The sequence below is a fragment of the Solanum dulcamara genome, chromosome 3 (genome assembly GCF_947179165.1).
Source record: "Solanum dulcamara chromosome 3, daSolDulc1.2, whole genome shotgun sequence".
Taxonomy (NCBI): domain Eukaryota; kingdom Viridiplantae; phylum Streptophyta; class Magnoliopsida; order Solanales; family Solanaceae; genus Solanum; species Solanum dulcamara.
The window spans coordinates 68,289,332-68,361,420 of NC_077239.1; the positions used below are offsets into that span (position 1 = coordinate 68,289,332).

The following is a 72,089-nucleotide window of genomic DNA, read 5'->3' on the forward strand; positions in this document are numbered from 1 at the left end:
TTACATTGCTTTGAAGCTTTACCCATGTTCATTATGATTGGTCATGCATCTTATGGCATATTGATTATATTTTTTTACTTGTTCATGCATACCTCACATACTTAGTACATTTAAACCTACTAACACATATTTTACCTATATTATCTCATAATGTAGTGTCGGATGATGCTCGTAATTATTCCACTCGTGGCTAGAGATTTCTTTAGATTCAACGAAGTTGGTGAGTCCTCATTCTATCGAGGACAAGACTTTTATTCATGATTACTATTGTCTTTACTTTCTTCTATTATTAGGATGAGCTAGGAGCGTGTCCTAAGGCCCTGTCAAGGGTTAAACTAGAGGCATGTTTAGACGATAATGTGATGTAGTCCATGTGGGCGTTGATTGGTTGATTTTATACCTTAGTCCCATTACCTTGTGATATTACTTCCTCTCATATTTATATTGTTCTTTACCTTATGTATGCGATGTATACTAAGATGGATTATGGTTAGGGTCCCTCGCATCCCGATTGCTGTATTATGACTAGGCCCTAGGCCGGGTTATGACAAAAACATGTGGGCATGGTGGATTATGAGTTGGAGTTTCCTTTGGAAATGACTATGGTTCATCCGGTGTTTCATGTGTCAATGTTGAGAAAATATATAGGTGATCTAAATTCCATTGTTCCTCTAAAAGTAGTGAATGTTGAAGAAAACTTGACTTATAAAGAGGTCCCGATTGAAATTTTGGACCGGCAAGTTAAGAGATTGAGGAACAAAGAAGTTGCATTCGTTAAATTCCTTCAGAAAAACCAACAAGTTGAAAGTGACACATGGGAAGTGGAAGCAGATATGATGAAACGTTACCCTCATCTCTTCCATTCTACTCAAGCCAAAGGTACTAAGTTACTCATGCTCAAATAGTTAAAACTCCTACGTTTTAGTTTTCCTAAGTCTTCATATGCATTCATGTTCACGAAGTTGAATTTTTAAGTCATATTTAATGCTAAGTTTAAAGATCTCATATTTGTGCATTTAAGTGACATTGTATTCATGTTGGGTTGCTAGTCCTCGTGCCATATCCTTTTCTATGCTAATAATTCTCATTCGAGGAAGAATATTCCCAAGGGGGGGATATTGTAAGATCCCAAAAATTTAGAAAGTACTAAAATGAGGAAAAAGGAATGAAAATATAGAAAACTGGCACTAGGTATCGACCACAAAAGGCCATCACAGGCCGTGGTGCACACCATGCCTAATGGTTAGCCACCGTAATGGTGATTCAGAGGCTCATACCTACAAGGAAAGGACCACAACGAGGGACCATGGACTATAGTGAGATCCATGGGTCGTGAAGCCCTCCTTGGTGACCCCTCCCTAAGGCCCTCAAGAAACTTCCTAAGAAAAGGACAATAGATGACCACCACGGGTCGTGGAGCCCTTTATGGACCATGGTGTGTTCCCATAGTGGTCACTCTGTAGGCCTCCTGCAGGACCTGCACCACGGCCATGTTTTTCATAGACCTTTATGCCCTTCACGGACCGTTAAGGTCTCCATGAAGAAATTTCAAAGGCCCTCCCTACAAACTCTCAAAAATATTTCCCAAGTCAAACATCACGGGACCGTACCACGGACCATGAAAGGTCCTGGTGGATCCAGTTCAGCCAGAATTTTAAAAGGGACATTTTTAGTTTTTTCCTATATTTTAACACAAAGTGAGGTTGTTTTGAGAGAAGAATTCACCTATCTAAAAGAACCTAAGTCCTTCCTACACTCATTGCCTTCACTCACATTCTAAGAACCCAAACCCTAACCTTTCAAGTTCTCTCTAAGTCCCTTCCATTTTCAAGAAAGGTTCTTGGGTTTCACTCCAATAAGATCAAGTCTCTATTTATTTCCAAGTTTTGCATTAAGGAATTGTCTTCCTAAGGTATGTGGGTCTCATCCATAGTTCTTCCACCCATGGAGCTCAAATATTTTCTCAACTTATTATTTAAAATTTTAAATGATGAAATCTTATGAGTTTTTTATATGATGGTTCAAAATTCATAGATTATGGTTTATTTGAAGCTTATTTACCTACATTGATATATATTGACTCTCAATTGCATGAAATGGATGATTTGTCAAGTTCGTTATATGAAGGCATGAAAGTAGTTTTAAAGTGTATGTGGTAGGTTATTTTAAGATATTTTAATTGTTGAATTTCCATCACTCGCATACATTCTTGCATTGTTTTAAATGTATTTTAAAGTTGAATGAAATGAACCCACCTTATTTCATTATGTCGAAATAAAGTTGAATTGAAAGCTTTGACTCCAAATGAAGGTTTTATGAAAGCAAATGTTTATGTTTAAAGGGAGTCTTATGAAATGAAAGAATGATTGAATGATGATGAATGGGCTTTATATCTAAAGAATGAATTCAGTATGATAAGGACAATTCTCACATATTTGAATCAAATGAAAGGTTTTAATGAGCTATTCCACCGAATGATGATTTGATGTCTAAAGTTATACAAATTCTTCTGTTATTATGATATCTATATGTTATTCCTTGTGATTGAACTAGCACCGAATGTATCATGGAGTTGGGGACTCGACCTAAGGGGTCTTTAAGTACAGTCTCATATTGCATTAACTATGCGCCAATATAGAGGCCCTTGTAAGCTATTTAGGCTAGTGGATCCACAAATAGCCCTTAATGTTAAAGTTAAAAGTATAATTAAAGTTGACGGAGTTTTACCCAGCAAGTAGTCTCCCAGTGCCAACGTAGGGGGTTATGTTGAATTCTATATAATAACTCACATGGTATTAAATATCAGTTACAATTATCTTCCCACAAAATGAATTGTTTTAATGTTATTTATATATATATATATATATATATATATATATATATATTATTTCTCATGAATGCATTCACTCATGTACTATGCTTATAAATGTCTCAACGTCTTTTATTATATTGCATGTTCACATACTTAGTACATTCAAACTAGTAACGCATACTCTTTACCTACATGATATCACCATATAGGGGCCAGTATTGCTCCACACTCTGCTCTACATGGCTAGTTGATTATGTTGAAGGCTACATAGTTGGTGAGTTCCGATATTTCTGGAATAACATCCCATTTTTCTTTTCTAGCTTATGACATGTATAGACTCTTGGTTATCTTGTGGTACTTCTAATTTTACATTTGAGGGTGAGTTAGGGACATATCTTAGCTCCTGCCAAGTCTAACGATAGTAGAGGTATTGTTGGACGATTAGACGATCTTTGATGTTTAAGTTTGACTTGTTTTCCTAAGCTATTGATATCTCCCTTAGTCCTATTACCCCTCTTATTTCTGCTAGTTTGAATTTCATTATCTACGAGAAGTCAAATAATTTCTAAGAGTCTTCGATGAGGTACCTCCGGGTATCTCATTCATCGTGTCACGTCTAGGCCCTAGTCTTGGATCGTAACATGTAATGAGTACATGTTTAAGAAGCTTCTGGATTACGGGAGGGATTACAGCCCATAATGAACTTCACAAACCATTTGGCCTTCCATGTATTCCAGGTAAGGTCACTCACCTTTTCTCTAAGCCCATCACTATGGGAGGGATTATGGACCTTGAAGAACTTTATGAACTATTTTCCCTACCATGAATCCCAAGTGAGACTCCTTCTTTCTGTCCAAGTCCCTTGTCATGAAAGCCAATACGGCCTGTGGTACTCTTCACGAGTAGCTACTACGGGTTGTGACACCTAAAATGGCTAGTTAAATAATAGCCCGACCAAGTCTAAATTAATTAGGGTTATTGAGTTTATTACCCAATTTCACCTAAATTTGGGTCATTCTCATCTCCCCCTCTATGAACTAAAGCAAAGAACACCATTTCGATCCTTTATCATTAAAACCATTCCACCTCCCACCAATTCAAGTTGCAAGTAGTGTTTGGTGTACACATTATCAGTCGTCTTCGGTCCTAACCATTATGCTGACCTTGTAATTTGTGCTACAAGCATAGTGCAACTAGTAGGTACCTTTTACCTTTTTTGGGTTAATGTAAATTGGAAGTTGGGTCATAGTTATGATCATAAGTGTATAATTATTGTGTTAAGTTCGAACGTAGTGTGTCTGTGCATATGCTTTCTTTGTGAGAATCAGATGATTTGTATTTAAATATTAGTAGTTTGAAATTGGAGTTGATGCATACTTGTAATTCCTTAAAATTGAATTTCTGCTTGTTGATTTGTATGTTTCAATGTGCTTAATATGCTTGCAATGGTGTGAATAATGTGTTATGATATTTAAGGAATCTCGAACACTGGTAGAACTAAGGGGTTGGGGATGACGACCTTCACTACATACCGTATTGCACTTTATGATCTGTGGTGGAGGCTTGTTGTCTCCACTTCTGAAAAGTTTCTAAGTGTAGGATAACGGAAGGCATCACTGACCATGAACATCATCACGGGCCGTAGTGTTTTTTTGTGGCATCATAAGGGTTATTGTTATGCTTGTATACTATATGGGGAAGTCTGAGTACCCACTTAAATTCGTTGCATTGTCTTGATTAAGTTACTAGCCATTTTTCACTTCCACAGGTACCATGGCATGACCACACACAAAGAATACATCCCGATCCCAACTCCATGACTCCCCATCTAGGAAATTAGTGCATGACTTGGAACAAAGATCAGAAAGCAACACATCTAGTGGATCAGATGTTCAAGTTGCTACCACTATCTCTGTGCATGCACCTCCTACTACTAAAGCCAAGACAGGTTCCAAAGATGATGCCGCTACCTCCTTGTCTAAATAGGGAGCAGCCGGCTCGGCCATTGAGGTAAGAAGGGACAAAGAAAAATTTGTAGAGGACAGTGGTGACATAAATGTAGCCGACAGTGGTGACGACGGACTGGATGATATCGAGAGATTTGCTCATTAGAAAGAATCTGATCCAAGTGCACAACAAATACTTATCAATTTTTTAAGGAATAGGTAGCTTATTCTAGGTTAGTACGAAATCTTTGCCAATGGCCTTACCAAAGGGTCCAAAGGCCTAAATAAACAACCTATTGTGCCAGAGGTTTGGGTGATCATTGATAACCTATCTGCCTTGCCTGAGATCAAATATCTCTTCTTCAAGTATCATTTTGAGTGGATGACTAAGGACCTAGGCTTTTATAGTGAAAATCTCATTCGGTAGTTCTATTCTACTTATGTCGCTGCGATGATGAATGTAATACCTGAGAAGACCTCAAAAAAGAAGAAAATAGCCTTGGCATTTTAGTCAACACCGATGAATAAGGTCATGGTTCATGGAAACATAGTTGACATCTCCGAGACCACACTCACCAAATTCTTATATGGTCTAGAATTCTAGACCAATGTTCAAATGGGTCTCTACGAGCATACGCACCATGTGGTTAGTGATGAGGGGAGGATGAGTGACCCTAAGGAGAAAAAAAAAACTTTATGGTGGATTGCCGATCACATCGTGATTAAGGGTGTAAATGCGCCTTGGGTCACTAACCCTAGGCAATTGTTTACTAAAGCTTCTCTCACTTTCTTTGCAAAGTTTTGGTGGGTTATTATCCGTGTCCATATTTGACCAATAGGGAATGACAAAACACTAAAATCTACACAAGCGTCACTAGTAGCCTGTATCATGGTTTGCTTTGGATTACACAGTAGTCAGTTTCCTATTAAAAAATAACATCTACCTCGAGTGTAGATATAATTCCACTCTAATAAAGTGAGAGGGCTAAAAAGGAATTTAATTGCGATCGAGATTTGTAACAGATCTTTTAATAAGCAAGCTGGGCTTTCATTCTTGTGTTTGATTAGGAGACCGTGTAAGTTTGCAGGTACCCCAGTATGCAGACACTTTGACAGGCGTATCACAATGATGAAGTCAACAAATGCCGTAATAATAAAAGATTTGGACAATCCACTGTACAAAACCAAGCTAGGTCGACCCATTGTGCTATTTTATATTACCATAGGCCCACCCCCTCCTACTCTAGCTTTAGAGGGTAAGACTTCAGTCCCTCCGATGAAGGAGGCCATAGAGTAGCCCGAGGGTTACACCAGGCTTACTCCTTCTACTCCCGCAGCTTCAGGTATGATGATCACTATTTCTTACACACTCCTTGAGCGATTGGTATATGATCAATGAAAACCACGCGCATTAGTAGATCAGGTGATTGAGAAACTACCTAGGGTGGTCCAGACATAGATGCAACAGGAGGCGACTCATCTTCGTATTGAGCTCAGGCAGGATATGTCACTTATATAGGGTTACACAGATAGACTTGAGGACCATATTAATAGTTAGAGTGATCAGTTAAGTGCTGAGGAGATTGCATCTATTCGGATTGATTGACCACTTTATGAGAGGTCATTGGTAAATTAAAAGAATAATCAACCTCTATTATCTCTACTAGTATTATGATACTTTGCTACAGCTGCTATCTGTACCTCCTACACCCGTGCAGCTAAAGGGCATATGGGAATCCATTTTATCACTCGAGCTTGATAAAAAGGGTAAGGCAACAAGCGATGACAGTAAGACAGCTCACCTAATAAGGATGAAAAGAAAAGGAGGGTTGAGAAGAAAGTAGTAAAGAGAACAAAGCGCATCTCTAAAAAGGAAGACCCGGAGAAGGCGGAGCTACTTAGACAGAAGGTTGAGTTTGCTAAGGTTAGAGCATCTTCTAGTGGACTCACTCCTTTTGATACTACTGCAATTCCGACTCCAACTGTGACGCTAAGTGAGGTGCCTTCCAACATGCTTACTCTTGCTACAGGCAATGACCATTCAGAGGAGCCTACATCATTTAGTTCACCGACCGATGTTGGTTCCACTACACTACTACCGACTAACACCTAGGGCATTGCAGGTATGATTACTTCTCTTGTATTTATTTTTGAGCCTTTTGACGAGCAATTGAGGACAATGCATAATTATTTGATAGGGGTGGGGAATTCTGATGCTTGGAGTTTTTGTTGTCATGTTTCTTTTCTCTCAAGCGTATATCTAGTAGAACTGGCATATTTAGGTTATTTCTATATAAATACAAGAGTTTATAGAAGTATATAGTAGCCTGTGAAATGAAATGAGTAGAACTGAACAAAAATGACTATCAACTAAAAAATGACTCCCAATTAAAAATTTGGTGAAATACAATGTGATTGGCCTGGACTATGAAAACTGACTTGATAAGATCTTTATAGGAAATTGTACATATTAACTTGTCAATCAAATGCTAGCTAAGAAATGGGCTTGTTGATTAGTGTTGAACAGTATAGCATATGTGCCATGTGTGAGAGAGCTTAACTACCTAGTTTGAATAATGCATCTGTAAGCTAGAATTTGTCTGGTTTATCTTACTGAAATGATTGAATATCTTGATTAGGATACGATCATAGGCTGTTATTGAAACTGAGTCACTTTGCCTAAAAATAATCCACCAAATGAAAGCATTCCCTTTGAAACAAAAGTTTGAGCCTGAAAAAGACTTTTTCTTTAACATAACACAAATCACCTTTCCTGTCTAACTGTAGGCCTTTATCTTGTCCTTGGTCCCTCCTAGGACATGTGCACCTCAACTCATACCAATAACCTAATTTGAGGATGACTACTATAAAGAGAAATAAAAAAGTGGGGTATGCAAAAATTTGTGTGATATAAGGAAAAATAATAAGCATGGGGGTGTGGCTGCTAATGAAATAAAAGAACAAATGTTATGTATCAAAAAATTCAGAATTATAATAAGAAAACACACTTAGAAAAAAAAAGAATAAAGGTGGAAACCACATCCGGGAGAGAATAGAGAAGTAAACAAGGGGATGAAATAGTTTGGGTATTGGAAAAAAAGTAGCTAAGTAAAAGTAGAGTCAAGGAGGGGCAAAGTAGTCACTTAAATCCTAAATGTATCCTACCTAAGCTCGAGCCAACGTTACAAGGAAAGAAAGTCCTAATGTGATCCAAAAAATGCTAATCAAAAGTGCAGTGTAGAAAATAAGGGCAAGCCTATGGCCTATACGCGTGCATTGATTGAACTTTATTTATGAGTATGAGTAAGTTCATCCCAATCTCTATTCAATTTGTACATATAGTGCGAGAGACTTCTTTGTTGTAAGGGCACTATGATTATATCAATTGAGTTGCTATATTGATTAGTATACTATCATTTGCATTTGCTTGGTTGACTCTGAGTAGTATGATATCGTAAATCGATCCTCGTGAGTTAGTTGGATTGCTAGTGTATTTCATAGTCAAGTAAATTGAATAGGAGGGTCATGGTTGATGTGTTGGGTTGCTATATATCTTTTTATAGCCATTTGTGTTTACGCATTGTATTGTTTTTTTGTCATTTTTTGAGGACAAACAATGGTTCTAAGTTGAGGGTGTTGATATATCGCGTATTTATGATACTTTCGACGCTCAATATAGTGAATTAGTGTGCATTGCAATCATGTTTTTGTATATATGATATGTGTTTTGTTCATTTTGGTGGAAAACTAAGTCGTGTATGAGTTTGGATGATTTTATCGATCTGAGATATTATTTTGCTGAAGACTGAGGAGTAAAAGCTTCACCACGGGGCCATGGTGTCTGTCGTATTGTTGATATGAGGAAGGGCCTGATGCTGGAATTTTGACAAATTTTAACTCCACAGAACCCTTTTACAGGCCATGGAGTCCACTACGGACCGTGATGATGGCTCATGAAGGCTGACCAAGGAAGATTTGGGAATATCTCTAATGATGGAACTACGGACCCCAATACGGGCCTTAGTCAGTACCATGAGGCGTGGTGCTTGCTTGTGAAGATATGAAGGCCACCATGTGGTGGAACTAAGTCAAGGACCACAAAGAAGGATTACGGACCGTGAAGATCTGCACGGTCCATAATGTTTGGGCGTGAACTATGCCGACTTAAGTTTTCCTAGTTGGTTTAGGATTAGGTTTTATAATTCTATAAATACCTGAATTTATTATGTTTTTAAGGTTATGCAGTATTATTATATTTTTAGTTATTATTGTGAACAACACTGAGAGGCACATTCTATTACTTCTTGAGATTGATACTTGAAATATAATTTTGGTTTTCATTCTTGATTCATGATTCGTGTATGTGATTCAAGGTTTAGTTCTTTATTCACGTAGGTATTGATTTATGAATTCTACACAAATTCTCATTCCTTTACATAACATTATAAGTATCTAAGCCCACAACTAGGGTTGTGGGAACCATGACATCATAACGAATTTGGCAAATGTGTAAGGTGATTTTCGTTAAGCGTTTTGCATGTATTGTGATTTTGTTCATCTAAAAGTCTTTCTTAATGAGTGCACGCATTTTAAACCTTCATGTATTCATTTCTTTCCCGCAGTAAGGTAGTGATTAGGAAAATATTATCACAACATTAATTTGGAGGAATAAAGCTTCATCTAAGATACTTGAGCCCGGGAGGGGATAGTACTCTAAGATCTAGAGCGAGGGTTAGTAAAGCATATATTCTAATATCGGAAGGAGATAAATGAAATGTATCTAACAAGGACCGGGAGGTGAATTATATTTTATATAACTCACTAGATTTTACATTCAATGCATTGAAAAGTTACCACTAACACGATTAGTCTATGGAGTTAAACGTCATGGGGAACATATTCCTAGCTAAATTCTCATATATTTCACAAGCTAATTATTAGTTACTTTGCTAAATATCACGATCCGACCAAGGGCCTAGTCATAACACGATAATTAGAATCCCGAAGGACTCAAACCAAGCCTTTTAGCATAACATTCATGATCATACATAAGGAAATTAAGCAATAAAGCTAACTCAATATACGGAAGCAAAATCTCAAATATAACATAAGTCTCAAAACGAGGAACGACAACATAAACCTTTTGTATCTAGCATGCCTCTAATAACTCGATGGGGTCATAAGATAAGATCTTATCTCACCCATATAGACAACAGTTAAGATAAGAAATAAGAGTCATGTCCTCGAATAATGAGGACTCACCAACAGTAAAGAGCTAATAGCAAAACTCTAGCCACGAGCGAGGGGAGGATGAATCTGATTGTCGATTCCTACATTATGATAGAATGTAGGCAAAATGGATGCATTAGTACATTGAATTTACTAAGTATGTGAGAATATGCATGAACAATAAACATAGGATGTAATCAATATGAATCATGGGATGCAAGACCAATATCTTTAAAACATGAGTGAAGTCATGAAAATATTAAAATTTTATCTCATTGGTCAATGCATGAAAAGATTATGATAATCATTATAAGAACTCATACCTCAACAGAAATTGTGTGTTATAGGAGCTTTAACCTACATATAAGACCATGTGAGCTAATACATTAAATCTGATGGCTCCTTCATCGAGACAGTAGACACTACCTTATCAGGTCATACTCCATTAGTAACTCTTTAGCTGGGCTATGTGGATACACTAGCTTCGCCATATTGGGATATGTAAACCAACTCGGGCAACATAGTTTGGGACTAAATTTTGCTACTAGGATTTCCTTGAATAACTAATTGCGTTACTAGAATGAACCCCATCTAAAAGTCCTCTCGATGCTTAGTGAATATCCCAATAAAACTCATAAAACATAATCATAAACATCATAGAGAAAGATAATAACTAATATCAATCCATATTATAAAACATCATAAGAATAGCTCATCTAACATCATCATAGTAAAAGCATTTGATTAGCTCATCAATCATATAACTCATGCAATGTGGATGTAGGTCTTCCATCATTACATATCTTTGATCATAAACATCTTTAGGGACTTAGCTTTCCCTATCTTTAAATTTGCTTGAAACATCATAGAATCATCATTCATAAACTTCTTTGCATAAATCACGTCTAACTAATAGCATAAAACCTTTATAGAATATTACTTGAAAATCTTGATCATATCTCATAAATCATACTTGAAACTAGCATATATCATGGTTCATTGAAATTCAACTTGAAATCATGCAATATGATGTGAATTATGCATAATTAGATTAATAACATTAAAATATTTTATAATTGAGAAGATCCAATGCAAAGCATGAAAATTAGGGCTTTTAATTGAGAAATCACAGGAGAATTGAGAATAAATCTTTGAGATTCCATAGGTGAAAGGTACCATGGATGAAGTTCCACATATCTTGACCTTGATGAGTTATTAATTGATAAGAATGGAGGCTTGATCATGAAGAAATTCCCTTGAATTTCTTGGGAAAGAAGAAGATCTTAGAGAGAAGACTTGGGAAAGAAAGTTTTGGTGATTTAGGGATTATGGAGAGAATTCTAGAGTTAGAATACTTTAGGATACTTAATAGGTAGGAACTTAGTCCCTAAAAGCTTCCCCTTTAATTAATAAGGTATAGGAAAAATACGACGATAACCTCACTTAAAAACTAGAAATTGGGGCTCACAGAGGAGCCACCACGGTCCGTGAACTCACCACGATCCGTGGTGGTGATCTTTGTGAATACCTTGGACTTTGAGAAAAGGGAAATATTTAGGACCTTCTTCACAAAGACCATGACGGTCCATGAAGGTCACCACAGCCCATGGTGAGGGTCATGGTAAGGGTCTACTAGGTGACCACCATGGTCCATGAAAGTCAAGATGGCCCATGGTGGTCAAGCATGGTCCCTGCCTTGAAAATAGTTTCTGAGGGTTTCTAGGAAAGTCACCACCGAGGGCACCACGACTCATGGTGCTAACCACGGCCCGTGGTCCTTCTCTGAACATAACCCTATAGGTTTTGGGTTTTGAATCACTACCATGGTGGCACACCATGAAGTATGTGAGGACCACTACCTGAGATAGCCTTCGTGGTCATCACCTAGCACCAAAACTGATATTTTCTTGAATTTCATCCTTTTTTTCCTTATTTTTTGACTTTCCAACTTCTGAGATCGTACAATATCTACCTCTTGGGAACATTCATCCTCGAATGGGACTCAATCCAGCATGAATGGAATAGGAAAGTAACATAACAGCCCAGCATGAATGCAAAAATATCTTGATGATGCATAAAACATGAAATCTTTAATCTCAAGCTAAAACATGACTTTTAAAACTCATTTCATGAATATGAATGCATATGAAACCATAAGAATAACTGAAACACATGATTTGGGATGGTTGAATCATAAAGGAATTAAATACCTCAACTATTCAATAAATGAAGAGATGAGGATATCGGGGCATCATATTGGCTTCGGCTTCCAATGTAGCACCCTCAACCTCTTAGTTCCTCCATAACATATTAACTGAGGCTATTTCTTTGTTTCTCAACTTTCTAACTTACCAGTCCAAAATCTCAATCGGAACCTCTTCATATCAAAGACCCTCTTTAACCTCAATGTTTTCCAATGACACAACGGATCTAGGATCACCAAAAAACTTCCTCAACAAAGACACATGGAACACCGGATGCACCGATGCCAAGTCAGAAGGCTAATCCAACTCATAACCCCCCTTACCAATCTGCCTCAAAATTTGATATGGGCCAACATAGCGGGGACTTAGCTTTCCTTTCTTACCAAAATACATCACAACCTTCATGTGTGAAGTTTTAAAGTAAATCTAATCATCAACCTCAAATTCAAGTTCCCTTCTTCTCACATCTAAATAAGATTTTTGTCATCTTTGGGTTGTCTTCAATCTTTCTCTAATGAGTCTAACCTTATCTATAGCCTCAAATACCAACTTGGGTCCTATTAAAGAAACTTCACCAACCTTGAACCAACCAATAAGGGATCTACACCGCCTATCATACAAAGCCTCAAATGGAGTCATCTAAATGCTAGAGTGATAACTGTTAATATAAGCAAACTCTATCAGTAGTAAATGGTCATCTCAATTTCCTTTAAAATCAATTATGCATGTTCTCAACATGTCCTCTAATTTTTGAATGGTACGTTCGGCCTGACCATTTATTTGTGGGTGAAAAGTTAGACTAAGCTTCACCTGAGTACCAAGACCCTTTTGGAAAGATCTCTAAAACTGTGATGTAAACTGAGTACCTAGATCCGAGATGATAGACAATGGAATACAATGAAGCTTAACCAACTCTTGAATATATAATATAGCATAATCCTTAGTTGTATATGAAGTCTTAATAGGGAGGAAATTAGCTGACTTAGCACGAGGCAAACCAGTAATAATGTCCATATTCAAGGCTTCCCACTTCCATGTAGGAATATCAATGTCTTTAGCAAAACCTCCTGGTTTGTTATGCTCAACTTTCACTTGTTGACAATTAGGACACTTAGCCATGAATTTTTCAATACCTCATTTCATGCCATTCCACCAATACACCTCCCTTAAATCTCGATACATCTTTGTGAAACCAAGATGAATAGAATACCGTGAACTATGAGCCTCGGACAAAATCATATCCTTTAAGCCATCAAAATTCAGAACACAAAATTGGCCTTGACATCTCAAAAAACCATGTCCCCCTTGAGAGAAAGCCTCAATAGCTTTTTTGGCAACCGTTTTCTTCAATTCAACGAAAGCAGGATCACTATCTTGCTTTTCCTTTACATCTACCACAAGAGATGATTCAGAATCATTTTGCAAAAAAACACCACCATCCTTGGAATCGATCAATTGAACACCGAAAGGGCTAATATATGCACATTATGAACTAGCTCTTTCATTTCATCTTTAATATGAGCAATACTATTCATGGACATTCTACTAAGAGTGTCAAGAACCATATTTTCCTTACCCATATAGTATAGCACGCTTATGTCATAGTCCTTCAATAACTCAATCCATCTGTTTGTCGAAGGTTCAAGTCCTACTGAATGAACACAAATTGCAAACTCTTGTGACCGGTAAAAACATCCACATGCACACCATAGAGATAGTGTTTTCATAATTTCAAAGCAAATACCACTACCACCAACTTCATGTAATGAGTTGGGAAATTCTTCTTATATACCTTGAGTTACCTTGAAGCATAAGCTATAACTTTATCATTTTGCATTAGAAAAAAACTAAGACCAACTCGTGAATCATTACAATGCATAACGAACCCATCGAAACCTTCTGGTAAAGTCAAAAACGGAGCGGAGGTAAGCCTATCCTTCAACTCTTGGAAGCTTTTCTCACATGCCTTGGACCATCGAAACTTCACCTTCTTTTGAGTCAAAAAAGTCAAGGGCAATGCTATGGAAGAGAAACCTTCCACAAATCATCTATAATAATCGGCTAAGCCTAAGAAACTCTGAATATCAGAAGGAGTCAATGGTCTGGGCTAATTCTTAACCACCTCGATCTTCTTTGGATCAACTATAATTCCTTCTACAGAAATAATGTGACTAAGGAACGTAACTAATCTTAGCCAAAATTCATACTTACTAAACTTTGAATACAACTGACGGTCTTTGAGAATTTTTCAACAAAATTCTCAAATGATCAGCATGCTTTGCTCTGAGAGTAGATTAAAATATCATCAATAAAGACAATAACAAACATATCCAAGTATTGCTTGAGCACCTTATTCATCAAATCTATAAAAGCTGTAGGGTCATTCGTTAATCTAAAAGACATAACCAAAAATTTAAAGTGAACATACCGAGTTCTAAAAGCCATTTTTGAAATGTCACCTTTCCATACTCAGAGTTGATGATAACTTGATCGAAGATCGATTTTTAAAAAGTAGCTTGCTCTTTGAAGCTGATCAAACAAGTCATCAATCCTTAGAATGGGGTAATTATTCTTAATTATGACCTTATTCAATTGCTGATAATTAATACACATACAAAGAAAACTATTTTTCTTTATTACAAATAGAACCGGAGCACCCACAGAGAGATACTCAGCTAATAAAACCCTTAGCTAGGAAATCCTTCAACTGGTCATTTAACTCTTTCAATTCTGTCGAAATCATTCGGTAAGAAGGAATAGAGATAGGCTGAGTATCAGAAAGGAGATCGATACTGAAGTCTATATCCCTTTTGGGAGAAATACCTAGGAGATCATTAGGGACAACTTTCAAAACTCATTAACAACCGGAACTAATCTAGAGTAGCAATTTTGGAGTAAGTATCTCTAACCCGAACTAGATGATAATTGCAACCTTTGGAAATCATTTTCTAAGCTTTAAGGTATGAGATGAATTTACCCTTAAACATAAAATTACTACCTTTCCACTCTATGACTAGCTTATTTGGAAACTGAAAGTTAACCACATGTTTTCTACAACATATAGAAGCATATCATACATGAATCCAATCCACACCGAGAATAACATCAAAATTGGTCATGTCAAGTTCTAATAGATCAATGAAGGTGACTTTATGAAAGACTGAAAGTGAGCAATTTCTATACTCTCTTAACCATAACTAAATCACCAATCGGAGTATAGACCGAAAAGGGCACTAGTAAGATCTCGGGACTAACAAAGAATCTCATAACAAGATAAGGAGTAACAAATGATAAAGTAGCACCCAGATCTAATAATGCATAAACATTAAAGTTAAACACTTTCAACATACTAGTCATAACATTGGGGGAATCCTCTAACTCCTGATGAGTTTGAAGGGCATAAAATCTATTTTGGCACTAACGCCATCCGAAGTAGTAGCACGTTGAACTGGACGATCAGTAGTCTAAATCTAAAATTAGGGCCTAACCCACTCCTACACTCCCTATAATGATGATTGGGCTTTCCACATGTGAAACAAACATCCAAACCTTCTAAGTACTCTCCTCTATGGTTTTTCCCACACTTTTTGCATGGAGGGATGACTTGACCACCCAAAGCTCCACTTTGTACCTTAGTATTTGGCACCTTTCCCTTCTCAAATTTTGGAGCCGAAGTGCTTGAAGAACCTTGGCCTTGAAACTTTTAGCCTTATCAGAAAGGACCCTTTCCATCACCAAATTTGTTGTGAGAAAAGTCACCTTCAAACCGAGCCCTTTTGGACTCCTTTGCATTCCTCTCCTTAAGATTTTCTCCTTCAATTTGCTCAGCATAGATCATGAGCCTAGAGATATCCATCTCCTTGATAAGCATAGCAATTCGGCACTCTTTCATAACCAAATCTGATACTCCCAAAATAAACTTGCTCATTCGGGCACAAGAGTCATCTACCAAGGATGGAGCAAACATGGACAATTTTGTGAACTTAAGGGCATATTCTCTCACACTAATGTTTCCTTGCTTGAGGTTTATGAATTCCATCACCTTCACTTCCCTTAGTTTAAGTAGGAAGAAGTGATCAAGAAATGCAACTTTGAACCTTTTCCAACCTATTGACATCTTCCACCCTTTCAATTCTCCATTAGTTGTACCAAACTTGAGCGACACCTTTGAGTTGGTAGGCTACCAATTCCACCTTTTCCTTCGAGGAAACTCCCATAATCTCCACAATCTTGTACAACTCATCGATAAAATCTTGGGGATCCTCATCAACCTTGGATCCATGAAACTTGGAAGGATTTATCATTGTGAAGTCTCTAACCCTTAAAGATAGAGTAGACACATTAGGAGGAGCATTTACCCCTCAATTTTCTTGAGTAGTAACAACTTGGGCTAGCATTTGAAAAATGGCTCAGAATTTCACATTAGTCACTTAATCATTCAAAGGAGCATTTGGATCTTATGTCTCCTCTACAACATTTTTGTGAATGAGAGCTCTTCGTAGAGGCTTGATTCTAAATTATAAGGAGAAATCATTAGAGGAGGAAACCTTAGAGTTTAAATCTATATCACGATAAGATCATGAAAGAAGTAAAGTATTTTCTAAGACGCCTTAAGCTTCCTATTCATAGATGTGGTGTGATTCACACCAATGAACAAGACTTTACTCGATGTGGCATGTTAGACTCCCTAGGACACTTGAACATTATGCTTTGATACCAAGTTTATCACGACCTAACCTAGGGCCTAATCGTAACACGTCAATTAAAATTACGAAGAACTCTAACTAAGCCTCTTAGCATAACATTCATGAGCATACATAAGGAAATTAAGCAATAAATCTAACTCAAGATATGGAAGAAAAATCTCAAATATAACATAAGTCTCAAGATAAGAAACAACATAAACCTTTTGTATCTAGCATGCCTCTAATAACTTGATGGGGGAATAAGATAAGCTCCTAGCTCACCCATATAGACAATATAAGAGAATGAAGTAATAACTGTCAAGATAAGAAATAAGAGTCATGTCCTCGAATAGTGAGGACTCACCAACAGTAAAGAGCTAATATGAAAACTCTACCCACGAGTGAGAGGATGATAAATGTGATCATCGATTCCTACATTATGATACAATATAAGCAAAAAAGATGCATTAGCATATTGTATTTACTAAGTATGTGAGAATATGCATGAATAATAAAGATAGGATGTAATCAATATAAATCATGGGATGCAAGACCAATATCTTTAAAACATGAGTGAAGTCATGAAAACATTAAAATTTTATCTCATTGGTCAATGCATGAAAAGATTATGATAATCATCATAAGAACTCATACCTCAACAGAAATTGTGTGTTATAGGACCTTTAATCTACATATAAGACCATGTGAGCTAATACATTAAATCTGATGGCTCATTCATCGAGATAGTGGAGGCTACCTTGCCAAGGCATACTCTATTAGTAACTCTTTATCTGGGCTATGTGGATACACTAGCTTTGCCATATTGGCATATCTAAACCAATGCGGACAACGTAGTTTGGGACTAAATATTGCTACTAGAATTCCCTTGGGTAACTAACTACATTACCAGAACGAACCCTATCTAAAAGTCCTCTCGATGCTTAGTGAATATCCCAATGAAACTCATAAAACATAATCATAAACATAATAGGGAAAGATAATAACTAATATTAATCCATATTTATAAAATATTATAAGAATAGCTTATCTAACAACATTATAGTAAAAGCATACTATTAGCTCATTTATCATATAAGTCATGCAATGTGGGTGTAAGTCTTCCATCATTACATATCTTTGATCATAAACATCTTTAGGGACTTAGATTTCCCTATCTTTAAATTTTATTGAAACATCATAGGATCATCATTCATAAATTTCTTTGCATAAAACATCTTTAACTAATAGCATGAAACTTTCATAGAATATAACTTGAAAATTATGATCATATCTCATAAATCATACTTAAAACTAGCATATATCATGGTTCAATGAAATTCAACTTGAAATCATGCAATATGATGGGAATTATTGATAATTAGATTAATAACATCTAAATATTTCATAATTGACAAGACCCAATGTAAGTCATGAAAATTAGCGCTTTTAATTGAATAAATCACAAGAGAATTGAGAAGAAATCTTTGAAATTCCATGGATAAAAGGTACCATGGATGAATCCCATATACCTTGACCTTGATGAGTTCTTAATTGATAAGAATGGAGGCTTGATCTTGAAGAAATTCCCTTGCATTTTTTGTGGAAGAAGAAGATCTTAAAGAGAAGACTTGAGAGAGAAGGTGTCACGCCCCGGGAGGGTACCCTAGACGTGACCGGCACTTGAAAGCCATATCTGACCTTCAAGAGAACCACCTGATTCAGTCACTCTATTATTCAGTCGCATACACTCAAAGGAAGATTCAATCATAACATGTTATTTACAATATGGGGGCCGAAGGCCAAATATGTTCAACTCAACAAAATAAGTATAATAGGACTCCTCAAAATAATAATTCAACCTCCCCACACTCTAGTCTATGAAGACTTTATCAAAGTCTAGAAGGTGCCAATGACAAGCCCATGGCAACCAACAATTAAAATAAAGGAGACAACATAAAGCTATATAGGGAGCTCAAGATCCTCCGGAAGCAAGGAGGACTCACCACGTAGCTAGAAGTATGTAGATAATCAACGGTGCGCTGGTTGATGATCTATGGTACCTGTCTCTGCATCATGAAACGATGTAGGCCAAATGGCGTCAGTACGTGGAATGTATGAGTATGTAAAATGGTTGGATGAAACAAATATCAATATCAACTCAGGATCTCAACTCATACATATATGACAACTCACTCAAGTGTCCTAAGTCTAACAAGAATAGTTTAGACGGGACTAACTCATAAGCCACTCAACTCAACTGACTTGGAGCACTATTAAGACCTAAATGGGAGTTTCTCTTATCCGACAACCATCACTTATGAGTCAGTGATAGTATAATAATCAGACGTTATTGCTATGTCCGTCCATCTATTTCTAGGGAATGAACACCTCCCTAATCATGGATACCATCGATTAGTCAAGTCCTATCATTTCAGGACAATAAAAATGGGAAACATCCGACTTTAACGGTTTGATCCCATGGAAAGCATCCGACTTTAATGGTTTCATCCCTCTCTACGTTGGCGGCATAGTTTTTGGGGTTCGAGTATGGACTGTACTCTTACCCGCTTCGTTGCTCGATAATCCTCCCATGACTCCATGCTCATAAAACTCCCTCCAATCATCTCAAACAAGCCCTCACGGCTAGTTTCATGTGGAACATTGCCCACTCATCAACTCTATCCTCATTTCAACTTAATTAAGTCATAATGGCAAGTCTCATTTAGGACCTTGTCCACTTGTCAATTCTATCCTCCAATCAACTCAATAAAGCCTCATTTAGATAAGCATTTATGACATCTCCTCAAGACTCATCACAACTCTATGGCTTTAGCCCAACAATTCAAATAGAATAGCGCATTTAAGGAAATTGACTTATGAAACATAATCACATGGTTAAAGAGATCAACAAAATATATTAACAAATCATCTCCATCAACTCATACTAACATGAAGGTTTTAGGAACTTCTTATCTCAACAATATCAACACAATTATAATCAATTTAATAGGAGACAAAACTCATTCAAACACAAACCATACCAAGAAACTTCATTCTCATGGACCTCTAACCTCAAATCAAGAGTAGGGCACATGGGTGGACTCATCCCATGTTTTAAATAGTCTTACATACCTTAGTGAAGACTTGAAGAAAACCTTGATGATGGGTCTTCAATGGGGAACACGAATCTTGAAGCTCTTGGAACACCTCTTGTTTGAAATGGAGAAGAAGAAGAAGAGAGAGAGAGAGAGAAATTCCTAGGGATTATAGAGAGAGAAAGGGCTGAAAATTATGATCCCAAAATAATCAAGGGTGATACATATATAATTTGGGTGAATTCCCAAATTGCCCCTTCTCAAAAGTTCTGAAAAATAGGCTAAAATGCTCCTGGCGCGATAGTGGCGCGTCGCGCCATTGCAGCGCCAAGTCGATTATTCCTAAAACTTGCACACCTGTTAGTGGTGTGCCGCGTCAAGGACCAAACTACTGAGGCACATTCTTGGTGCGATAGTGGCGCATCGCACCCTTACAGTGCCAAGGCCATATTTTTTGGGTTCTAGAATTTGGCTTTAAAAACCCTGCACATCTCATAGTGGCGCACCGCGCTAGGGACCAAACTACTGAGGCATGTTTCTGGCGCGATAGTGGCGCATTGCACCACTGGGGCGCCAAGCCTATTTTTCCAGAAATTTCAACCTAGGCCTGAAATCCCTGTCGTGCTAGTTCGTCTTAGGATCATCATATCTTGACTCTGAATTTCAAAATTTACGTTCTTAGTGGTGTTGGAAAGAAGACTCGACAACCATTAATTTAATAGGTCGTGGGCCACCCATATTGTCGTCCTTCAAAAGATAGGATTGTTAGAAGTTGACCCCTTATGCGAACTCCTCCTCAAACTTAGTCACGACAAATCTTTTGGATTAAATTTGGTCCTAGGGGCCTTTGTGACCCCACATCACCTCCAACATCCTTAAATTTCTTGGGGAATCATCCTAGCTCATGCATATGCTCCTCAATACTCAGGTTCGACCCTACCCGTACACAAGAAGGGTCCGAATCTTAGGGAAAATTTTGAGGGGTGTTACAGAAGGTTTTAATGATTTAGGGATTATGGAGAGAACGCGAGAGTTAGAATACTTTAGGATAGTTAATAGGTAGGAACTTAGTTTCTAAAACCGTCCACATTCATTATAAGGAAAAGACTAAAATAACCTCACTTAAAAATTGGAAACTGAGGGTCATGGAGGACCCACCACGGTCTATGTAACTCACCACGATTTGTGGTGATGATCGTGGTGAATACCTTCTCCTTTGAGAGAAGGAAAATCTTCAGGACCTCCTTCAAGGAGACCATGATAGTCCGTGAAGGTCACCACAGCCCGTGGTGAGGATCCTGATAGGAGGGTCTGCAGATGGCCCATGGTGGTCAAGCGTGGTCCCTACCTTGAAATAGTTTGTGACGGTTTCTAGGGAAGGTTAACACGGAGGGCACCATGGGCCTAACCTTGTAGGATTTTGGTTTTTAAATCACTACCACGGTGGAACACTATGAAGCGTACTGAGGACCACGACCCGTGATGGCCTTCGTGGTCATCAACTAGTGTCAAAACTGATATTTTCTAGAATTTCATCCATTTGTTCCTCATTTTTTGACTTTCCAAATTCAGGGATCTTACACTAAAACATCATTATGTGTTTCTAAATCAATCAACAAAACTCTTCATTTTACTTTATGCACTTTTAACTTTCGGAAGTAGAAACTACAACTGAAAAGTGTTTGCTAATAGACTTATTTCAACCTATTCCCTGTGTGATCGATCTCGGCTCTTAGTTGGGTAAATAGACTGCTAACGATCATCTATTTTTCTTTTGAGAAGTATAATTGAAAGTTATCAGGTGTTCAACAGTTAATTTCCAAGGTCATTTTGGGTATTTTCCATCTTCTTAATATTAAGAATATGCCATTTTGGGTATTTGTCTAAGCCTATAACTACTCAAACCCTCAAATTTTCCCTTATTCCATCTCAAACACTCAATAGCATAAATTCTCCCTCTAGGTTTTTCTCCCAAGGCTATTTCCTTCTCCAAGCTAAAGGTTCCAAGAATCTTCAAGTTCAAGTCACTCAATTCCAATTGCATTTACAGCTTTGATTAATCAAGGTATGTGGGAATTCATCCATGGATCTTCTTCCACCCATGGAGTCCCAATGGTTCTCAAGTATATTTTTTATGAAGTTCTTCTAAACCCTACTTTAGATGATTTTGCATCGGGTCAATTCAATTATGATTTTACTCAACTTCAATAATCTATTCATGCATATTCAATCTCCATTACATGTTTTCAATGAATTGTAGAAGGTCGCATGCATTTTGCTATGAATTTTGATTATGGATTTGAAGAGGAATTATGCATGTTTTCATAAAAGTTATGAATTATGGTTCAAGTATGTTTCAAGAAAGTAACCATGAATTGTGAAAGTTTTTCTCACAATATGAAAGAAATCATGACATAGATGCTTAGAAAGGTAAGCGTCTATATGTTTATGTTATGATCATAATTTTCAAGAGGTATTTTTATGATGTATTTTATGGTGTGGATTGGTTGATTATTTCCTTTCCTAATGACTGTGATTTATGTATTATGTTGGTAATAATATAGCACCGACAGAACTTTACGGTGGGGACTTTATAAGGGATTCCTTAGTAGCAACTCCTAGTTCCAAACTATGTGCCCTCGTAGGTGCCTTAATGGACAAGCTGATAGATCAACATATAGCTCATGTTCATGTTTATATAGAGCTTACATTGGCAAGTAGCCTCTCTCTTATCGATATGGAATTACACAGATTCTATGTTATAGTCTACATGGTCTGAAATATCGGTTAAGGTTAATATCCCACAAAATAAGTTATGTTTTACTACAAGCTCTTCCTGATGTCTTTTAAATGATGATTTGACCATATCATATGATTTTATAATTTATTCTCATAATTTAAAAAATATTGGTCATGCATCTCATGTTCATAATTATCATGTTGTTCTATTCACGTTTTGCATGTTTCTCACATACTTAGTACATTTCATGTACTAACATATACTTTTTGCCTACATTATATCATAAGGTAGAGTCCAGCGATCATTCTATGCATCCCGCTCGTGGCTAAATTTTGGAGTTGCAATCTACTTGTTGGTGAGTCCTCATTCTTCGAGGACACAACATTTATAATTTTGTTTATGTTACTCTATGAATTTACTTCCTTATGCTTAGGGTGATCTAGGACTTGTCCTAAATCTCCCGTTTAGTCAGTAGAGGCATGTTAGATTGTTATGTTTCTATTGTCTCATTTATTCTGAGATTTATCTTGATTTCTCTTATATTGAAATTTTCATGTTAGGATTTATATTCTACATTTGATAATCTCTTGATGTATTCTTACTTACCTTATGTATGCTCATGTATGATATACTAAGAGGCTTGGTTGGGACCTCTCAGGATCCTAATCGTTGTGTCACGTCTAAGGCCTAGCTTGGATCGTGATATTGAGTATGTGTACTTGTAGCCCAGACATAGACCGAATTAGGAGCCTAAACTCTTGAGTAGATTGCCCTAATGATTTAAGAGTTGGCGTACTTGTGTTGTGATTATATATATTGTTTCTTTACTATGTAGTAGTTCTTGTTCATATTTCATTTACTGGAAATGGTTGTGTGATCCTACCAGTACATTGTGGTATGTATTGATATTGTACTTTCTCTTTCTTTGGTGAGTACAGGACATATTGAGGTGGTTGTTGAGAGACCTAAGATAGGAAATTGCTGATTATCGAGTTCAAAAGTGAGTCAATTCTATCGGATTGCCGTGGATTCATCCTAGCGCTTAGTCCTTTGCTTTCGGACTCAGACTCTTATTTATATATTATTTTTTTAGACTTTCATCCCCTTATTTAGTTAGAAATTTTGGTACAATAACTTAGGTTCCAAGGAGTAATCTCCGCATCTCTAATAAATTTCTTGAGTTATGAGAACTCAGTTTTAAAAATTATATGTAAATAGTTTCACTCGTTAAATAGTATTTTGGGTTAATGGCGTGTTGTTATTGGCTTAGTATTTGGTTCTCCCACTGGAGAATTAGTGTAGGTGTCACTCACGATGGGTCAGGATTGTGATATTTGTGCAAGAAATAAATAAGGATTTGAGGTATGCCTTTATAACTCTTTGCATTTATGCAAGACCCAAACATAATATATTATGCTCCAACTAACTATTTTTTTACTTTCACTTATCATATATATACCATATACATACTTTCATATATTTTATTCATATAATATTTCTCATATCTCACATATATATTATTTTATGTCGTATACACCACATACTACTTCATATATTGTATATATACGTTTAACACACACCTCATATACCACTTTACACAAGCCTATATATCCTATTTCTTATACCATACATATACATATAGAGAGAGAGAGAGAGATAGAAATGTGAAGAGGAGAACGACCAAGGGCAAAAAGGTCATTTAATGTTAAAGGGTAAAAAGGTCATTTAATCTATTATATAGACCTCCTTCCTCACTCTTCTCAAGTGTTTTGGCATGCTCTTCAGTTGTGTCCTCACTCAATCAGTACGTGTTTTTTCTCTTCTAATTTTTCCTTCTTCTTTTTTTGAGATTCAGATCTCTTTTTTTCATCTTTTTCAAGAAATAGATCTTCACTCTAATAAAAGACAACAAACTTCATATGTTTTTTGATGTGTTTAATTTGTGTGAGAATTCAAGCGATGACAAATAGAAGAATGTCAGTGCATGTCCATGTTGTATCGCTAATAATTTCTGAAGCTTGGTTGGTTGTCAGGTTCTTAGTTTCTCTACATGCTATTCTTTATTAAAGATTCCATTTGAGAATATATTTATGGCTCTAAATAAAGATTCCATTCAAGAATATTATTTTGGAATTGAATTCAAATTACAAATTAGTTTTGGCCTTTTGGGTGTTATTAATTGAAACCTCAACTTGAACTAGACTTCTGTTTGAAAAGTTAATCGTCATCGGGGTATTGCTGTTTTTAGTAGAATCTGTGGTGGAAACTTCATTAACTAAGGAATTCCATGCTGTGATTGATGATTTCCCTTAGATTGCTGATTTGTGGTCAAATATAATTAGCATTTCCCCTGCTTAGTTAGCTGATAGCCCTAGGAGTACAACAATCAAGTATTCTCTTGTTGTTGTATAGAATATCTATTTAGGAATATAATGCCAAGATTATATCCAACAAAGTGAGAATCTCTGAGTCAACCAGGGAAACATATCATCGATCATTTACGTCAACAACAGAAATGTACACAACTAAGAAAGTATCAGGAATAATGACAAAAAAAAGTCATAAAGAGCCAGCGTATTTAACTCTAAGTTTTTATCAATTTTTTCCGTCCTAATATCTGCTGAATTTAAGCTTCATATTTATCCTACCTGAAGTTGGACTAAATTGACTTATTTTCTAGCATATTGATATTGCCTAAGGGTTGAAAATAGTGACTATCTATTAATATTGATGTATAGTATTTATGTTGTCTCCTAAGCAGTTGTGTTCTATTTTTCTCTCGAGTCATTTTAGTTGATCAAGTTTGAGCCTTGATTATAATTGACACTTGTTATTCAAATAACTGAACTTAGCTATAGAAAAATTAGGCAAGCATTAGACTACATTGGTAGAGACAATAGTGTGAGAGAATTGATTAAAAATTGACAACAGTAGGTACCTCAAGTACACCCCATCCTCCACTTCCATGCTCAAAGTTGCGAGTCGAGTCACCAAGGAAATAAAGTAGGAAAAACTTATTGTTGACTCCTAATGAAGGATGTTTGAAGATCTGGTAGATGTAGGTTACCTTATCAAAATAAAAATATGATATTGGTTAATAACTTTTCTGAGAGTTTCTCTTGATTGTTCAATGAATTCTTCTATAGCTATTTATCTTTCTATTAATTAAGAGTTATTGTTCATGACTTATCATCGTTCATCTATATCAGACTTTTAATCTAAAGATTTACTTAAACTGGACTCATTTGTTACTCTCTTTGTATTCGCAAAAACTTCTTGTTTCACTCTCTTTTCATGGCTAGAGTATTTGTTCTTTTATATTTTTTATTTGCTTTCAAGTAGAGCTTTGTATTTAACATAAATAAGAGTTATGTATTACACTTCATTGTTAAGTTCTTTAAATGGGTTGATTTCAACATGGATACTAATACAACTGTGAAGTCTAGACATTGCACAAATGTCACAATGTCGATGCCTACAACGACTTACTTTTTAAGGTGCACTAATTTAACTATGCATAAGTTTGAGAGTGTTTATATTATATGCAATAAGTGTTCTTAAATAAATATATATTATAAGTGTACTAATTTGATGGGGCTTCTCAAAGCTTGCAGTACTGCACTTAACATGTGCAATGGGGATAATGTTACTTAAAAGGGAAAAAATTAAAATTTTACCCGTGTATTACTTATAATTCTTTCTGTTTCATCTTTTGGTCAATCATCCCTTCCCTCTAAGGACGATAAAATAGGCGGAGCTGGAGATTTAGTGAAAATTAAGGAGTATAAGATAATTTTTGTTTTTGTTAATCCCCACTCCTTTTTTTAAAAATTCTTCGTTACAACATAGTTCATAGATTCCTCCTTTTAGTAGCTTATTTCTTAAAATGTATTTAGCTTGAAATCATAACTCAAAATTTTATGATGTGTAAATTTTTGAAAGGAGAGTTTTCTGCAAGAAGGCGTGCAATGCTGGAGGAGAATTTGTGATGCATGAAAAGAATGTTAGTTCCAAGAATCTATTTTTATGAACTTCATTGATTTCTAAAACAGCTTGGTGAGTGCATGTGTTCTTTAATCTTTACCTTACTTCCGTTCAATTGCTATGAGAAACTTTGTATCATGTGAAAATATGAACTCTTGGTAGGTTATTTTGCACCAATTAATATAAAATTCTGGAATGACAGTAAAGCTTATTCTCTAAAGTAGGACAATTAGTTGGTGAACAAGCAATTAATTCAAGATCCATATTTCCAAGATGTCCATAAGGTTTCATCCCTTTATAATTGAACGAAAAAACATATCACTGAGATATTTATTTATTAAAGTAATTGATGGTTAGTAAACATCTTCTGTTGAACTTGAAACCTTGATGCTTCTCTATTTAATTAAGGTATAATAAAAATGAGAGGGTATATGCAAGTTTGGAACAATGAAATGGGGTGTGGCTGTAAGAGTCCGGTTTTAAAGGATCAACAATGGAGTGTTTATATTGTTTGTACCCCCAGCTCTGCTTGCTACTCTAAGGTTTACCATCTCTTTATTTTATCACTTTGAATTTGTTGTATGTACCATTCCTCAATCTTTCAAAGTGTTATATTTTTCTATTGATGGTGTGTTGTCGTGACTGTATACTCTAAGGGTATGTTGTTGTTGTTGTTGTTGTTTGTTTGTTTAGGAGTTTGAGATTTTTAATTTAAGGTTTGAAAATTGGGGGGGGGGGTAACAATAGGATTGTGTTCTCTCATTCTACAGATGGACCGAGCAATCAGAAAGCACATAGGGTTTTCCCTGAGGAGTTTAATTCATTTTTTGTGTTCTTTTGTAATATTTATAAATTTCTACTATATTTTTCTTATTAAAATTTATTAAGGTAATAGCCTTTACATTCTTTTTCTCAATTTCCATCATTCTGAATTATGACCTTCTGATTGATATGTTACTTCATTTATCAAGTTGATTGGGATTGATATTTTCAGATATGTCTTTTTTGCTTGGTTCGCCGAGCACTTAGTATTGTTGGTAAGCTCAACTGCTTTTTCATTTTGTTTATATTATTTAAATTCTGAGAAAATATAAGGCTTAGGAGTCAAATGACCTGCCATATTATTGATCAACGTGATAGAATTACTGTTGGAATTTCATCTTCCACAAACTCAAATTTACAGAGAATATTGAAACAAAAGAGAAAAGAAAGTGGACAAAAAAGGGACACCTGTCAACGTACAAAAAAATAGGGATTAGAATTTATACATAAATTAATTTCAGTTTTGCATTTATTTAGTCACATTGTATAGAGAATAATATTGTACAGGTGGCAAAGTTTAATAGGATAGCTTGTACAAATTTGTTAGGTTAGATGACTTTGTTGTGTATATATATGTGCACTACATAATGAAAAGACAGAGAAAAATTTCAAACCTACTTTATTTTATTGCTTTATTTCCAACATGGTATCAGATTTTCTGCTAATTTTCAGATTTTCTCTTCACTGTTCTTGTTCACAGTTTCATTATTTTTTTGTATTTTCATTTTTTTTAAAACTCCTTTGATTCTTATTCCATCATGAGTGATGAATCAACTGAAGCAGCTAAGGTGGATTAATCCAAGTTAATGGGTTCCAGTCATCTCTATTATCTTCATTCATCAGATTTCCCTGGTATGAATCTGGTGAATTTCACTTTTGATGGAAAAGGGTATGGAGGCTGGCGTAGGTCAGTTCTCATTGCTTTATCAGCCAAAAATAAAATAGATTTTATAGATGGCACATGTAAAGAGCCTGCTATTGATTCCACAAATCACAAATTGTGGAGCAGGTGTAATGACATTGTGTTATCTTGGCTCTTAAATTCACTTTCAAAAGAAATTTCTGATAGTGTCATATACTCAAAAACTACTAAAGCTTTATGGACAGACCTTGAAGAAAGGTTTGACCAATCAAATGGGGCTAAATTATACCATCTCCAAAAGGAACTAAGTGATTTAGTTCAGGGATCTAATGATATAGCAACATATTTTACCAAGTTAAAGAAACTTTGGGATGAGCTAGACACTCTTAATGCTGACATAAATTGTGGATGTAATTATAGCTGTGGAGGAAAGGACAAACTGACCAAATCTATACAAGATGAGAGACTTATGCATTTTCTGATGGGTCTAAATGATTCATATGCATCATTTAGAGGAAATATGTTGATTATCTCACCTCTCCCTAATGTGAATGTTGCTTATTCTATCTTAATTCAAGATGAAAAACAAAGGAAGGTTTATGTAAATCAACAGTACCCTAGTGAATCATCCTCTTGTTTGTCAATAAACCAACACAAATATACACCCTATGATCAGCCTATTCAAAAAATTTCTAACTATGATCAGTATAACCAGAAATATGGAAACTATGAGCAAAAAGGAAAAGGAAAGTTTGATACAAGAAAGAACAACCTGACTTGCTCACACTGCAAGAAACCTGGTCATAGCATCGACAAGTGTTATAGGATTGTAGGTTTTCCTGCAGATTTTAAATTCACAAAGACAAGAAAAAATTAGACTTTGGCACATAGTAATGCAGTGTTTGCCGAAGAGAAACACAATGACTATGCAGGGAATAATCAACAATTTTCACAGGAGCAGTTCAGTCAATTGGTTCATCTTTTGCAACAAGTTAAAGTTAGCCAATCAGGTCATACAAGTTCAGAAGCAGAAGCTGTTGCCAACAGTGTAGCATGCTCTGGTATAACTAATCCCTTACACCATATTTTGTCTTGTTTTGCTCATATTAAATTCAATTCCTGGATCATTGACTCAGGGGCAACCCAACATATGGCCTTTGACACCTCAATCTTTTTTAATCTAACTCCTCTTCTTACACCTTTAAGTATTAATCTACCAAATTCACAAAAGGTAATAGTCACTCACAAAGGGAGTGTCAAAGTTTTACTAGATCTTATTCTAGAAAATGTGCTTTTAGTTCCTGATTTTAATTATAATCTTCTGTCTGTTAACAGACTTTGTCAGCAATATAAATGTCATCGAATGTTCTCTTCCACAAATTATGTCTTTCAGGCCCCTTCCATGAAGAGGCCTTAGGTTCTTGGTGAATCTCCCAGCACTAAATCCAGCCATCAACAACATAGCCTTCTTAGTTTTCCAAGTTTCAAGAAAAATGATGTTGTTCCTACTTTTAATTTTTTTATTCCAGTTCCTACGAAAGATGTTAGTTTATCTTTTTTCAATTCAGTAGTAGCTAAGCAAGTTGATGTAACTCTGTGGCATAAAAGATTGGGCCACTTACCCTATTCATCAATGAAAAATATCAAGTCAGTTTCTGCTTCTATTCATTGTCATTCTGAACTTCCTTGTGATATTTGTCCTTTAGCAAGACAAACAAGATTATCTTTTAAATTAAGTTCTATTAAAATCAAATCCATTTTCGAACTCATTCACATTGACACATGGGGACCCTATAAAACAGCTACTTATGATGGATTTAAGTACTTCTTGACCATTGTAAATGATTATAGTAGAGGAACTTGGACCTATTTATTGACTACCAAAAGCAATGCTTTCTTCATTCTTAAAACTTTCCTCAAAATGGTAGAAAGACAGTTTAAAACTCAAGTTAAAATTATTAGGTCTGATAATGCCTTAGAATTAGGAAGCAGTCATAGCACTTCTGAATTTTTTAAAACTCAAGGGATTTTACATCAGACTTCATGTGTAAGAACACCTCAACAAAACAGAATTGTAGAAAGAAAGCATCGACATCTTCTTGAAACTTGTAGAGATTTAATGTACCAATCAAAAGTTCCTGTTTCTTTTTGGGGAGATTGTCTCCTCACTGCTACTGTCTTAATAAACAGATTCCCTTCTAGTGTCCTACAATTCAAAACTCCATATGAAATCTTATATAATCATCAACCATCTTATGAGTTTCTAAGAACCTTTGGTTGTTTATGCTATGTTTCAACTCTTCCAAGTCATAGATCAAAATTAGAACCTAGAGCTATTAAAGGGGTTTTTCTTGGTTATCCCAGTAGAAAGAAAGGCTATAAAATTATGGACCTCAACACTAAGAAAATTTTATTTTTCAGAAATGTAGTCTTTCATGAACATTCATTTCCCTTCTCTACTCATTCTAGTCCTCCACCTATATTTTCTTATATTTTTAACCCCACTACATCATTAGATCAACACTCAGAATTCTTTTCAGGCCCTGATGTCTCACACCCTGATCTCTTCCCTGATTCTCCTTCTTTTTCTTCTACTATTTCACCATTTATCCTAGAACCCTCTCCTTCTGACCAAACTTCTCCTTCGCCCGTCCTACCTCTTGACAGCACTCCTTCACCTATTGCGCCTTCTACCATAGAATCAACCCCTCACCCTTCACATATTCCTCCACCTCCACAAAATATTCTATCTACAATCTCTACTACTAAATCAGGCAGGCCAACTCACACCTCCTCTTATCTTAAAGATTATTATTACAATGTTGTTTTCCTTACCAACTTAACTTTTTCTTGCTTTATTCCAACTGTTCATCCTCAAACTTTATGTAGCATCCCCTTTTAGGAGAATACCACTTACGAAACAAAACTAATTATTTCTATTATTTTACCTTAAAAAAAAACTTATTGAAAAAAAACAATATATGAGTTTTATTTAAAAAAATGATTTCCAATTCAACAATACTTCAGGTTCATAAAATACACAAAACTTCAAATAAGTAATTACCACAAAAATATTATATTCCTTCGTGCATAATGACAAGTCAAAATATGACCTAGTATATTGCATTACTTGAGTTAAAAGAACACTCTAAAATAACAAAATTAGTCACTTGGTTTAAATTACAAGCCTTCAAAAATTCATAAATAAGTGCCACACATGTATCATGTACAAGTCCCCAAAATAATATACAAAACTAGATGTATATGCATATGTGATATTCAAAAGAGCTCCCAAAAAGTCTACTCCACATGGCCATCTTCATATCCCGCCTTGCATATCACCTACGATAGGAAACAACTATCGCTAAGCATAAAGCTTAGTGGTGTATAACCTTTGGACTTAGAGCCATTAAAAAATTCTAAATTTCCCTTTTCATCATAAGCGGTTCAATAAGGTAGCATTAAGTCCAAGTGAACAAGCATATCAAGTATCAAATACAAATCTTAAAGAGTTTCAAAATATTAATACTAATATTCAAAGGCTTAAGTACCAAGAATGCTTATAATTCAATTCAAAAGAGTAGTCAAATAATCAATTTCACCCCCATATGTACGTCATGCCTTCACACTAAGCACAATCAATATCAAGACGGACCGAAGCCCCAAAATCAAGAAGTGTCCATATCAAGAAGGGTCGTCACCCAATATCAAGAAGATCAAAGACCATGTTGAAAGTGGCTTTTCACTCGTACTCAAAAATGGACGAAAATCCATCGTTAAGACGAAATGTAAATCCAAAGTCAAGATGGGCAAGATCTGGATCGAGAGGCATGCCAATATCGATGACAAGTCACCGTAACAAAAAGGACAAATTCCCAACAAGAATGCAAAATGATCAAGCAATTCGTACAAATGGGCGATTTAACGAAAGTTTTGCAATACTTGAGATAATAGTCATACCAAAATACAAAACAAGGAGTAAGGAAACAACCCAACAAAATACTTTAAATTTCAGAAAAATAAAATATTTCAAGTTCAAGTTTATACACGAACCTTGGCGTTTTAGCATACAACAAGTTCTACCACCACTCGCGGAGTTCAATTTCTCTATGTCATAGATCAACCAAAATCCACTTCGTCAAACAATTCCTCTTAGCTTGTATAAGAGAATATACACCTTAAATACACAATCAAATATCTACTTAAGTTTAAAAGCTCCAACATATCGAAACTAAACATAAAATCACTGAAAATCAACCCAAAATATCAAAACAGAAATTCTGGGCAGCACTACTGTCTTGTATTGCTGCTCAGTTTCGAAGGGGTAAATGGGATAATTAGGCTTTGTGTCCTCAAAGAAAGTTATATCTATATGTCTTAGGGTCATATACAACTTTGAATCACCCCTACAGCAATTATGTACAACAAGATATGCTCAAAATACCCACAGCAGTCCATGTAGAATTTTTAGACCAAAATCTGGGCAGCACCTCCCCTGTACTTCATCACCCTTTTTCGAGTCAATAAAAGCAAAACTGGATTTTGGATCCTAAATAAAAGTTATAGCCCTATGAAATAGCTTTCCAAAACATCTTGAATCACTCAAAACTAAGTTTTACACAAGGATTTATACTACAATTACTAACAGCAGTCCCAACCAAAAACGGGTTTGCAACCAAAGTTTATTCCCCCAATTTCGACAACAACAACTTATCAAGAACATCAACAACAATATAAACAATCATTCTACTTCATAACTTAACTAATTCCACCCATTTAATCCAACCAAAACATCCCCTAATCCATAAATTCCAACAAAGCAACAAACAAGTTTATAACACTATTTTCTCCGTTCTAATCCGTTAAATCTCTAAACAAGTTTGATAATAAGGAAAAACAACAACTAAATCTTACCTTGAAGTATAAGTCAACCACCTTAATATACTCCTTCTTCTCTGATTTTTAGCTCAAAATGAAGACAACGCAACGTGCAACGTTTTTCTCTTCATGAGCTTTTGAAATCGGAACTCGAATTTGGGTCAAAAATGAATTTTAATTCACTCTCTCTCTATCTCTCTATATTTCTATGGTGTTCTGGAAATATTTTGGATGAAAGGAAAGAGATAAGGCTGAACTTATCTCTTACATGGAAATAAATATGGGCTGACCCGATTTGGAATCGGGTTGGGCCAAATTTTCTTCCTATCTTGACCCTTCTGCCTTACAATGTCCATAACTTTTTATTCCGATGTCGTATATAAGCCCATGACCTATGGTTGGAAAGGTATTTCAATTATCTACAACTTTCATTTTATGGGTTTTCCCAAATTTTCAAATTTGGATAGGGTTATGCCCTCCTGAAGTCAGATCATCCAAAAACATAACTTAAAACAAAATAAATAAATAATTCTTAAAAATAAATTGGGGTGTTACACTTTACCCTTCTTAGCCCTTTATATGACTAATCAGCATCTACTCAATTTTATTTCAAACATAACAGAACCCATAAGTTATAAACAATCAGCACTACATCCTGGCTGGCAACAAGCAATGTCCACTAAATTTGAAGCTCTAATTGCCAATAAGACTTGGGATGTTATGGAACTACCTGTGGGTCATAAGGCTTTAGCATGCAAGTGGGTCTACAACATCAAAAATAGGTCAGATGAGAGTTTAGAAAGACTGAAAGCCAGGCTTGTGATAAGAGAGGATACACAAATAGAGGGAATTGACTATACTGAGACTTTTTCTCCAGTTGTTAAAATGACAACTATCAGATGCTTGTTTACTATAGCAGTTAAGAAAGACTGGCCCATTTATCAACTTGATGTAAACAACGCTTTTCTTCATGGTGAGTTAAATGAAGAAGTTTACATGAGGTTTCCCCCTGAAATCCAGCCTCCTAATCCTAATTTGGTTTGTCGATTAAGAAAATCTCTCTATGGCCTCAAATAGGCATCAAGGCAGTGGTATTCAAGATTAACTGCAGCCTTAAACTTCAAAGGATATATTTCTTCCTTAAATGATTACTCTTTGTTTTATAAAAAGGACAAGGATTTTATCTCTCTGATTGCAGTTTACGTTGATGACATATTATTGAAGGGCAACAATCCTACTGAACTATCTTCACTTAAGCAATTTTTGGACTCTGAATTCAAAGTAAAGGACTTGGGGAAAGTTTATTTTTTTGGGCATGGAAGTCATTCGTGAACCACAAGGCATCATTTTGTGTCAAAAGAAATATACCTTGGAGTTATTGGATGAATTTGAAAATCAGGCCTCTACTACTGTCAACTCTCCTCTGGATCCCACTCACAAGCTCAAATCTGATGAAGGTGACCTTCTTCTTGATCCCACTGTTTACAGACGTCTGTTAGGAAAATTAAATTTCCTAACTCACACACGCCTAGATCTGTCCTTTGGCATTCATCATCTCAGTCAATTCATGTGCAAGCCTCGTGTTCCCCATTTCTTAGCTGGATTACGGGTTATTCGATATCTTACCTCCTAGCCAAGGCCTTCTCTTCTCCAGTTCACCTTCACTCGATCTCTTGGCTTTTTGTGACTAGGATTGGGGTTTCATGCCCTGACTCTCGTCGATCTGTGAGTGGGTTTTACATCACTCTTGGGGGATGTCCTATTAGTTGGAAGTCGAAAAAACAATCATCAATTTCTTTATCCTCCGCTGAAGCAGAGTATAGATCTATGAGATGAGTTGTTGGGGAACTAACCTGGTTGGTCCGTTTACTTGATGATTTCTCCATTTCACCGTCGCTGCCAGTTTCGCTATATTTCGGCAGTCAATCGGCGATTCACATCGTGAAAAACCCAGTTTTTCACGAACGAACCAAGCATGTCGAATTAGATTGCCATTTGGTTCGCCAACAGTACCTTTCTGGCTTGATCTCATTATCTTTTGTTCCGTCTTCATCTCAACTCGCCGATATCTTCACCAAACCATTAACCGGCCCTTCGCACTTCTCTGTTCTTCGCAAGTTGGGTGTCGCACAGCTCCCCTCCACCTTGAGGGGGGGTGTTGGAATTTCATCTTCCACAAACTCAGATTTACAGAAAACATTGAAACAAAAGAGAAAAGGAAGTGGACAAAAAAGGGACACCTGTCAACATACAAAAAAAATAGGGATTAGAATTTATACATAAATTAATTTCAGTTTTGCATTTATTTAGTCACATTGTATAGGGAATAATATTGTACAGGTGGCAAAGTTTAATAGGTTAGCTTGTACAAATTTGTAAGGTTAGATGACTTTATTGTGTATATATACGTGCACTGCATAATGAAAAGACAGAGAGAAAAATTTCAAACCTACTTTATTTCCAACAATTACAATTAAGGAAATCATGTTCTTATTCTAGATAGAGAATTATACCAATATTTCCATCAAGGTTAACGCACCGATTTTGATCTTTTCTTTTCCATCATGGTCCAGGTAGGAATTTTTTTTCCCTAAGTTCAGGAAAATGGAGATATTGTGAGCTAAATGATTGATTTTCATTGTTAGAAGTTAGTATGTGACGAGATACAATATCATTGTGATCTCTGAAAAGGTGCCTAATTTGATTCTCTCTAAATTATGATGTTGAATGCCAAAATCGATTTCAAAATTTTTGATTTTGAGTTCTCTTTCGCTTGATTTCGTCAATTAAGGTGAATTATTCGAAGATCCCCCCCCCCCCCCCCGCTCTCTATGAACAATAGATGTAATGTGGTATATTTATTTCATAGTTAGAGTATAGAAGTCATCATTGAGTAATTCTCTCTCTTTTTCTGTGTCAATCTTTTTAGCTGATATTATGCTCTGAATCCTTTTGAATTTCAAGTGAGAAAATTGCTTTAGTTTGCATTTTTAGTTAAATTTTTTGAATTGTATTTTTGTTAAATTTAGGTTGAGTTCTGTTTTAACATATGGGAAGAACTTAAGCAGAGAGAAAAGGAAGAAATGATGTCAGATTGTTGTCTTTTTTATGTGTTGATTACTATTTTAGCGTTTAATGTGAATAAACTTTGCTTAGTCGATACAACTATGATTCTCTTTTCCCTTTTTTTTTTGTATCTTAAACTTTCTACGTAGATTTCTTTTGCTTGTGAGGATTCACTAGATGGAATACTTGTAGACAATGTGTTAGAACTATTTATTTGCCAAGATTCATTGGAGATGGAGATTGAGCTTAGAAGAGGCCATGATACCTGCATTGATCATCACAGTAAGCTCATTGTTACTCCCTTAGACCCCAAATTCCATGATCGAACGTGGCAACCACAACGAAGCCAAAGCTGAGTTGAAGAGAATTTGGGAAATTGAAGATGTAAATGAAGAGTTAAGTGAATTAGTTATGACAAGTGAGGCCTCTAGGAAAATTAAACACCATTGGAGGAATTGTCTCAAAAGAAATATAGGCCACATCTTACAATGGCAATTATGATCCCATGTTTCCAGCAACCTACTAGAATCAATGTGGTTATGTTCTATGCACCAGTGTTGTCTAAGACTATTGATTTTGGTGTTGATGCTTCATTTATGTTTGATGTGATCACTGATGGAGTCAATGTTATTGCCCACTATGATTTTTATTTACTATATGTTGATAAATTGGGAAGGAGATTCTTGCTTCTTGAAGGGGGAGTTTAAATGCTTTTTTGCCAAGTTAATTGCATTCATTTCATCTTCTTGGAATTTTTCATGGTGAAATTTTCGTCATTGCTATGACATGATCGATCCCACTCTATCTGACATGTCGTAAGAAGGAATTACTTAGAATGAATCTATTCCTCAATTCAAATATAACAGGTAATTGTGATCAAAGACAGTCCAGATGAAATTAATCACAACATGAAAGATGCATCTGTTATTGTCTGATTTATACGTAGTATATAAATGTAATTAGTACTCCCACACAGGGGCGGATCCAAGGCATGTTGAGGGGGTTCATCCGAACCCCTTTCGTTAAAAAATTACACTGTATATATAAGATAAAAATTTTAGTTTATGTGTATATATTTAACATTGAACCTCCTAAGGATAAGCCAAAGGACTAGCTCAGTGGCAAATGGGGTTCAATATTTCGCTTTAGCTTGTCTCAGCTCGCGAGTTCGAATCCGAATAAGCACATTTTATTTTGATTAGCGTGTTTAATTTTTTTGAACCCCCTTCATAAAATTTCTGGGTCCGCCACTGAGTCCCACATATGTAAATATCTCACTTCAACATTCAATAGTATGACATTCACATGTTTATATACCGAACATGTTTGGCAGTTATACTTTGTTCAAGATAGTAATATTGTTATTTATTGAAATGTATTTTTATTTAATATGCAACAATTAATAAATAATGATGTTTATATATAAATTGATCATTCATATTATGCAAATTTAGATCCGTAACAAGACTAAATGTTGGGACGTGCTAAGCACGGGCAAAACTCATCTAGTATTATATATAATTCTCATGTGCCACATAACATATGCATATTTTGTTATATCCTATACACATCTTATACCATATATACTCCTTATATACTATCATATACCTCTTAATTTCAATAAATTGATTTGACCCCTTTTTTATCTCGCTTTTTAAAATTACTTTCTTTTTTTCATCTTTCTTTTAAAACAGTTAAAAACAAAATATATAAGCCTTTGTATTGTTAATTCGGAACTATCTTTGGATGGATTATAAGGAATTTCTAACATCTTCTCCTTAAAATAAGTAAAACTTTTACTTAGAATCTCATCACCCGTACCACAAACTTATAGAGTTTACATTTCAAGAAATAGAATTTCCAATATAATTATTTTTTCTATTATAACATTAAAAATTAAGTGAGAACTCTAAACCTGTACTAAAATTAGTGAGATAAGACAAAAGTCGTGAACTATTTTTAACCAGTTCAAATAGGGTGAGATAGTAAGTGCAAATCCCACACAAGGTTATACAATAAAATAGTAAAATCCTATACTATGGCGTCGTGGAAGGTCCTTTGTCAATCCTAGGATATTTTGTTTATGTCAAGAGTCTTAAGTTACCTTTTCCTGGGTTTAATTCAACTTTTGAAAGTTCTCTAGATTTAATTCACTCAAATCAAATGTATGGGGCTTAGTCTTTATCATGCAAATAATAAATTTCGTTTTTATGTTTCATTTGTATTTTGTGGATGATTTTAGCTGATATACTTGCTTTTATCCTATCAAATCTAAAGATGAAGTCATTGATATTTTTCTCACACTCAAAGCTCAAGTTGAAACCTTATTTAACATAGTTATATCTTTTCAATCAGACTGGGAGTCTTTCAATTCGACTGGGGTGGCGAATATCGAAATTGTTCTAGGTTGTTCACTAACCGATCGATAAAAGCCTAGATGCTAAAAGTTAATGATTGGATTTTCTTAAAAAATCTTTAACGACAACATCATTTTTTCTTAACACACTTTCTAACAATTAATGACATTAATCATTGTGTAGGTTACAATATTTTCCTTCATTCTTTTTATTGATTAATTTGTTTGATAATTAAAAAATATTTCATCATATTTATTACATCTTAGTATATTTATTGAGTTATGTACAAAAACCTTTATCTATTTGCATTTTTTATTTAAATAAGATGTCTCCTCAACTTTGTTCTACCTAATATTTATGACTTAATCAATCTTTAAATGATGCATTTGTCACCTATTCAAGGAATCTCTTTCTTGCCATTTGTATTTGAAAGAGAATGCTATGCAATCACATCTGAAGTAGTTGGTGAATATGCTCATTTCTGTGTTTTCCTTCTTCATTTTTGACCTCAGTTGGAAATTTGTTTGAGGCTTTTCTTAACGTCTAAACAAAATCTTAAATCCAAATTTTTAGCCTACCCAGGAAGTATCACTGGAACATAGCTGAACATGGCGACTCAAAATGGAAGCAAATAGTGGTGAAATAGAAAGCTAGCACGACGAGAATTCGGAGAATGAAAGAGGAACAAAAAGCTTGAGAAGTCTGTCAGACAGCCATGAGACCATCTCAAACCAATCTAGGTTCAAGAACGATCATCTACTGCTCCACAGCTCAAGGAACCTTGCTGTTAATCACGCTCTGGTCACATGGCCATGCTTCATCAACCAGACTTGGTTGCCTGTCTCCTTAGGAATCAAGGATACAGTGGTATCCTGCCTATAGAACAGATCCTGTTCAAGTAAGGTCGTGACATGTAGTTGTAGTTTTTCACTATAAAAACAACAGGAAGATGGGTTGCGGCATCGATGTGGGACGACTCATACCCCAAACTAGTTATATTTCCCTCTTAGCAAAGTGATAAAAATTTAGTAACGAAAACAGAGATCTACTTTGGGATTTTGATTTATGTTTAAAGGAAAAGAAAAACGGTATTTGATGAAGGACAAGGAGCATAAATTTCACAAGAACAAAAACAAATCTGCCTCCATGACATTTTTCCATTAAACTCTCAATTTCCCCTACAGCATGTACCTTGAACCAAAACAATCTTAGCTCAAGTGGTGATTTCTATGATATCTCAACTAGTGACAGAGAAAGCCTAGTTTCCTTCTCCGGCAGTTTACTGCAGGTTTGGAACCCTGTCCTATCACCTTTATCAAATTCCTAGCTCTCAATGCAACTGCCCTATTCCTACCATGGGAATATCTATCTTTCTTTTTTCTTACCGGAGTTCCTTTTTAGGGGCAAAGAAAGAGGGCATTAGCGAGTTTTGACGAATTGTTTTCCTCTTTAGTTTTTCAAGACAAACTTTTACTCTTGAAATTTGAACATTTTTTAGGAGTAATGTAGAGTTAAAATTTTAAGAATGTTCAAAATGTAAAGAAATTAATAAACGAATAAAGTCGGAGGGGATTCTAACTTTTATTTCATATAAAATCGTGTAATTTCATGCTAAAAAAACTGGGTAAATTTTCTCAATCCTATCAGACTCCATCCTACTTGTGGGAAAGGAATGAAGACAATTTAAAGGAAAACCTAATTAGAATCTTAATATTATCTCAATAAATATATAGTACAAAGTATATTGACATTCTCACTGCTATGAAAAATAGAATTGTGATATCTTAGCTTAAATAACTGAGTAATAGTTAGGGATGGACGTTCTAACCATTCAAATTAAATATGAAAAAGTTTACTTTGAATTCTCAATTTCAAATTTAAGAGATAGCAATCCAAATTCAAACAATAAAGTTTGGATTAGCTCGACTTCTTAAAATATCATTTCTAACTAATCGATTTGGTTATTTCAAATTTTTAATTGAACCTATAAATTAGAATTCTTCTTCTTATAAAAATGAATTTTCAATAGTGAATAATATTGAAAAATTATTTTCATCGGTGATCCTAGCTATTTCACTTGTGATACTATTTGTAAAATTCTTACGATTTATTGACCATTCAATTAAATTTTTAGTTCTAGCAGTCCGTTTGAATTTTGTGGGCAATTGTATAAAATTCTGTCATGGTCCCTTCAACTAAATTGCAACATGAATTGGTCCGGAAAAAAAATTAATTATAACTATAGTTGAATGTTACAATAATAACTCATGTAAAAGTTCAGTTATAAACAAATTCAACATTAACAATTAGAAAATTCACTTAATTTTAATATGAACTTGACCGAAATCTACTGAATTTGAATTATGTAACAAAAATTAGTTTAGATGATATATGTCTCCAGTAGTATAGTAATTCAAGCAAATTCAATAATTTCAACTGATTTTGATTGTGAAATACACTAAATTTGAATGTGAAATGTTCAAAATCTGAAATCTTCAAATTTTGTTTGATGTGGAGTATTTGTATTGGATTCAAATCTTCCAATTTTGATATCAAGCTCCATATTTGTTTTGTGTGGAGAAAGGCTTGTGTCGCATGTTTTTGGTTAAAGTTATTTTCGTTTAAATATGGTTCATTAAACGCATTTGAATTCTTCCTCTTTTTTGAGTTTCATACATAAATTATTAGAATTATGAGTTTCATATCTAAACTATCATGTCCCGTTTAGTTGTTGGTTAGAGTTATGCAGGTATTAGTAATACATGTATTAGTTATGCAGGTATTAGTAATGCAGGGTTTAGTTATGCAGGTATTAGTAATGTAGAATTTAGTTATGCAGAATTTAGTTATAAAGGGTTTAATACATTTCTTGCAGTTTTAGAAGCTAAAGAAACTAAGGGAGAATTATTAGAAACTACGACAAGTTAGTATAAAACGAAAATAAATTTCCTTACTTGAGAAACGAAGGGCAAGTTCATAGAAATATCAATAAAGTCGCACCAATATAAAACCTGATGTTGTTTAGCTTAAGAGTATTTGCCGTACAAGGAAGCCATTGTTAACCAAAAAAGCATTCAACTCGTAGAAGTAGCGATGTCGAAGGAGAATGAACCAACAAAGCTTCTTTTACCTTATCTTCAACGTGTCGATGAGTTGCAGAAACACGAACCTCTCATTGCTTACTACTGTAACTTTTATTCCTCCTAAACTTTATTTTACTTTCATCGTGTTCAATTTGGTTGAATGTTTTCTAAAAAGATGTGGAGTATATTTGATTGACAGTGAAGAGTAAAATTGTCTATTTGTATTTTTATATTGGTATTAGTTATTCATGTAAACTTATTTCATCTTCTACCCCGCATAAAATAATACATAGATTGACTCATAACTTATACATGTATTAATTATGTGATTTTCTAATTTTTTAACCAAATATAGTATTATGTGTTGAATTTTATACCTGGCATAAAATTTTTACCAAACACGGTAAAGCTTATGCAACATTTTATACATGAATAACCCAACCCTTATCCAATAACCAAACGGCCCCTCACTTATTAATATGAGAAACACGGTTCTCTTTTTTATTCCACTCTCATCATGGTGTATGTACTACACTCTCTCTTTCATTTTAAAAAAAATTGTCATAGCACACTCCACATGAACAAATTATTCCACCTTAACAAAAATTAAATAAATTATTAAAATTAGTTAAAAATAAAAATTAAAATATTACTATGTTCCGCCCCAATTTTTTTTTAAATAAAATATAAAATATTTTTATTACTTCACTCCACCACTTTGGAAGCTACAGATTACACACTTAATGAGTTGTTTCCTTTCCACTTTTTTTCATCTTCCTCAGTTTACTTTTAGTTTCACAGATTGTTAACAACTCTTTAAGTTCTTGATTTTGTGTCCCATTTAAGTGATGAATTATGATTCTTAAAGTATGGCGTATTTTTCTTTTTAGAATATTAAGGATCTCAATAATTATTTTTTCGGCTAAATTCATCTGTGGCCTCCTAAAGTTGGCATTAACTTTTACTTAAATATCTTAACTAGGCTTTGTTCATTTTAAACACCTCATGTTATGCTCCACTGTGTCATTTTGACACTTTTTTACTTATTAATTATCACAACGATCCCCACATTAAAAGGTAAAAAATTATTATATTTTTTTATCCAAAAAATTTATTTTAAATTTAACAATATATGAGTCTTTTTACGAAAAATTACCTAAATACACAATTTTTATGTGATTTATCAGGATGTACGTGATTTATCGAGATATTGAATGAAGTATCCGGAACTGAGACGCGATGTATCGGGTCGTTTTTGGGATCTATCCGGATTCCACCAAATATAAGAGATTTTTGTAATGTGAAAAAGAATAGAAATAAAATGTAATTAACTCTTAATACTATGAGATTTATGTAATATCTCTTTCTATATATTAGTGGGCGTTCCAATTTTTTTTGGGCCCAAACTATTATTTGCCTTATAGTCGAGCCTGCAACGTTCTTATTCCCAAGGAAGGGAAGGATTTGCTTACATGCATTGTTCTCCCAAATCTTATTTGTAGAATTAAAGTGAATATCTTGTAAATTCTTTCTATTGTTATATGTCAACCTACTTTAATTTATACTGAATCAAACATTGGGAAAAAACTTGGAGATAATATATATGGGAACCCATCCTTTTAATAGCAAACACACCCATTAGAAGAAAAAATTTATAAAGCTGTACTCTTAATTACGTGGAGAAATATAAGTCATCTTCAATTTTCTAGTAGAGTCCACAACGGTCTGCTGCTTCTAGAAACGGAGCGCAAAATGAGAACCTTTTATGAAATTTATTCAACAACATTTAGTCAAACTGATTAATGTGTGGGTCCAACATCCGATTAAAAAAATGTTTATTTCAAGTAAATGTGCACTAAATTTAATATGCAAAATGAGAATATCACAATGAACATTTATCCTTCACCCGCGTGATTGAAGTTAAATATCCAGATGAGGCTGGCCGCATACCAGGTTCGAAATAATGTCTTAAATGAGTGGCCTCTCATTATTAAATTAGAGGAAAAAAAAGTTATTCATACAGAATGATTTAAATTCAATTAAGATAGCTAGATTACACATGTATAAATAGGTGACCAATTTTATACAATAAACATAGCCAATTTCAGCTAAGATATTTTTAATACACAATAGAAATGGAGCTAGCTATTCTTCTTTGTGCTCTATTTCTTGTTTTGCCCTTACTTGTCACTAAATGGTACAAAGAGGGTAATAGTAAGAGAAAATTACCTCCAGGCCCTTGGAAACTCCCATTCATTGGAAACTTACATCATCTTGTTGATTGGCAATCATCTGAGTTACTACCCCATCGTACTCTTGCTAAATTAGCCTCAAAACATGGACCCTTAATGCACATGAAACTCGGTGAACGTTCAGCCATTGTTGTGTCCTCTCCTGAAATGGTTCGTGAAGTGATGAGGAAACATGATCTCAACTTCTCTAACCGACCAGTGCTTTTGGTTGGAAAGGAAATGTTCTATGACCATGCTGACATGGGATTTTGTAACTACGGTGATTTCTGGAGACAAATGCGTAAAATTTGTATTCAGGAACTCCTTAGTCATAAAAATATTCAGTCATTTTATCCCAACATGCTCAATGAGATGACTAATCTTGTTAGCTCAATTAAAAATTCTGCTTCTGAGGGAAGTCCAATCAACATGACGGAAACGTTGTCTTTGTACACTAATTCGGTCATATGCAAAGCAAGTGTAGGCAGAGTTTGTAAAAATCAGGGGTCTTTGATTGAAATCATGAGAACAGTGTCTGGTTCAGCTGGAGTGTTTGATCTCGCGGATCTTTTTCCATCGATGAAAATGATTCATTTCATCAGTGGATTAAAATACAAATTGCGTAAAATGCATGACGAGGTTGATGTTCTTTTAGAAGAAATTATTAATGAACATGAATTCCAGAATAGTGAGACGACCACAGAAGAAGATATAGTTGATGTTCTCTTAAGGCTGCAAAAGAGCCAAGAGTTTTCAATTCCTATTACAAGGGATAATATCAAGGCACTAATCATTGTAAGTATCAGCTCCTCCTCTTCCTTTAACTTCTTTCCTTTTGCTTAGTAATTGTTTTACCTGTTTTTTCTAACTCAAATAGTTTAAAGCCTACAGAATTTTCGCAAGAAACCAAAAAGAAAAAGTAAAAAAGATAAAGAAGTTGAGCCTTATATATAAGTGTGTGTTTTTATGATCGTTGTGTATGACCAGCTTATATTGTTATATCCAACCAGCACATGCCGTTGACAGAAGGGATTGAATCACCTAGCCTTTTTTTTTTTACTCAGCTGATATTTGAACTTTGGTCTCACATAGTTTTTGTCCACTTTATTGACCGTTAAGCCTTATAGTTCCTAAATTTCTAGTTAAGTGTAGTCTAGGTGAATTTAAAATCTCTATACTTCTTAATTCTATATATTCCTCTTTCTTGAAAAATAATTGTGCTACTAACTAGTAGTTTTGTTGGATATACAGGACTTGTTTTCAGGAGGATCTATAACTTCAGCATCAACAATTGAATGGGCATTTTCAGAATTAATGAAAAATCCCGAAATAATGAAGAAAGCACAGGATGAAGTTAGAGAAGTATTCAAAGGAAAGGAAAATGGAATCGACCAAACCGATATTCACAAACTCAAATACCTAAAAATGGTAGTTAAGGAGACTGTAAGGTTTCACCCCTTAGCTCCATTATTAGCTCCAAGAGAATCCAGGGAAGAGTGTGAGATTAATGGCTATGTTATACCCAAAGGCACAATGGCACTAGTCAATTTTTGGGCAATTTCAAGGGATCCAAACTATTGGCAAAATCCTGAAACATTTGATCCTGAGAGATTTAATGAAAGTCATCTTGATTTTACTGGAGCGCATTTTGAATTTACGCCTTTTGGCACAGGAAGGAGAATTTGTCCAGGGTTATCATTTTCAATGGCTACTGTTGAGCTTAGTATAGCACTATTACTATACCATTTTGATTGGAAGCTTCCAAATGGAATGAAACCTCATGAGCTGGACATGACTGAGACATTTGGCAATGCTCTTGAGAGGAAAAACAACTTGTTCTTGATTCCTTCGCCCTATGTTCATGCCTAACGCTGAGAATTAGAGTCCTTACATATTTACTTCTACTTATAAGAATAAAGTTGTATCAAGATTCCTTTATTGTCTTTTCTATTATACCATAAAAAATACGTGTTTCTGTCTTATTAGTATGTGTTACAAGAAAAGCTTACAACAGAAATTCAAGTTATATATCTTCACTATGCATACAAAGTACACTTTAATTTTCTTTAATTTCAAAGTTTGATTCACTATTCATGGACCTTGAATTAATTTGGTCATGTACTAAGTAGAAGATTGAGAAAACTGTTAAGAGAAATATGAAAGCAACAACACATACCTAGTCCATAACAAAAAAAAAAAAAAGAGGAGTCTTTCATAGATTTGTGCAAAACATCTACTAAAGGCTAAAAGCAGAGCAATCAACAAGACACAAGAAAGACAACACAAAACTTGATCAAGATAAGCAAGTCCTTCAGCTGAGCCACTGGACTATACTCAGCCATGGAGCCGCTAGATTTCTGGAAGAAGGCGAAACGCCGGACCATAACATTGAATTTAAGCACCAAGTAGAAGAAATAAGCAGCCATCATGATAATCAGCCAGCCATAACCTTTAACTTCATTAGCCTCTGCTACTCGGCATGCTATTACTGCACAGTTCTCCATCACGACTATCGAATCTACCCCGTTAATCGTCTACCTTGCCCACTCATTCCTGTTTACACATACACACATAACAATGGATTTCTAATATCCAATCTGACCCGAATCCTCAAAAACTTGCCCCAAACAGTTTTATCAACAAAAAAATACTCCCCTAAATATTGGCCAATCTTGAATGCATTTTGTTCAGTGAAAGAGAAATTTGGTAATCCTTGGACTTGATATAAAAAGATTTCCACATACATTTTGAAAAGTTGTGATTTTTGGAAAGTTTTGAATTTTAATGGTTTAAGTTATGAAAATAGTGGTTTTCGGTGTCTTTTGGAATTTGGAGTCTCAGAATGGAATTCCGTCGATTTCATCAGTTCCGGAATGTGGAAATTTATATAGGGGAGTTTTCGGAATCAAATTTGGGTTGTATCGTGGGTTTGAGGTCTTAAGTTGGAAATAGTTGAATTTTTGATCCTAGAATTGACTTTGGTCAACATTCAGAGTTCTGATGCTCAGAATGAAATTCCAACTGCCCCGTTGGATTTGGGGGATGATATTAGGCCTAGGGGAGGTCTTGACTAAATGTTTAGAAGTCTCGAGCTCGATTTGATATCTTTGGGCCTAAAGTTAGTTTCATTGCGACTTATCAGATGTTAGGCCAAGGAGACCTCAAATTTGATTTCTAACGATTTCATTGAGTCGAGAATGTCAAGTTTAGTAGGGTTGTATATATGGTTTGTGTGTACGGGGTTCCGATTGAATCTTGAGGGTCCATTTGGAGTATTTTTGAACTTGTGAATATGTTGTGTGTTTCCGGTGCACAGGTCTCGTGATCGCAGGAGGGTGGTCTCTTTCACGAAGACCTTATGTTTTTTGAAGGAGGTTTTGCTAGGAATCGATGGGTATGTGTTTTTAACCCGAATTCTTAATTTCCAATTAATTCCTTGTGATCTTAACATAAAAAATGGTGATTTCAATCCCAAATTTCAAGGGTTTTCTCAAGAACTTGGTTCTTATTAAAAATGGAGATGTGACTGATTTTAGCTCCAATTTTGAAATGGTTTCTACCAATGGATTTCAAATGCCTCAAGGAACATTATTATGTAGAAATTTCCAAATTTGAACCTTGGTTTTGGAATCGGGTTTTTGAATCGTTTCGACTCTTTTTCCCAAATTTTGTGATTTTGGTGTCGTTAGTTCCGGAATCTTATTGTGAATTATTATTTGATTAGATTGTGGTGTTTCACATACTATTCAAAAGGAAAAGGCTCAAGTGTTTGATTGATCGTGATTTGATTAAGGCAAGTGAACTTCTAAAACTCCATAAATCTTATAGAATCCGCGAATTTCCTTTCATATATGTGTTGGGGAGTAATGAGAATGAGTGATGGGTTCTATTCATGTGAATTAATCTTAATAAAAGAACGGGTTAACAAAAAGGTAATGTTTGTTATTGTTGTGAACGAAAAGTGTGAAATGTCTTGATCATGATATTGAAGTGTATTTGATGAAGTGCTTGATAGCTTCATTGTGATTGTGAATTGCTTGAACTTGTCATTTCCTCATTATTGTGTGAACATGCCAATTTGCATTTTTTCTTGAACATTGTGATGAAACGGACATATGTGATACCGAGGTCATTCTCGGTGAGTGTGTGATGTCGAGGTCATTTTCTGTGAGTCTGTGATGCCAAGATCATTTTCGGCGAGTGTGTGATGCCGAGATTATTTCCGGTGAGTGTGTGATGCTGAGGTCATTTTTTCGAGTGTGTGATGTCGAGATTATTTTTGGTGAGTGTGTGATGTCGTGGTCATTTTCAGTGAGTGTGTGATGCCAAGGCCATTTCTAGCGAGTTGTGATGCCAAGGTCATTTCTGACTAGTGTTTGATGCCGAGGTTATTTCCGACGATTGCGAGATGCCGAGGTCATTTCCGGCGAGTGCGTGAAGCCAAGGTCATTTCCGATGAGTGTGTGATGCCGAAGTCATTTTTGATGAGTGTGTGACGCCGAGGTCATTTAAGGCAAGTGGGTGATACTGAAGTCATTTTTGGCGAGTGTGTGATAATAAGGTCATTTTCGGCGAGTGTGTGATATCGAGGCCATTTTGGGATGATATTACAAGGGTAAAAAGGGTCAAAATGCTCTTAAATTATTTGAAATGAACAAAAATGTCTTCCATTTATAGTTTAGTCTAAAAATGCTCCTGCCGTCAATACTTTGATTCAAAAATGCCCCTATTTTTATTTAATGGGCCAACAATGCCCCTATTGTTATAAAATGGATCAAAAATGTCATTTTCCGAATAAATTATTTTTTTTAAAAAAGTACAAGTCTTGTTCCTATAAAAATATTACTTTTAATGAACCTTATTCTTGTTTTCTTTCTTTTTAAACCACTTTAACTAATAAAAATGTAAAAAATTATTTTATTCTTCGTAATCTTATTTTATCAATTAAAATAGAATAGGCATCCCCCTCCTTGCGGTTAAGCTAACAACATTGGGCATGGCCAGCTCCCATAGTGTGACGGGCGGTGTGTACAAGGCCCAATTTCATGTACTCTAAGTTTTAACAGATAATATATGTCAAATATAGAAGATCATAATAAATCTATCTTTAATTTTTATTCAAATAACAATAGAAAATAATTATAATAAAATAAAATATATTTTTAATTTTTTAATTTTTTTCTAATTAAAATAGAATAAATATTTGCTAATAAAAGAAATATCTAGGGAAAAAATATATGTTCAAAAGGAAAAGAAATAATATATTTATTTGAAGAAAGACATTTTTGACCCATTAAATAATAATAAGGGCATTTCTGGATCAAAGTATTAAGGGTAAGGGTATTTTTGAACCAAACTATAAATGGAGGGCATTTTTATTCATTTCAAATAATTTAAGGACATTTTTGACCATTTTTCCTATTACGAATGATGATACTTAAATAATGCAAGAATATAAAAGTCAAGAATAAGCTAGTGGAGATGAAAATTACCCAAGTCTCGTGGATTAAGCCAAAACTTGATTTTGCTAAGCTAAATACTGATGGTAGCGCTTTGGGTAATCCCGGGGTCATTCGAGGGGGAGGCATATTAAGAGACTATTATATCGAAAAAAGACGATTTAAAATTAATTTCAATTTTTTAGAAAAAAATCAATTTTTAAAAAAAGAAGAGTTGCCACTTAATTTTTTAAAGAAATTAAGAAAACTTAATTTAAAAGACCTTAACAGATTTAAGTCTTAAAAATTCAGAGAAAAAGGTGCGGGGTTCATATTACTACTTTAAGAAGGTTTTTGCACTTAAAATATCCGTTAACATGTGGTTATCCAACGATATAAATCATTTGACTATTTATAAAAAAACATTTAAAGAAAAAGACACTTTAACCTCATTTGAAAGAATATCAACTTAAAACGTTCAAAATAATTTGAAAGAATATTCTATTTTTCAAGATATTAAAATAAAAGAAAAACACTTGAAACAAAATCATTTTTTAGTAAATTAAAAGAAAAATGATTTCTCTTTTAAGGGAGTTTAACAATTTAAACCAAGCTAAAATTAACATCTAAGCACATATAAATAAACATAAGTAAATTAAATTATTACAACCTGAATTAATTAAAAATAAATAAAATAATAAAAATACGAAAATTTGGCCCAACACTTAGTTTTTGTACGCCTGAACTAAGTAGCTGGACCACCTACATTTAGGAATTTTGGCCATTTCCCTATATCGCAGTTGTATATAGGCTATACATCAGCCTATTTTTTCCTCCGAAATCTGTATATCAACTTCTCGTACACCTGCATTTTAGCTTCCGGGACGAGGTTGACTTGATGAAGGATTTAGGCCTCCATGGCCCAATTGATAGAAGAGTGCCTTGGACTCAATTGGAAAAGTTCGTGCATGAAAGAAAAAAAAACGACAAAGATTAGTATCAAAATTTTAAGTTCATACAACCATGATTTAGTTAGGAAAGATCATAATGATTCGCACAGTAGCCGATGCGGATATACAAGGATAGATATGAGACAATCAGATTTTAAAACCACATGACAAATACATCACATAATTAAATGTAGGAGTGGTGAACAATTCTAATATATGGATGCATGCTACAATCTCCCAAAGAAACACATGGACACTCAACCAAGACGTACTTGTCTAAAAAAAGAGAAAAACATTTTAATAGAGTAAACAAATACTCATAACATTTAAAGAAACAGTGATCCATGCAAATAATTAGCAGGGAAAGTCCTAAACCAAACTTGTAGGTAATGTGCTCATTTCATCACAGTTGCCCATAGATGAAACCCAATTAAGAACAAAAAATTAATAAAAGATTTGAGATATATGTAAAAAACAAGATAAAGTAAATAGTGAAGCTCATTTAATTGAACAAATGTTTTGGACTAATAATAACATGTCACTAACTTCTGATCCAGCAAACAACTTCATATACACCACATAACCGGTACAAATCACATCGAATATTAGACAATCATTATAGCTCAAAACTAAAAATGCCAAATCAGCCCCAAACTTTAGGCAAGGGAGAAAACATTCACTGCTTCTCACACATTTTTAACAAGTGAAACAGAGGAGTGGAGATGTGGCAATCAAAAGGCTGAAATTTGAAGTGAAACTCGACCATATGAGCAAAACTGAGCTTTAAATGAGAAGGTATGGGTCACGACGAGCAGAGAACAAGTGAACCAAAGTTTAGACAAACACGAAACTCGAAACAGTCTTGAACTTGAAACAAAATGCAATTTGAGATTGACACTTTACTCATAACCAGATAATGGTAAAAATATGAACTAGATAGCAAGCCAAGGGTGACTATGAAGAGAAAATTAAATGAACATACTCATCTACTATATACAAATTTCACATTAATCAAACATCAACCATTAATCAGACCAAATTAATAACCAAACTATACTAGCATTCATTTTTTTCAAGACTGGAACGATATTAGAGAAGAGAAAATGTAAATGAATCGGAAAGCAAATCAAAAGATAAAACATTGATTCGTCAGACTAAACATGTTTATACCTGTCTGAGAGCAGCGAATGAGATTACGAGCTTAATAGAGAAGCTTTTCCACACCAAAAAAGAACTTCACTGAGGCACGGGAGAATGACTAAGAGACCAAAATAGAAGAACAAATTTCGACTTGAGATCTCCCTCTATTTAAACCCGAAAATGTAAAAGCACTCATCCTATCTAAGATTTCTTTTCTCTTGAAAACTCAAATTTAGCCAAAAGAAATTCGAACCCCCATCCGAACAGTGTATGAAGGGGTATACATAGGAAAAGATTTTTGGAAAAAATTGGGGGGTGAAACAGATGAAATTCAAATTCTAAAAATCCCCAAGAATATGCTTGAATCCTCCCAAATATTCCCCAATTCTTTAACAAATTGAAGCCATGAATCAGAAAAAGAAGGAGTCATCTCTTGAACTGTTTTGTCGGGCATGCTCGAGGAAGAGGATGGGACAGTGCGCGCGGTATAGGCATAGCACACGTCTATGTGTATTGTCGTGAGTATACGCGTATACTCGAGTCGTATGTATTTGTTGGGTTTGTTTATGCCTGTTCCATATGTAGAGTTTTTGATGAACTTTGGGGATTAAAATCGGTGATGGGCTGCTGGATATTGTTATATGATATAGGGAATTGTTGTGGGTTGTTACATGTATATCATAGGTGTTAGTGAAGAAGGTGCTGGAGGAGTATTATGTTGTTGTATGTGAGGAAGTTGAGTGAATTAGTTAATTAAGGTGGTTGGGCGGTGGAATTATGTGGCTAATGTTGCCAAGTGTTGTTGGGTTGAGTAGTATAGGCATGGGGTTACACGTGATGTTGTTGAAGGAAATTAGATAGTATAGGTGTCAAAATAGTAATGTATAGGTGTAGTTATTGTTGTTATTGTTTTTTGAATTAAATTACATACCACATGTGTAACACCCCTAAAAAATTTTGCTAAGATTCAGACCTTTTTTGTGTACGTGTAGGATCAAACTCGAGTATTGTGAAGTACATGCATGAGTTAAGATGAGTCCCTCAGAAATTGAAAAGTGTTAGAGGTGATGTGGGGTCACAAAGGACCCCTAGGACCAAGCTAAGTCCAAAGGATTCGTCGTGGCTAAGTTTTAGGATGAGTTCGTATAAGGGGTCAACTTCTAACGACCCTATCTTTTGAAAGATGACAATATGGGTGGCCCACCACCTATTAAATTAAAGGTCGTCGAGTCTTCTTTCCAACGCCGCAAAAAATGTAATTTTTAGAGTTCGGAGTCAAAAGATATGATGATCCTAAGACGAACTAACACGACAGGAATTTCAGGCCTGGATTGCAACTGCTGGGAAACTGAGCTTGGCGCCACAGTGGCGCGACGCGCCATTATCGCGCCAGGAACACGCCTCAGTAGTTTGGTCCCTGGCGCGGCGCGCCACTAAGAGATGTGCAGGGTTTTCAAGCCTATTTTCTAAAACCCAGAAAATATGGGTTTGGCACTGTAAGGGCGGGACGCGCCACTATTGCGCCAAGAATGTGCCTAAGTAGTTTGGTCCTTGACACGGCGTGCCACTAATAGATGTGCAGGTTTTAGGCCTAATCGACCTGGCGCTACAATGGCGCGATGCGCCACTATCGCGCCAGAAGTATTTTTAGCCTATTTTTCAGAATTTTGGAGAAAGGGCAATTTGGGAATTGTCCCAAATTATTTATGTATCAGCCTTGAACGTTTTGGACCATTTTTAGCTCCTCCCTCTCTCTTTAAAAAGCCCTAGAAAATTTCTCTCTTCTTCTTCTTCTTCTCCAAATCTTTCTTCAACAAGATTTGCCTCCAAAAGCTTCAAGACTTCAAGTTGCCATTGAAGACCCAACAATAATGTTTCCTCAAGAATCTATTCTAAGGTATGTAAGGTTACTCAAAGCATGGATTGAGTCCACCCATGTGCCCTATACTTTCCTTGAGGTTAAATTTCCATAAGAATGGAGTTTCTTGATAGGTTTATGTTTGAATGAGTCTTGTCTCCTACTAATTTGATTCTTATTGTGTTGATGTTGTTGAGCTAAGAAATTCCTAAAACCTTCATGCTAGTATGAGTTTATGGAGATGGGTTGTTAATATGCTTTTTGTTGATTTTCTTAACCATGTGATTATGTTGAATAGGTCAATTTCCTTAAATGTGTTATTCCTCTTGAATTATTGGTTTAAAACCTTAGAGTTGTGATGAGTCCTAAGGACGTGATAAATGAGGAGAGGAATGGTTTGTTATGTTTTTGGGATGTTATAAATACATATCTAATTTAGGCGTGAGTGAGTTGATTGGAGGATAGAATTGACGAGTGGACAAGGTCCTAAATGAGACTTGCCATTATGACTCGAATTAGTTGAATTGAGGATAGTGCAAAACATGTACTACAAGCTAAATCAGAGCAATCAACAAGACACAAGAAAGACAACACAAAACTTGATCAAGATAAGCAAGTCCTTCAGCTGAGCCACTGGACTATACTCAGCCATGGAGCCGCTAGATTTCTGGAAGAAGGCGAAACGCCGGACCATAACATTGAATTTAAGCACCAAGTAGAAGAAATAAGCAGCCATCATGATAATCAGCCAGCCATAACCTTTAACTTCATTAGCCTCTGCTACTCGGCATGCTATTACTGCACAGTTCTCCATCACGACTATCGAATCTACCCCGTTAATCGTCTACCTTGCCCACTCATTCCTGTTTACACATACACACATAACAATGGATTTCTAATATCCAATCTGACCCGAATCCTCAAAAACTTGCCCCAAACAGTTTTATCAACAAAAAAATACTCCCCTAAATATTGGCCAATCTTGAATGCATTTTGTTCAGTGAAAGAGAAATTTGGTAATCCTTGGACTTGATATAAAAAGATTTCCACATACATTTTGAAAAGTTGTGATTTTTGGAAAGTTTTGAATTTTAATGGTTTAAGTTATGAAAATAGTGGTTTTCGGTGTCTTTTGGAATTTGGAGTCTCAGAATGGAATTCCGTCGATTTCATCAGTTCCGGAATGTGGAAATTTATATAGGGGAGTTTTCGGAATCAAATTTGGGTTGTATCGTGGGTTTGAGGTCTTAAGTTGGAAATAGTTGAATTTTTGATCCTAGAATTGACTTTGGTCAACATTCAGAGTTCTGATGCTCAGAATGAAATTCCAACTGCCCCGTTGGATTTGGGGGATGATATTAGGCCTAGGGGAGGTCTTGACTAAATGTTTAGAAGTCTCGAGCTCGATTTGATATCTTTGGGCCTAAAGTTAGTTTCATTGCAACTTATCAGATGTTAGGCCAAGGAGACCTCAAATTTGATTTCTAACGATTTCATTGAGTCGAGAATGTCAAGTTTAGTAGGGTTGTATATATGGTTTGTGTGTACGGGGTTCCGATTGAATCTTGAGGGTCCATTTGGAGTATTTTTGAACTTGTGAATATGTTGTGTGTTTCCGGTGCCATAGGTCTCGCGATAGCAAGAGGGTGGTCGCTTTCGCGAAGACCTTATGCTTTTTGAAGGAGGTTTTGCTAGGAATAGATTAGGTAGCCCTAATTCTTCATTTCCCATTAATTCCTTGTGATCTTAACATAAAAATGGTGATTTCAATCCCAAATTTCAAGGATTTTCTCAAGAACTTGGTTCTTATTAAAAATGGAGATGTGACTGATTTTAACTTCAATTTTGAAATGGTTTCCATCAATGGATTTCAAATACCTCAAGGAACATTATTATGTAGAAATTTTCAGCTTTGAACCTTGGTTTTGGAATCGGGTTTTTGAATTGTTTTGACTCTTTTGCCCAAATTTTGTGATTTTGGTGTCGTTAGTTCCGGAATCTTATTGTGAATTATTGTTTGATTAGATTGTGGTGTTTCACATACTATTCAAAAGGGAAAGACTCAAGTGTTTGATTGATCGTGATTTGATTAAGGCAAGTGAACTTCTAAAACTCCATAAATCTTATAGAATCCGCGAATTTTCTTTCATATATGTGTTGGGGAGTAATGAGAATGAGTGATGGGTTCTATTCATGTGAATTAATCTTAATAAAAGAACGGGGTAACAAAAAGGAAATGTTTGTTATTGTTGTGAACGAAAAGTGTGAAGTGCCTTGATCATGATATTGAAGTGTATTTGATGCAGTGCTTGATAGCTTCATTGGGATTGTGAATTGCTTGAACTTGTCATTTCCTCATTACTGTGTGAATATTCCGATTTGCATTTTTTCTTGAACATTGTGATGAAACGTACATGTGTGATGCCGAGGTCATTCCTAGTGAGTGTGTGATGCCGAGGTCATTTTTGGTGAGTGTGTGATGCCAAGATCATTTTCGCGAGTGTGTGATGCCGAGATTATTTCCGGTGAGTGTGTGATGTCGAGGTCATTTTTGCGAGTGTGTGATGTCGAGATCATTTTTGGTGAGTGTGTGATGCCGAGGTCATTTTTAGTGAGTGTGTGATGCCAAGGTCATTTCTAGCGAGTTGTGATGCCGAGGTCATTTCTGGCGAGTGTTTGATGCCGAGGTTATTTCCGACGATTGCGAGATACCGAGGTCATTTTCGGCGAGTACGTGAAGCCAAGGTCATTTCGGACGAGTGTGTGATGCCGAAGTCATTTTTGATGAGTGTGTGACGCCGAGGTCATTTAAGGTAAGTGTGTGATACTGAGGTCATTTTCGGCGAGTGTGTGATACCGAGGTCATTTTCGGCGAGTGTGTGATATCGAGGCCATTTTAGGTGAGACTGTGATGCCGAGGTAATTATCGGTGAGAGTGGGATGCCGAGGTTATTCCTGGCAAATGTGAATAATGCTTGATTATTGATTGTGCATCATTATCCTTGCATATTCTTGTGTAATGAAACTGGTTCTTCTGATTGACCTGTGTGATACTTGTGAGTTGTGACTTTTGGTAATTAAACTGTGATTGTGGAACCTATTTGAGCTGTGCATTATAAACTGTTAGATTGAGCTAATTTCTGTGCAGGTTGTAGGTATGGAGGTTCGATTGGGGTGAAAGAAGTTCGTGCATTTTATTAGATTTGCCTTGTCTTATTAGTTGACTTGTTGAGTACCGTGTTATTTAGTAATCAATCCTTGCTTCTACACTTGTATAGGTTCCGAGCCTAGACAATAAGTAGTTTTCCTTTTCTGATCACCTGGGGCTTTCCAGGAGACTTAGAGAGGTAGTTGTTGTCATCCGGCGGACTCTCTTATTCCCTTTTTATGACTTGTTCTATTTGAGAGTAAAGACATTTTGAGACTTGTATCTATTTTTACATTCTGTATCTATTAGCGGCTTGTACACGTGACAACTAGATTTTGAGGGTTATTTCAGTTTTGGTTAAGTCTTCCGCTTCTATATTGTTATCATATTTAATTGCTTCTGCATTATGTTTTTCATAGTTGATTGGTATTAGGCAGAGTTGTCCGGTGGAATAGGATAAGTGCCATCACACCCGGTTTTGGATCGTGACAAATGCGAATACTAATCATCAAATGAAAAAATAAGAAAAAAATGTTAGTTAGATAAGTTGAGTACCAAAGGTATCGTTCAGTAGTCAAAGAGATCGTAATTCATACTATACTATAATGATTTTAGACCTTCTACATTAGGAAAAAGAAACAGAGGGTTATTTACTAGGGGACAAAACTTATCTACTACTAATTTATGTTATGAAGTTTGACTAAATACAGTGTAAAAATAAATTATTAATAATGATCTTTTTATATATTTTAATTTATCAGTTGTTAGTTAATATGCCCGCGTATCTTGCGGGTTAAAGAAAATAAATATGAAGAAAGTTTTATAATTGCAATTGTCAATAGCTGTTTGAAACTCCCTATTCTCTCTGCAAACAATTTTATCAGATTTAATTTCACCCATTTTAATGATATCTTTAAAACAAACTCCAACAATATAATATAAAAAATTCCATAAAATGAGTTTATCGATAGAAACCTTTTAAGTGTTTAGCATGTTTCTGAGGTTGAACATTAAAAATGATTTCAATCTATGTGATTTGGTGACTGCATATGTAGTAGTTGTTGAAACTGTTTATTATCATTCCATCTTGTCAACAATATTTCAAAACATAATATTCCTTTTGAAGAAAATCAATTACATAGGATTAATAAATATCACCTTTTAACGTCGTTGACTGTAGAGGAACAAAAAGTAATTGCATTTCAATGCTCAAATGAAAAATAATTACATAGCCCTGCAACCTATGAGATAAGGCTGAAGACATGCGGATCTGAGCACCATGAAACATAGCCACATTACTGATTGATCTCTTGAGTAAAGTATAATAAACAACACTTCAAGGAACATAATGACGTCCTTTCGAGAAAATATTTTGGGAGGTCCTCCATTTCCATCTCTTCCAATATCCTTCGGTGATATCCGGTATTAGGAACAATAGTGGCAAAATGTTAGATTGAATATTAGCCCAGAAATGATATATTTTTATCAAGAATTTAAACGATTTCAATATAAAGAAATAACTAATAACTGAGGAAGTCTCGTATCTTCAAAGTGTCAACCCATATGCCTATGGCTTGGTATAATGATGTACGGTTGTTAGTGATATTATATTTATATTTGCAATATGCAAAGGATTCAACAACACTCAAACTTAGTTTTACTATCAAAGTTACTTGATTTTAAAAAAATCACTATTGAAGTTGTCAAAAATTTCAGATCTAAGTTTTTCACAACTTCCTCAGTTTCAGTATCCGCGTTTTCTACATTTAAGTGTGCTATTACATTCATACATGACCAATTCTTTAATTAATCCAAATTAGAAAGGTAATCAAAAATGAAAGAAAATGGGTTCTTCTTTCTTTTATCACTTAGGAGCCGTGTGAGATGAAAGTCTCATGCACGGTTTTGAATGAGAGAAAGAAGTGAGGAATCCTCTTTTCGACTCTGACTCTCCCACTCCAGTCGTTGCTTTTCTTTCTATTACTTCGAAAGTAGCTGCTTCAGCTGTTATGTTTTTCAGTTATGAGCCATTGTTGTGTGGTTCCTTTCGAGCGGTTTCTTCTTTTCTTTTTTCGATGATTTAAAGGCGACAACTCTTTTCACCAAGGAATTGGGGCTTAGAGCTTTCACTTTCATTTGATTCATTGTTACGACGAGATATCCTTATCTCCCTCCCACCATGATAGGAAATTAACAAACGAGAAATCTAGTAAGCGGCATCAAGCAGAAAATGATTTTTTCTCCAAGAATTTAGTTCAGGAGACAAGTAGAATCTCTTCATTCCATGATTCGATGAAATATCTTGAATTTTATGTTGAATTGCTAAACTTTATTATTTTTCTTCATTTCTTTGTCTTTTGTTCTTTTCTTCTAATTTTCTAAAAATACATAAAGAGTTTTTTACCGATTATCGAAAAATTCATTCGAATCCGACCCAACATGAATTTTTAGCTAAAATGGTTTTTCGGGAGATAGAGAAAGAGACAAAACTCTATTATCTATATTTAAATTTCAAATATATACCTAAGGCAAGAACAGATTTTGTGAATTCATGGCCCCGAGGAAATCACCTCTAACCAACGACCCTTGTTGAAATTTGTAGATTTATTTGTCACGCCCCGGGAGGGTACCCTAGACGTAACCGGCACCCGAAGGCCATCTCTGACCTCCGGGCGAACCACTTGGGACAATCACTCATTCATTCAAGCACATTCTATTAGCAGAAAACTCAATTTAAGAAATACTTCTCATATCATAAGGGCCGAAGGCCAAATATTTACAATCAAGACGATAATCAAAATAGGAATCCTCAAGATGGCCGCTCGACCTCCTCACATCTTAGTCTATGAAGCCTCTATTCAAGTCTAAAAGGTGCCAATGACAAGCCCATGGCTACCGACAATCTAAATAAAGAAGAGACAATCCAAAAACTGTACAGGAAGGCCCAATATCCTCCAGGAATTAGGAGGACTCACCGACTGGCTGAAAGTGTAAGTTGATCTTCAACGGAGCGCCGGTTGATGATCTCTAGTACCTGTCTCTGCATCATGAAACGATGCAGTCCAAATGGCGTCAGTACATGGAATGTACGAGTATGTAAAATGGCCGAATACAACGAACATCAAGAAAGAATGAATCAACTCGGGAGCTCAACTCAAAAGGGATGACAACTCAATCAAATGTCCTAAGTCTAAACAAGGATATGATTTAGACTGGACCAATCATATACAATTCAACTCAATCTGACTCAGAGTACTATCAACACTTATTTGGGAGTTTCTCTTAACCGACAACCAACACTTATGAGCCAGTGAAGGTACAACGAAACGACGTCGTTGCCACGCCCGTTCATACCTTGCCAGGGCATGAACGACGAACACTCATGGATCCAATCCAACCAGGTCCTATAATGTCAGGACAAAAGCTCTCGGGGAAGCATCCGACTTTAACGGTTCAATCCCCCCTACGTTTGGCAACACAGGTATTGGGTTCGAGTATGGACTATACTCTTGCCCAATTCGGTGCTCGATACTCCTCCCAAGACTCAATGCTCATAAAACTCCATCAACTCAACTCAATCAACTCATATCAACAAGTCTCATTACAACCTTGTCGACTCATCAACTCTGTCACAATCAAATATCAATCTCAATGCTCAATCTCAATCATATCTTCAAGGAAGCTTTAAATGCACATGTATAACATCATCTAGATATAATCAATCATTACCTCATCCATTTGAGAAAATCCTCATGACTCACCACATCTTTAAGACTTCAAATCGACATTTTTATAATAGGCAACATTTTTAAGAAAGTAATATACTTTATCAAATCTACATAATTAAGAAGATCAGTAAAACATATTTAGCAACTCATTCCTTCATCATCTCATACTCACATAAGGGCTCATTTTAGGAACCTCTTAACTCAACAACATTGGCACATAAATAATTAAATAAAATGGAGACCAAGTTCATTCAAACATGTACCATACCAAGAAAACTCAATTTTCATGGATATCTAACCTCAAGACAAGAATAGGGCACATGGGTGGACTCAACCCATGTTTTGGTTAGCCTTACATACCTTAGTGAAGACTTAAAGAAAACCTTGTAGTTGGGTCTTCAATGGAGGACTCAAATCTTGAAGTTCTTGGACTCGTTTTTGTTGGAAATGGAGAAGAAGAGAAGAGAGAGGAGCTAGGGCTTTTAGAGAGAGAGTGAGGGCTGAAGAAAATGGTCCCAAAATATACAAGGCTTGGGTATATATAATTTGGGACAATTCCCAAATTGCCCTTCCTCCAAAATTCTGAAAAATTAGGCCAAAACGCCCTTGCAGCGCCAAGGCCAATTACGCCTAAAAACCTGCACACCTCGTAGTGGCGCGCCGCGCCAGAGACCAAACTACTGAGGCATGTTTCTGGCGCGATAGTGGCGCGTCGCGCCCTTACAGCGCCAAGCCCATTGTTCTGAATTCTGGGATTTTGGCCTGAAAAACCCTGCACACTTTTAGTGGCGCATCGCGCCAGGGACCAAACTACTGAGGCATGTTCCTGGCGCGATAGTGGCGCATCGCGCCCTTACGGCGCTAGGGCCATTTCCCCAGCAGTGGTAACCCAGGCCAAAATGAAGTCCCTATCATGCTAGTTCATCTTCGAATCGTCATATCTTTTGGCCCCGAACTCCAAAATCTACGTTCTTAGTGGCGTTGGAAAGAAGACTCGACGACCTTTAATTTGATAGGTCGTGGGCCACCCGGATTAAAGTCTTTCAAACGATAGGGTCATTGAAAGTCGACCCTTACGTGAACTCGTCCTAAACTTAGCCACGACGGATCTTTTGGACTTAGCTCGGTCCAAGGGGTCCTCAATGACCCCACATCACCTCCAACGCTCTTAAACTCCTCAAGGACTCATCTTAACTCAAGCACGTACTTCGAAATAAATACGATGGGCCCCACACGTGTACAAAGAAGGCCCGAATCTTGGGAAAAGGTTTGAGGGGTGTTACATTATCTCCCCCTTGGGATCATTCGTCCTCGAATGACGAGCAACCAAGAATAGACTCGGGGTACAAATCACAATCAAAATTCAGTCATTCAATCAATCAAATTCTCAATCAAATATCAATCAAAACTCAAAAAGGTACGAATGAATTCGAGTCAAGGAAGTGGTCATTACCTTCAATGCTCTCCTCGGTAGGCACGAATAGATGTGGGTATTTAGACTTCATGGCTTCCTCCGCTTCCCACGTGGCTTCCTCAACAAATTGGTTCCTCCACAAGACTTTGACTGAGGCGACCTCCTTGTTCCTCAATTTGCGGATTTGGTGATCAAGGATTTGGATTGGGACCTCCTCATAGGATAAGCTATCCTTAATTCCAATGCTTTCAATAGGGACTACCAATGAGGGGTCACCCAAGCACTTTTTCAACATTGAAACGTGGAACACCGGATGAATAGAAGCTAGTTCTGAGGGTAGGTCCAGCTCATAAGCGACACTCCCGATCCGCCTCAAAATTTGGTACGGGTCAATGTATCGAGGATTAAGTTTCCCCTTCTTTCCAAACCTCATGACCCCCTTCATGGGTGACACTTTCAAATACACCCAATCATCCACCTCAAACTCTAAGTCTCTCCTCCTCACATCGGTGTACGATTTTTGGCGACTTTGGGCTGTCTTTAGCCTCTCTCGGATAACTCGTACCTTCTCCATGGCTTGATGGACGAGGTCAGGTCTAATCAACTCGGCTTCACCAACTTCAAACCACCCAATGGGCGATCTACACCTCCTCCCATACAAGGCTTCATAAGGAGTCATTTGAATGCTTGCATGGTAGCTATTGTTATATGCAAACTCTATAAGAGGCAAGTGATCGTCCCAATTTCCCTTGAAGTCAAGCACACACGCTCTCAGCATATCTTCCAATGTCTGAATTGTGCGCTCTGCTTGGCCATCTGTCTGGGGATGGAATGCTGTACTCAAGTTCACCCTCGAACCTAATCCCTTCTGAAAGGATTTCCAAAATTGGGAAGTGAATTGGGCTCCTCTGTCTAAGATAATAGACAAAGGGACCCCATGCAGTCTGACGATCTCCTGTATATACAACTTCGCATATTCTTCTGTGGTGTCAGTAGTCTTAACCGCCAAGAAGTGAGCTGATTTCGTCATTCTATCCACAACTACCCAAATGGAATCATGGTGCTTTTGGGACTTCGGCAAGCCTGTAATAAAGTCCATGTTGATCATCTCCCACTTCCATTCTGGAATTTCTATGTTTTAGGCTAGACCACAGGGCCTTTGATGCTCAACCTTCACTTGTTGACAATTCGGGCATTTGGAAACGAATTTCGCAATATCCTTTTTCATCCCGCTCCACCAGTAGTTCTCTCTTAAGTCATGGTACATTTTTGTGGAACCCGGATGAATAGAGTATCTAGAACTATGCGCTTCGGCCATAATCCTCTCTTGAACATCATCAACATCCGACACGCACAATCTATTTTGGTACCGCAACACACCATCTCCCCCTTGGGTAAAAACCATTACCTCTTGTTTGTGAATGCCTCCCTTCAATTGGAGAAGGACGGGATCTTGGTCTTGCTTCTCCTTCACCTCTGCCACAAGTGAGGACGTAGACCCATCCTGAATGGTAACTCTGCCTTCATTGTTCTCTTCCAGATGAACTCCCAATCGGGCTAATCTGTATACCTCCTTCGCCAATTCCCTCTTTCCTTCCTCCACGTGGCTAGTGCTACCCATGGACAACCTGCTAAGAGCATCAGCAACAACATTAGCTTTACCTGGATGGTAGAGGATGCTCATATCATAGTCCTTGAGTAGCTCAAGCCATCTCCTTTGCCTAAGGTTGAGTTCCTTCTGGCTAAAGACGTATTGCAAGCTCTTGTGATCGGTGAATACATCGATATGCACTCCATACAGGTAGTGGCGCCAGATTTTAAGTGCAAACACCACAGCTGCCAGCTCAAGGTCATGAGTTGGGTAATTCCTCTCATGAAGCTTAAGCTGTCTTGAAGCATAGGCTATCACCTTTCCCCTTTGCATCAACACACAACCCAAACCAACTCTGGAGGCATCACAATAAATCACAAAACCTTCTGTTCCATCGAGCAAGGTTAGAACAGGAGCAGTGGTTAGCTTGGTCTTCAATTTCTGGAAACTCTCCTCACAAGCATCAGACCATTGGAACTTAGCCTTCTTTTGGGTCAGCTTAGTCAATGGTGATGATATGGATGAGAATCCCTCTACAAACCTTTGATAGTACCCGGCCAAGCCCAGAAAGCTCCTTATCTCTGTTGGGGATGTGGGTCTAGGCCAATTTTTCACAGCTTCTATTTTTTGAGCATCCACCTGAATACCATCTCCAGATACAATGTGGCCTAAGAAGGCCACCGATGCAAGCCAAAATTCACATTTAGAGAACTTTGCATACAATACCTGGTCCCTCAAAGTTTGTAGAACGACTCTAAGATGATAGGCATGCTCCTCTTCATTCTTGGAGTAAACCAGAATATCATCTATGAATACAATCACAAACATATCAAGGTACGGTTTGAATACTTGGTTCATGAGATCCATAAAAGCGGCGGGAGCATTAGTCAACCCAAAAGACATGACCAAAAATTCAAAGTGGCGATAACGAGTCCGGAAAGCAGTCTTCGGAACATCGCATTCTCTCACCTTCAACTGGTGGTAGCCGGATCTCAAGTCTATCTTTGAGAAACAAGTGGCACCTTGAAGTTGGTCGAATAAGTCATCTATTCTGGGAAGAGGGTATTTGTTCTTTACGGTGACCTTATTTAACTGCCTGTAGTCGATACACATTCTAAGGGACCCATCCTTCTTCCGCACAAATAGGACCGGAGCACCCCATGGCGAGACACTCGGCCTAATGAATCCCTTATCTAACAAGTCCTTCAGCTGCTCCTTCAACTCCTTCAACTCGGCCGGAGCCATTCTATATGGGGGAATTGAGATAGGCTGGGTATCAGGAAGAACATCAATCCCGAAGTCGATCTCCCTATCAGGAGGGACTCCAGGCAGATCTTCAGGAAAGACATCCGGAAATTCGTTGACAATCGAAACCGACTCAAGGGATGGAGACTCAATGCTGTCATTTTTCACTTGGACAAGGTGATAGATACACCCTTTTGAGATTAGCTTCCTGGCCCTAAGGTATGAAATAAACTTACCCTTAGGCGCAATAGGACTACCCCTCCATTCTATGACATCCTCATTCGGGAATCTGAAAGTGACAATTTGAGCTCTACAATTAATAGAGGCATAGCAGACATAAAGCCAGTCCATACCAAGGATCACGTCGAAATCAACCATGTCTAACTCAACCAAGTCAGCCAAGGTGTCCCTGTGATGAATTGACACAGTGCAATCTCTATAGACTCTCCCAGCTAAGACAGAATCACCGACAGGAGTGGCCGCACAAAAGGGCTCAAGAAGACGTTCAGGGATTTTATTGAACTTACTAGCCACATAGGGAGTTACAAAAGATAAGGTGGCACCTGGATCCATCAACACATAACAATCAAAGGAAGAGACTCGAATCATACCCGTCACGACGTTTGGAGAGTTCTCCTGATCTTGGCGACTACCCATGGCATATAGGTGGTTTGTACCTCCACTCGTACCTAGAGTAGCGCCCCTCTGATTTCCTCTAGCTGGTGGTGCGATGGTAGAGGACTGGGCCCTGTTCCCCCATGTTGGACACTCCCTCAGAAGATGGCCCATTTGGCCGCATTTATAGCAACCAACCCTTCCTGCTCTGCATTCTCCCAAGTGGAGACTACCACACTTGCCGCATGGTGGCTTTCCCTTCGAACCTTGACTTACACTGGCCGGGGATTGAGAAACCTAGGGTCTAAAATTCTGGCGACTTTGTCCCTGCCGATCATACCTGTCCTGCGGCATCGGTGCGCTGGCGGTAGATGAGGCATAGGTGGAAGGCCTCTTCTGGAAGAAGGACCTGTTGCCCTTGCTTTGCCTCTGTTCATTCTCATACCCAGATGACCTTGCCTTTTTGCTCAGGTGCTCTTCTCTGTCTTTCCTCTTCTCCTCCTCTACCTGTTGAGCATACACCATTAATCTAGAAAGGTCCATATCCGAGATCAACAATGCTGCCTTGCATTCCTTCTTCACATGCCTCCCTAATCCGGAGATGAACTTCCTCATCTTCGACCTCACATCAGGAATCATTTCTGGAGCATACCGGGATAGCTGGATGAACCTTAGGCCATACTCCTTAACCGACATTCCTTCCTGCTTCAGATTAACGAATTCCTCCACCTTCGCTTCCCTCAATTCTCGGGGAAAGAAGTGCTCAAGAAAAGCCCCCTCGAATTCATCCCATCTAGCAGGTTCAGCATCTTCACCTCTACTCTGCTCCCATTGATTATACCAGATGTTTGCCACATCTTTGAGTTGATAAGACACCAACTCGACCCCCTCGATTTCTGTAGCGTGCATAGCTTTTAGAATCTTCCACATTTCATCAATGAAATTCTAGGGATCTTCATCAACCTTAGAACCCGTAAATGCCGGTGGGTTCATCCTCAGAAAGTCTCTAATTCTAGTGGCAGCAGATGGTTCCTGGGAACTAGAGCTGAGAGTCGGCGAACTCTGATTGCCACTTCGGGCGGCCATTAGTTGGGTGAGCATGGCAATTGCCCCTCGAAATTCAGCTTCTGATGTGGGTGCAGGTGGAGTAGATGGCACTTGAGGTGCCTCCGCATATCTCGCGGGTCGGCCTCTAGCTCTTGCTGGGCGTGCCTCTGACTGTGGCATCCCTGCATTATCAATATTCCTCTGGCTAGCGGTACGTTTAGGAGGCATTATCTGTAACGTATGAACGCACGAATTAGAAAGGAAGTTTCATGGAGTTTAACTCCATCGCACGAATTCAGAGTATGAAAGAAGTGAAATAATTCCTAATGTCTTATAGCCTCCTGATTATAAGTGTGGTGCACAACACACCCATAAGCAAGACTCTACTAGACACGGCTTCATGGACTCCCTAGGACACTTGAACTCTGTGCTCTGATACCATGTTTGTCACGCCCCGGGAGGGTACCCTAGACGTAACCGGCACCCGAAGGCCATCTCTGACCTCCGGGCGAACCACTTGGGACAATCACTCATTCATTCAAGCACATTCTTTTAGCAGAAAACTCAATTTAAGAAATACTTCTCATATCATAAGGGCCGAAGGCCAAATATTTACAATCAAGACGATAATCAAAATAGGAATCCTCAAGATGGCCGCTCGACCTCCTCACATCTTAGTCTATGAAGCCTCTATTCAAGTCTAAAAGGTGCCAATGACAAGCCCATGGCTACCGACAATCTAAATAAAGAAGAGACAATCCAAAAACTGTACAGGAAGGCCCAATATCCTCCAGGAACTAGGAGGACTCACCGACTGGCTGAAAGTGTAAGTTGATCTTCAACGGAGCGCCGGTTGATGATCTCTAGTACCTGTCTCTGCATCATGAAATGATGCAGGCCAAATGGCGTCAGTACATGGAATGTACGAGTATGTAAAATGGCCGAATACAACGAACATCAAGGAAGAATGAATCAACTCGGGAGCTCAACTCAAAAGGGATGACAACTCAATCAAATGTCCTAAGTCTAAACAAGGATATGATTTAGACTGGACCAATCATATATAATTCAACTCAATCTGACTCAGAGTACTATCAACACTTATTTGGGAGTTTCTCTTAACCGACAACCAACACTTATGAGCCAGTGAAGGTATAATGAAACGACGTCGTTGCCACGCCCGTTCATACCTTGCCAGGGCATGAACGACGAACACTCATGGATCCAATCCAACCAGGTCCTATAATGTCAGGACAAAAGCTCTCGGGGAAGCATCCGACTTTAACGGTTCAATCCCCCTTACGTTTGGCAACACAGGTATTGGGTTCGAGTATGGACTATACTCTTGCCCAATTCGGTGCTCGATACTCCTCCCAAGAATCAATGCTCATAAAACTCCATCAACTCAACTCAATCAACTCATATCAACAAGTCTCATTACAACCTTGTCGACTCATCAACTCTGTCACAATCAAATATCAATCTCAATGCTCAATCTCAATCATATCTTCAAGGAAGCTTTAAATGCACATGTATAACATCATCTAGATATAATCAATCATTACCTCATCCATTTGAGAAAATCCTCATGACTCACCACATCTTCAAGACTTCAAATCGACATTTTTATAATAGGCAACATTTTTAAGAAAGTAATATACTTTATCAAATCTACATAATTAAGAAGATCAGTAAAACATATTTAGCAACTCATTCCTTAATCATCTCATACTCACATAAGGGCTCATTTTAGGAACCTCTTAGCTCAACAACATTGGCACATAAATAATTAAATAAAATGGAGATCAAGTTCATTCAAACATGTACCATACCAAGAAAACTCAATTTTCATGGATATCTAACCTCAAGAAAAGAATAGGGCACATGGGTGGACTCAACCCATGTTTTGGTTAGCCTTACATACCTTAGTGAAGACTTAAAGAAAACCTTGTAGTTGGGTCTTCAATGGAGGACTCAAATCTTGAAGTTCTTGGACTCTTTTTTGTTGGAAATGGAGAAGAAGAGAAGAGAGAGGAGCTAGGGCTTTTAGAGAGAGAGTGAGGGCTAAAGAAAATGGTCCCAAAATATACAAGGCTTGGGTATATATAATTTGGGACAATTCCCAAATTGCCCTTCCTCCAAAATTCTAAAAAATTAGGCCAAAACGCCCTTGCAGCGCCAAGGCCAATTACGCCTAAAAACCTGCACACCTCGTAGTGGCGCGCCGCGCCAGAGACCAAACTACTGAGACATATTTCTGGCGCGATAGTGTCGCGTCGCGCCCTTACAGCGCCAAGCCCATTGTTCTGAATTCTGGGATTTTGGCCTGAAAAACCCTGCACACTTTTAGTGGCGCGTCGTGCAAGGGACCAAACTATTGAGGCATGTTCCTGGCGCGATAGTGGCGCATCGCGCCCTTACGGCGCCAGGGCCATTTCCCCAGCAGTGGTAACCCAGGCCAAAATGAAGTCCCTATCGTGCTAGTTCGTCTTCGAATCGTCATATCTTTTGGCCCCGAACTCCAAAATCTACGTTCTTGGTGGCGTTGGAAAGAAGACTCGATGACCTTTAATTTGATAGGTCGTGGGCCACCCGGATTAAAGTCTTTCAAACGATAGGGTCATTGAAAGTCGACCCTTACGTGAACTCGTCCTAAACTTAGCCACAACGGATCTTTTGGACTTAGCTCGGTCCTAGGGGTCCTCAATGACCCCACATCACCTCCAACGCTCTTAAACTCCTCAAGGACTCATCTTAACTCAAGCATGTACTTCGAAATAAATACGATGGGCCCCACACGTGTACAAAGAAGGCCCGAATCTTGGGAAAAAGTTTGAGGGGTGTTACATTATTGTTAATAAATCCATGCAATACAAGTTTTTTCCTCTATCTATACGATTACTAACTACACGAATTGAACTACCAAATGATTTCAAATCAAGACTGAAATATCTCAATCAATAAAGAGTGTTTTACTTAAATGACTTAACAAAAAAGATTTCTTTTTTTCTTCTTTAAAAGACAAACTATTTACATGTATTAAAATGCGGTCCCATGAGCTATTTTGTGGGAACTGGGTGGGAAAATCATGTTTTATAATACACATTTCTCATTGATTTGCGGTGCAAAAAAAATCTATTTCTAGTAGTGTTTATAATTAATGCCACCAAAGACTTTGTGTGGAGTAGTTTCTGATACACAACGAATTCCTGGAAAAGACTTTTAAGTAATCTTAAACAATAATATTCAATTGTACTCTAGTAAAGGCAAGCGACTAACTTGCACAAGTTATGTGTTATACCCCAATTGTTTTTAAGCTACGACCAGAACCATTCTTATTATGCGTATAAGCTCGAGCCCTGTGAATCCTAATTGTATATATGTTTTAGGATCAATTCATAAGTATTTGAAGTGTATTAGAGGTGAATAAGGTTCATGAGGAACTTCTAGTACTAAGTTGAGTTCAAAGATCCTTTACTGATTGAGTTTTCATATAAGATTATATAAGGGTCACCTTCAAACGACAATAACTTTCAAAAAATTGGGAGTTACCATCAAATTAAAGATCCTTGAGTCCTCTTTCCAACGCCACCAAATTTCCCTCATTCCGAGTTTGGAGTAAAAAGTTATGACTGTTTTATCGAAGACTAGTGTTGCAGTAGTTTGGGGCCTGGGGCGGCGCGCCACCAGTTCCCCCAAAACAAGCCACAGCAGTTTGGGGCCTGGGGCGGCGCACCAGCAGCATGCACGACCCCGTTTTTCAGATATTTTTTTAATAAGAGCATTCTGAACCTTTCCCCACCCCTCATATACCTAGCCCACGTCCCCATATCAGTTTCTAATGCTAGATTTCTCTCATTAACACTTGAAAACTTTTGAGAAAAGATATTAGGAAGAAGGAGAAGAGCTAGGGTTAAAGGTTTTCAAGTGAGGTCTTTGATTTTGATGAGATATTCTTCGTTCCAGGTATATAAGGCCAACTGAAATATGGATTGTGTTCTTCCATGTGCCCCATAGATGTGTTTGATGGCATTGTGAAAGACTTGAACCTTCCATGAATGTTTTCTTGAATTTTCCTAAACTCTTGAATATTTTTACATACTATTAATTCATTGATGATTTTCATGACTTGAAGTCTTGAACAATTACTGTACATATTTTATTTCATAAGACCCTAGTTATATTTTGATTATAATGGAATGTCTATTCTTAATGATTTATTCTAGAGCCTTGAATTATGAGTGCTTGAATGTGAATGAGATATGAATATGATGATAGTCTTAACAAATTATAAGGTCTTTTGCATTTTCATAACTTGAAACCAAATGATTGAACCTAACTAAATATGGTCATAAATGTGAGACTAACTACTCTTGAACATGTGATTGGGATTGCGTGGATAGATTGAATTGTTGAAAGGTTGATTTAATAGAACTTATGAGATGATAAGAGTCTATGTAAGACTTGTTGATTGGTTTGATTGGAATTGATTGTCTTATGAGCATTGAGTATTGGGAGAAGTATCGAACACCGAATTGGGTAAGAATAGGTAATAACTCGAATCTAATAACTACATAGCGAACCATAGAAGAGGATTAAACTGTTAAAGTCGGATGTTTCCCTATTTTATTGGCCTGAAAAGATAGGACTTGATTGATTGATTAGATCCATGATTGGATGATTCATCATTTACCCTGGCAAAGTATTGGACGGTTGTGGCCACAACAATGAGCTTGTTGTACGATCACTCACTCATAAGCGATTGTTGTCAGATAAGAGAAACTCTCATATAGGTCGTGATAGTACTATGATTGGATTGGATTGTATATGATTTGTCTCTGTATAAACCTTACTCTTGCTTTAGACTTATGACATCCTGATTGAGTTTCTCATTTTTCTTATTTGAAATATTTGAACTAATATGATTCTCGTTTGATGCATGTTTTATTATGCCATATTACATACTCGTACATTCCACGTATTTACGTTCATTTGGACCTGTATCATTTAATTATGTAGAGATAGGTTCTAAAGATCATCAACAGGCGCACCGTTGAGGATCAGTTCACATTCAACTTATTGGTGAGTGCTCCCCTGCATTTGGAGTATACCATTTATGTTATTCTTCATTTGAGTTTAGTCTTTTTATTTGGATCTGAGGTAGACATGAACATTTCACTGGCACCACTTAGACAGTAATGATAGAGGCTTCATAGACTAGATAGAGATGGGTTGACTGAGTATTTCGATTCTTTTAATTGTTCTTGTCAGTCTATTCTTATGAAATAAATTAGAGTTGGATTTGTTGGCCTATGACTTTTATTCCTTGAGTTAGATTCTTGATTGAATTTGCCTACCTTTTTATCCCTTTATTTTAAGTCTTCAGTTGATTAAATGAATGAAGGAATGTGTGACAAGGCCAAATCATTCGTTCGGGAGCCAATGATGATTTATGAGTGTCGGCCACGTCTAGGGTACCCTCATGAGGAGTGACAAACTTGGTATCATAACACAGAGTTCAAGAGTCCTAGGGAATCTATGAAGTTGTGTCTAGTAGAGTCTTTCTTATGGGTGTGTTGTGCACCACACTTATAATCAAAAGGCTATAGGACATTAGAAATTATTTCACTTCTTTCATATTTTGAGTTTGTGAGATAGTGTTTAACTCTATAAAAATTCTCTTTTAATTCATGCGTTGCTCAAATCCATCTGAATATCCCTCATACTCAAGGTGGTTAGAACAATAAAGCTCAGATTCTTATTGATGAGTTACTTTTAGATAAAGTATTCATAGAGTAAAGAGATGATACCAGGCTCGAGAGAAGCCGATTAGTGTGCTTAACTATATTGATTCGAAAGAATGCACTTTTATTCATTTGAATTGTGCATTGAGCCAAAGCAAGACGTACTCCCAAGCTCTC

The 72,089-nt window shown here is 36.5% G+C and overlaps 2 protein-coding genes, 1 long non-coding RNA gene and 1 other non-coding gene across 4 annotated transcripts; 2 read left to right on the forward strand and 2 right to left on the reverse strand.

Moving 5' to 3' along the window:
* The first annotated feature begins 28,323 nt into the window (after positions 1-28,323).
* On the forward strand, positions 28,324-29,732 carry LOC129883625 (uncharacterized). Its single transcript, XM_055958248.1, has 4 exons — positions 28,324-29,212; positions 29,312-29,440; positions 29,516-29,610; positions 29,715-29,732. Exons 1-4 carry the CDS (start codon positions 28,324-28,326, stop codon positions 29,730-29,732), a joined length of 1,131 nt encoding a protein of 376 aa, XP_055814223.1.
* Positions 29,733-31,542: 1,810 nt separating this feature from the next.
* On the reverse strand, positions 31,543-33,507 carry LOC129881710 (uncharacterized). The gene is made up of 3 exons (XR_008765679.1): positions 33,294-33,507; positions 32,433-32,556; positions 31,543-31,721 (listed from the first exon to the last, which is right to left on the reverse strand). It is a non-coding gene; the product is annotated as an uncharacterized LOC129881710 (long non-coding RNA).
* A 5,872-nt stretch (positions 33,508-39,379) lies between these two features.
* Positions 39,380-39,588, reverse strand: LOC129883799 (small nucleolar RNA U3). Its single transcript, XR_008765947.1, has one exon. It is a non-coding gene; the product is annotated as a small nucleolar RNA U3 (small nucleolar RNA).
* A 4,239-nt stretch (positions 39,589-43,827) lies between these two features.
* LOC129881711 (premnaspirodiene oxygenase-like) lies at positions 43,828-46,006 on the forward strand. The gene is made up of 2 exons (XM_055955825.1): positions 43,828-44,789; positions 45,246-46,006. The coding sequence occupies exons 1-2, from the start codon at positions 43,899-43,901 to the stop codon at positions 45,861-45,863; spliced, it is 1,509 nt and encodes a 502-aa protein (XP_055811800.1). The 5' UTR covers positions 43,828-43,898; the 3' UTR covers positions 45,864-46,006.
* The last annotated feature ends 26,083 nt before the right edge of the window (positions 46,007-72,089 follow it).

Excerpts from the sequence above, each read along its gene's own strand:
- LOC129883625 (XM_055958248.1), top strand. The coding sequence starts at position 28,324 with ATGGGTTCCAGTCATCTCTATTATCTTCATTCATCAGATTTCCCTGGT. Across the intron at positions 29,213-29,311 it reads CAAGTGTTATAGGATTGTAG|GGAATAATCAACAATTTTCA; the intron begins GTTTTCCTGCAG and ends ATGACTATGCAG. Across the intron at positions 29,441-29,515 it reads CAACAGTGTAGCATGCTCTG|GGGCAACCCAACATATGGCC; the intron begins GTATAACTAATC and ends TCATTGACTCAG.
- LOC129881711 (XM_055955825.1), top strand. The coding sequence starts at position 43,899 with ATGGAGCTAGCTATTCTTCTTTGTGCTCTATTTCTTGTTTTGCCCTTA. Across the intron at positions 44,790-45,245 it reads ATATCAAGGCACTAATCATT|GACTTGTTTTCAGGAGGATC; the intron begins GTAAGTATCAGC and ends TTGGATATACAG.